Consider the following 72089-nt stretch of genomic DNA (forward strand, 5'->3'; position numbering starts at 1 on the left):
CCTGTAAATAATGATGACAACTTTCATCATGCATATACAATGTGATAAGCTAAGTTTGAGCACTTTACTTGTATTAATTCATTTCATTTTTGCAACAGCCCTGAGATAGGTACTACTATCATTCCTATCTTACAGATGAGAAAACCGAGGCATTGAGAGGCTAAACAATTGGCCCAAGCTCACATATCTAAGAAGTGTGAAGCTAGTCTTTAAACCCAAGCTGGACAATATGATAATTACCAGAGCGGAAGGGGGGGTGGGTGGAGGGAGATAGAAAAAGGTATAGGGGGTCAAATACTGTATATGGTCTGTCTTCAAAATTAATTCATTATATCTAGCAGCCTCCATGACTTCTTGTATCAAAAGATTATATACTTCCTCCTCTTTTAAATTTTTAAGTTATCTCTCTTTTTAAACTTTTATATATTTCCAGTATACTCAGAAGTAGAGGAAATATAATAAACAGTCATTTTATCTGTAAAAATATTAGTAGATATCTCTGATTGAGGAGGATTTAAAAAATTGTAACCCTGATATTAGAATCACACCTGAAAAAATTACATTAGTTTCTTAATATTATCAAAATTTAGTGTTCAAATCTCCTTGATTTTGTCATCATTATTTTTATTTATAATGTGTGTGAAGCATGATCCCTATAATTGGAATCATTTGATATCTCATAAATGTCATTGAATTTATAGATTCTCCCTGGAACTCTTTTGGTTTCTGCAGGTTAATTGTTGAAGAAAATAGGTCATATGCCTGTAGAGTTTTCTGTATTCCAGAGATTTTGCTGATCAAATCTCTATGGTATAATTTAAAGTTCTCTTATTCCTTATACTTCCTGAAATTTGTAATTAACTCTCTAATCTTTATTATATTCAGGTCTGATTTTTTTTTGATTAGACTACGTCAAAGGTGATGCTGTAAAACTTCCATCAAAAAAGAACACAATGCCCGACTGTGTCTCTTTTTGTGATGGTATCAGCCATTGATGATCAGAGCCCAGATGAGTTCATTTATTAGGGGTTGTAAAATGGTGTTCTAGTCCCATCATTTCTTCTTTGCTTATTAGCCAGAATACATCTATACAGAGAAAACTGTTATGAACTATTTGATTATCTGAGATTTTCATAGGAAAGAGAACAATTAATGTTGGCTTCTTTCCCTTTGACATTCATTTTCAAAACAGTAAGTTGGTTATGAGAGGAGAAGACTACAACTATAGACTATGTTGGCTCATTTGCTAAGAATTAACCATACAAACTCTCTTAGTACAGTCTCATCTTTGGTTTTCCTGAAGAACATGCCAAGGTAAATGGGAAATTTAGCATCTTTTGCCAAACAATGAACATAAAAAGTAATGGGGCATTTTCATCTTCAAAGCATTTCAGGGCTAATTATTTCGCCCATCTCCCCAAGAAGTAGGTGTTATTAACCTCATTTCAAAGATAAGAAAATGGAGACTTGAAGCAGCTATGAGAGCAACTTGCCCCAAGCTAAGAGGGTGTCACCATGTAAGATGAGGATATAATTTATGTATGGCTCAATATTAAATTTCATGCTGAGGAAGAGAGATACAGGGAGAGCCAGGGAAAAATAGGGTTCAAGTCCACTGACTCAACTCTGACACCACCGGTTGTGCAGCGTGCTGAATTAGAGGACGCTCTGTGCCTCTGGAGGTTATCAATGAAGTATTTGATATTGTAACGCCTGACACATGGTAAGTGTGAGCACATGCTTGTTGGCTGGCCTAAAACAAGTGCTACATTTTGGTACTACAGACATCCCTAAAGTGTGAAAAGGACAGAAAACTTTCCACTAGGTTCAGACTTTTCATTTATTGAAAGCAGTTGGAAGATGATGGCCGTTTTTTCTCTAAGTTAGAACTACAGTGTGTGCGGATTACTTCCTGTGTAAAGTAGAGGTAGTATTTGTGTTCAAGTTGGAATATGTTTAGTTCATGCTGACAAATCACATGCAATTGAGAGCCTGATTCAAACAGGAGATGATATGGTTCTGGGGACTCAGTCTTCTCAACACCGGGGTTGGTGCTCGCGTTTTCCATTGGAGAGATGTTGAAGTTAAAATAATCCCAACACTTGGGAGCTGGAATTTACCCAGACTAACTGCCCCAACAGCCTCTAATTGCTTGGACGTTGGCGAAGCTTGCCTCAGCACAAACGCTCCTGCTGTCAGGGTGTGAGAGTGAGGGGAGAAGCAAGTTAGCATAGGTGATTTTCAGCAGGAGGAAACCCAGAAGGCTTTTTTGTTTTTTAAAGGTTAGATTTGTCTTATTGTTCACCTAACAACACTCCTAACCCAAATCCCATCTGGTGAGCCTCATGATGACTTGATAATTTAGCTCCTCCTTGAAAAGAACTGTGGATACCTTCCATGTACTGTAGACTTTTAATTCAGAAATTAAAGGCTACATGTTTTATTTTTTGGTGAGAAATTGTTTAATTTGTACCCCATGTTTCTTCTTTCTATTAAATTCTCAACTCATGTGCCAATAAACCTAATCATTGACTTTTTTTTTCTTTTAGAAACTGCATACCTTTTTAGCTTTTCTCCTTCCTGACTTAGAGCTAGCTTTGTTGTTCTGGGTGTCAGCTATTTAAAGGCATGCTGTAATCTCTTGGATGGGTTAAGAGAAAGGAGGAGGGATGTTGCTGTTCTCACACATCCTCCTCCTACTCAAAGCTACTTAAAGGCTTGCTCCACTTTCCTCCGGCTCCTCCTTCTCCTGCTAATGATATCTCCCTGTGAAGTCATGACTGGTATCCATAGGTAAACACTAGTTTGCTTATCAAATCCTGGAACACAAAGACCTTGGAAAAGTAGGTTGAAGATTGATATCAAAGAGGCCTAATTTTTTTTTCGTAATGCCTTTTTTATTACAATATCCAAAAAACCAAGCATACAAGTTTAGGAGGCACAGATGGCAAGTATTTTAAAATACATATGTGTATATTGTGTGTGTGTGTGTGTGTGTGTGTGTGTATAAAGTGTTGGTAGCTCCCCTTCCCCAAAGATCAGCTGTTTTCCTTAATCATCTGTATTAGTGTCAACAAATGGCTACAGATACCTATTACTTTGAGAATTTAATATATTATTGTGAATTTAAACAAGCCAAAGAGCAAGAGGAAAAAACACTATGTGGATGACACATCTGGGGGTAAATTACCAAAACATTAAAGAGGCCTAATTTCATGTAAGAAGGATGACTACATCGTCTTTGTAATATTAACAAATGTTGGAGCTGACAATATAATTTGGTTTAGGGTTGTGCAAAAATCATGGGTCCATAGCAGAAGGACTAGGGGGGTCTCCATCACAGAAAGCAGCATTTGTAGCAACAGCAGGTGCAAACAATGATTGTTATGAAAGCAACCGGTGTCCACTTCTAAGAAAGAAAGATGCTCCTTGAATATTTTGAAATATAACTAATTGAAAATTATGGTCAGTCATAAAAAAGATGAAATACTGTCATTTGCAACATCATGGCTTTCCTCATTTGTGAAATTAGAATCACAATACATAACTGACTTCAAAGAGATAATCTATATATATAAAAGGCTAAGTGACTGACTGTATGTCCATCTGACCGTCCTACCAACCAGTAAACATTGACTCGCCCATTCACGATACATATAAAGCTCTCGCTGGTGCCAATTGCACTCGTGTGTTTTGATCTGTCATTGTCGATCGTGAATTTGGTTGTTTTTGTTGACATTCTGAAGCTGAAAGAAAGCGGTAGAATATGTAGGTGCAATCATCATGCTACTGAGAAATCTTAATAGTAAATGGGGTCTTTGTAACGGTACTAGATTTGTTATCAAAAGATTGCGACCTAACATAATTGAAGCTGAAGTATTAACAGGATTTGTGGAAGAAGAGATTGTTCTGATTCCAAGAATTGATTTGTCCGATCTGACACTGGCCTCCCATTTAAATTAATTCGAAGACAGTTTCCCGTGATGCCAGCATTTGTGATGACTATTAATAAATCATAAGGACAAACTCTAGACAGAGTAGAAATCCGTTTTCGGACATGGTCAGTTATATGTTGCTTTCTTTCAAGTTTGAAGAGCATGTGACGTTAAAGTTAAAGTTGTAAATACATTATCACAAGGGAAATTAGTCAAGCACTCTGAAAGTGTTTTTACTCTTAATGTGGTATACAGGGAGATATTAGAATAAGTTTAATTAATTTATCAGTCATTGTTTTTATCAATGTTGTTTTTAATACCATGTTTTTGTTGTTTTTATATCATGTCTTTGTTGTTATGTCATGTTGTTATTGTTTATTTATTAATCAATTTATATATTATTTTCATATACATTTTATTAATTTTCTTTCATCTCTGACACTTCTATTATATAGAAAGGGCAGATAGTGATATTAAAATATTTCTTCTAATTAATTTCCTTTCAATGCACCAAATCCGTGCACCAGGCCACTAGTTATACATAAAATTGCTTTGGGGAAAAGGTGGGATATGCAGTAAAAACATAAATTGCATGATAAGGTGCCATAGTGATAGTAATGGTGTGTCCATTACTTATTATGAAATTTAATATGAAATATTAAATATACACTCCCCTCTTCAAAGACTACATCCCCCGCTTTTACTACTGGAAAATTCTACTTTTATTCTTGTTTCTAAATTTGTTCTTTTGCTGATCCTCTTTGCTGTTTATAAGACACCCAGACCTAAATGGAGAAAGTGAAAACTGTGCATAATTGGATGTGTGTGTGTGTGCGTGTGTGCATGAGGTATAACCAAACATTCTTAATTCCTCTTAAGCTTTAAAGACTATCAAATTTTTCTCCAATTAAAAAAAATAACCTACCATTTCCCCCCACCATATCTACTACATAGATAAAATTAATTTCTCTGAGGTTTGTAACCTCACTATTGTTTTTAGAGAGTAGAAATCATGATAGCTAACATTTTTGGACATTTGTGGGTAGAAGGTGATGATTTCAGTACATTATATGTATTTTTTCATGTAGTCCTCATTCTAACCCTATGAAGAATTATTAATGTCACCCCATTTTACAGATGAGGAGACTGAGGCAAAGTGAGATTTAGTAATTTGCTCAAGGCCATGGAGTCAGTAAATGGCAGAGCTGGGAATCAGCCAATCTCATGCCAGAATCAGCACTAACCACTGGACAGCCGGTGTCAGTGTGGAACCTGCTAGCAACCTGTGATTTTGAAAGTGTGAACTGTGAACAACCAGTTCTGAACCACTGGAAGGGATTTAGATTCTGAGGCCCAGATGTACAGAATCACACCTTTGGGGATTTGCGCCTGGGAATGTGCAGTTTGATTGAACTCTTTCTCCTTCCAATCTCCATCCTTAATATTCTGATGCACAATGGTGTTGAAGAACCAGCAGCATGAATATTTTGATATAATTGGATAAAAAAGTTTGATTTAATTACTAAAAATGTTAATTAAATTTATTGGGGTGACATTGTTTAATAAAATTATATGGGTTTCAAGTGTACATTTCTGTGATACATGATCTGTATATATGTATTTTTAATACGTTTTTATTGATTTCAGAGAGGAAGGGAGAGAGAGAGAGGGAAAGAAACAGCAATGGTGAGAAAGAATCATTGATTGACTTCCTCCTGCACCACCCTACACTGGGGATTGAGCCCAAAACCCTGGCATATGCCCTGACCAGGAATGGAACCATGACCTCCTGGTTCCTGGGTCGACACTCAACCACTGAACCACACTGGCTGGGCCATGATCTGTATATTGCATTGTGTGCTCACCACCTAAAGTCAACTCTTCTGTCACCATATATTTGATCCCCTTTACCCTTCACTATCCCATACCTCTCTTTTCCTCTGGTAATCACCAATCCTCTGTTGTCTGTGCTTATGAGTTTTTATATGTTTGTCTTGTTTGCTCATTTGTTGCTTTCAGTTTTATATCTCACATATGAATAAAATATGTGGTTCTTGACTATTTCTGTCTGACTTGTTTCTCTTAACATGATATTTTCAAGATCCATCCATGTTGTTGCAAATGACAGTATTTCATCTTTTTTATGGCTGACTATAATTTTCAATTAGTTATATTTCAAAATATTCAAAGATCATCTTTCTTTCTTAGAAGTGGACACCGGTTGCTTTCATAACAATCATTGTTTGCACCTGCTGTTGCTACAAATACTGCTTTCTACTACTGGATATCTGCTCATGTGTCCTTTTACAAATTCCAGACATGTTTATTTAATGTCTCATGTGCAAAACACTGTAAGAGTTCTAAGAGGGGGAGTGGGTATATGCAGATAATGAAACATGGTCTCTGCTCTCCCTGTGGCTTAGGACCTAGGGAGGGACCAGGCTCAGACACACATGGTAGTGGGTGTGAGGAAGAGGAGCGAGTGCAGATGGGGTTCAGTGAAGAAATGTTGGTCTCAAGTTTCCACATGGGGAGTACTTGGAGCTACAACAAGCAAAGCCCAAAGTCTTCCAGGTCTGGGAAAAATGAAGACTCTGGATAGAAAGTATCCTTTAGATTCCTTCTCAGGAGGTAGAGGCCAGAATTCATACACTACTCCCTCTCATCCCAAATATCTTGGAAGCTTCTTGAAAATTTCCTCCCTTCCCAAGTGAAGCCAGTTGACTTCATGTCTGAGATGTTTACATTCCTACACTCTCTCATATGTCCTGTCAACACGTAGAACTAATGATTGCTAGGCGAAGGAGTCCTCATATTCCACTCAATATATTCCATCATCTACATCAAACGGATACGTTTAATCTCAGATTAGCCACAACAGTATGGTGTTTGATACAGGAGTATAGAGGATTTATTACAAGCACTACCTGGATTTATTTATTTTTTTTAATTAAATCTTTATTGTTCAGATTATTACATTTGTTCCTCTTTTTTCCCCCCATAACTCCCCTCCTTCCAGCTCCCACCCCACCCTCCGCCCTCACTCCCCACCCACTGTCCTCATCCATAGGTGCACGATTTTTGTCCAGTCTCTTCCTGCATCTCCCACACCCCTTTCCCCCCCAAGAATAGTCAGTCCATTCCCTTTCTATGTCCCTGATTCTATTATAATCACCAGTTCACTACCTGGATTTAAATGTGGAATCTGCTTTCCGCTTTATCAACCTGACCTGGGGGAAGTCACGCACTAGCCTGGTGCCTCTGTAGTTATTTCCTTTTCATTTATAAAATAGAATAAATCTAGAACTTCTGTAAAATGGTTATTACAAGTCATATGGTTAAAGGTCTTACATCACTCTTAAAAATGTGCACGCAAGGCGCTGGGGGCTCGAGTTTCACTGTTTGGAAACAGGGGTTTGAACTTGGCCAAGCTTCCTTTAGAGCTGAGCCTAGACTTCTCCTTGACTCTCTGTGCGCTGTAGTTGCATCATGTAGTCAGGCAGAGATCCAGGCCACCACCGAGTCAGCATGGGACTGGTCCTGCGGAGGAGGAGGGAGGAAGGGTCAGGCCTGTTCCCGCCTGTACCTCCTCCTGGGGCGGGGATCCTACTGGAAGGGCTCCTGTCCTCCTTGGCCTGGTTCATCTCAGGGGGGTAGGGGGCTGGGGCTGGTTGATGTCTCGGGTGTGACCCCAGCTTCTGCTGGGCCACTTTGAGCTCCTAGACCTCACCAAGGGACACTCTGGAATTTCTACTTCTTAAGAGACATAACTTAAAAGATATGTCGCCCTTTATTAGCAACTAAACTAGTAGGTATCTGCTGTATACCACAGGTAGTAATTGACTACAACTGGAGACTTATTATGCAAAGGCTCAGTTGTGGCAGACAGCTTTTTGAAAGTAAGTTGTCAAGAAACAGAGCTTTCTAATCATAAGAAATAATATATGATGACTATAGAAAATTTAGAAGACACAGTGCACTACATAAAAAAATTAAAATCACCTTTAATTTCACCAGCCAGAAATAACTATTGTTAAAATTATTTTATGCATTTTCGTTATGTCTTCTAAGTATACACACACATATGTAATTTTTAAAAAAATATATTTTATTGATTTTTTACAGAGAGGAAGGGAGAGGGATAGAGAGTTAGAAACATCGATGAGAGAGAAACATCAATCAGCTGCCTCCTGCAAACTCCCCACTGGGGATGTGCCCACAACCAAGGTACATGCCCTTGACCAGAATCGAACCTGGGACCCTTGAGTCTGCAGGCAGATGCTCTATCCACTGAGCCAAACCGGTTAGGGCCACATATGTAATTTTTAATGCAAAAAATCAAGGAACCCTTAAGTGCATTACAGTAAGAAGGGGAAGTCCCTAAATATACATGTACATTTATATATTTTTTTAACCTACTGGGATACAACTAATCTTGTGAGCATGACTCTTTCTTTATTGTTTGTTTGGTTGTCTTAGTGTTTTATTTTCCCCTTAAGTTTGTTTCTTAGCAGAAAATTACATGTAAATTATTTCCCATAACAGGTGAACATTTACTATAAAATTTCTTCTAGACAGAACGGCTTTTTAAACACTAGAAGCTGATGAGACCAAGAGCATGACAGCATGTTAGGCTGCTACGTTCTTGAAATGGATGTAATTAGGGTGAAAAATTATAAATCTGAGGTTTCAAAACTTCTTTTTCTGTCTCAGAAACACTAAGGCATACCTTGTCTTCTCTTTCCTGACTCAGTTTCTCCACACGTGAAGAAGGGATAATAGCTCTCAGCGGCTGGATGGAAGCCTTTATTGTATCACTTCTGTGAATTGCTAGACATGTGCAAGGTTCTTGTCATTCCTCTGCTATATGGGAGATGCCATACTAGTATACATTGGAGGCACTCATACTTATTAATGGGGTGAAAAACACTTTATTATTTGTAGGTATCTGGGGAGGGTGCTCAACAATTTATGACTGAAATTTATCTTGAGAGAGAGAGAGAGAAAGAGAGAGAGAGAGAGAGAGAGAGGAGAGGGGAGGAGTGGGGAGGGGAGGGGAGGAGAGGGAGAATATGAATGATTCTAAGCATGCTATAACAAAGCTCCTTTGAGTTGTTCCTGGGAGTGGCTGGGTGTGTCAAGCCATTCCTCAGCCCGAATGCTGAATAATCAAGTTATAATGTTTGCAGTATTTTAACCTATAGGTAAGAAAAAGCCCCGACAGAAGAGTCTCCTAGGTTATTAAATATTTGGGCTGATGATTACTTTCGTTGAACTACAGGAAATTATTGTTTGATAAATTTGTATGATGGATGAATGGATAATTCATTCTTTAAGCTATATGTTTTCCCTTCAAAAGAAAACAACTACTCTTTTTTAATACACAGTAATAACATAGTTTTGTGGCAAATAAAAAAAGAAGAAACATTATTTTTGGAATTATAGAGCAAATGCTTCTTCCTACAAACAGGCATATCATTTCCAACTGGATATTTTAAAAGAAACATTTATTTCCAACAGTCAGAATTATGTTTGCGCTTCCTTGGGTATTGCTGAATTCCTGTCGCTGGAAGTGTTTCTGTCCGGGTTAGACAAGCACTGAACAGGAGTGTGACAGGGAATCTAGCCATCAAAAAGGAGAACAGACAAAGCTCTCCGATGTAAGTCCAAGTCTCTTAAAATCTTTGGGTCACAGTAGCAAGCATGCAGCAGGTGTTCAACAAATGATTCTAGTGACTTAGATGTGTGAATATCCTGTACTGGCCTTTTGGCCATTTTGACATTCCCTGAGGCTGTGCCTGTCTGAGGAATAGTGGAAGTGGTGATAATCACCACCATTATTAGGGAACACATGCTATGTGCCGGGCACTCACATGGATTGTCTTTTCATGTATATACATGTTCCATTTTACAGATGAGCAAGTTGAGCCTTGATAGGATCAGTACTTTGTCTAAGATTTATCAAGTGGTGAGTGGTGGAGTCAGTGTTCAAGTTTATGATGTGGCCCTCACACCCACTTTCCCCACTATAGCTGGATAGTGAGATTTTTGAGAAGAATCCTGTCCACATCACTGACCTTCTTTCCTCCACTTGCTCCAATGATACCCCAAATTCTACTGTTGGAGTTTAACTCATTGCGTTTATGACTTTGATGCTGGTTAATAATAAAATACCTAGTGCCTGGAAGGAAGGAAATCTATTAGTCATTCTTAGTTTAGCAAAATGAGTTGCTGTTATTCATCTGGTCAACAAGCATTTATTGACTCCATACTGTATATCAAGTCGATACCAAATGCTGGTGTTATAAAAAGAAATGAGGCTTGGTCTTTGCCTTTAAGATGCTTGTATTCAGATAGAGGAGAGCATAAACGACATAGATTATTTTAAAACAATGTAGTAAATGAACAGAAGGGAATTAGGTGAGCACAGCAGAGAAGGAACTGGCTCATTTCAAGGTCCTTTCCTGAGTAGATTTGGTAGGAAGAGAGGAGGAGATCCCACTGCATGATGGATCTGCAAGAAGTCAGGACAACTGTCATAGACACAAAGAGCGGGCTCAGCAGAGAGCTTTCAGGGCAGAGCTCTGTAAACCAAATCACCAAATTTTATTGGTAACCCCATCAAGCGATTTCTCTTATCAATTTGATACTATTTATTTTGCTAAATATAATTTATTTGATATGTCCTCTTCTTTTGTGACCACCTTTTTGTTTAATAGGTCGATAGCTCTTTGGTATCTAACAGAATGAGCTACTGTAATTTACATGGAAAGGATGGAGGTTAGGGTGTTTTTTGTGGCACAGCCATATTTGAGAAGTATGAATTATTTACAACCATCACATGTGCCTTCTCTTTCATATAATAGTTCACCTTCTGATTCCTCATGGGTTACTAGGGTTGCTCTTATGTATATATTAGGCCAAGGCAGGATTTTTTGCAGCCCCTTCCTGCCTGAGCATGTAGGAGGCCTTTGGAAGCTGTACAGGCAACAGCAGCTTCAGCCTGAATAATTTCTTCAATCTTGGAGAAGCTGCCAGGAGACATGAGTAAGAGCTGAGCATGCAGAAGTGGGAGGGACGAGAGTACAGGTGGGGCGTGGCCTCAGCGGGAGTGGCCGGGGTTCAGGTGAGCAAGCTGGCTGCTCTGACCACAGAATTGCTTCCACAGCGAGGTCCTTCTCTGAGCTTGGCTTTCCTTTTCCCTTGCTGTGTGTTTTCCAGGATAACTGCAACTCCAGGTAAGCAAAGTGGGGGTGGCAGGGCTGGTGAGTTCCCTTTACAGGGCAATTCTTAACACAAAAGAGGTGTTGGAGCTGATTCAAGATAGTGAACAAAGTCAACATAAAGGGTTATTTTCAAGGTTAGGCTGTGGGCTTGGGGACTGTTGTCCATCACGCTGCACACGGGCAGCATCTCCAGCTCTCAGTCCTTTGGGAACCAGGAAGCCATATAGGGAGAGAAATCACTTAACCATACAAGGTAAGAATCTGAAAAAATAACATGGCTGGGAGGATTTGGTGGTGGTGGAGGGGCGGGGGGAGGAGGGGCATGGGCACAGCAGTGATTGATGGAGAAGGAAGTATTTCTGAGCACACTTTTGGGCCTTGGAATTAAGAATGAATTTTGAAATGCTTATTTCAGAAAGGGCCTGATACTCAAAACCTGGAGAAAGTGGCAACACATTTGAATGTCTGACTCACCTTCCTGGTTGGTTTTGTGTGCTTTAAGATTCAGACTTCAAAACTGCTCTTCTTCTTGGCATTTTTAAGCATCTAGTCGGTGTTCACTTACTTGAAACTGCCTTCTTCTAAGCAGAATGTATTCTCCCTCCCTGTTTCTGGGGTCTAGGATACTTGAAACAAGTTATAGATTTCAAATATGTATTCTTGGGCAACTTTTCAAACAGGTTGGCTCATCGTTTCTTTTTTTACAGTGGCTGCTGTTTATATGGCTTCGTTTAAGAGTATCATATTGAAGATTAACTTAACGTGTCAGGCTGTTCTGTAGACTCAGATTCAGAGCTGAGGGGTCTTAGACGTATTTCATCTCAGTTCTTCGTTCTGTAGATGAGCGTGGCTCACAGAGGTGACGACGTGGTGTTCTAAGTCACACAGCTTATAAGTGGCAAGATAATTAGAATTCAGGCCTTCAAACTCACAGCTTGTGGAAGTTTCCATGACAACATGGGTATTCTTAACAGCCTGTCATCCCCTTCATCACTCTAAAGGTTTGATAGAATTAGGTGGGTCTCAAGACTCAGTCCCTATCAGTAGGTGAAAGAATTGGCTGACTTCCTTGATTGGGGGAGAGAGAGATGGAAGCCAGCCTGAAGAAAATCCCAGAAAATGACTCAGGTCTACATCTTTGCTTCTTAACACTTTGAATTCTGCCACTTCAATCCCTCTGGGTTGTGGGTTGACTTTGAGGGTTGCAACCTCAGCAATCTTGGTCATGCTGGCGTGGCCAGTCTGGCTCTAGTTTGCTGTTAGGCAGCAGTGGGATGGCTCAGTCGTCAAGATCAGGCTTCTGAACAAACAGGAGGAGATAGGACATCTCACAATATCAGAGCAAAGTAGAGGTGCTCAAGCCATAGAAAATTAGGCCCTGACCTTATTACTAATAGCAGCCTTGTCCTTTCCTGCTAACAAAGGTCTTCCTGTATATGTTTACTCCTTTCGTCAATTCCTTTAATCCTGACAGTCTCTCACACTGCAGAAGCTCCAAGGTCTCCTATTTTCTTAACCTGGCTGTGTGTTTTTTTCCTCTTGAAATTGGAATATGGACAGCAGAAGCTGTGTTTTTAGGCATCTGGTGATAGTTACTCTAATAGGCAAGATTCCTCAAGGCCATTGCTTAAGGACTGGCTACACCAAATACTTAAGATTATTTTTTTCTCTGCATTTTTCTTCATATGTCATATGGGGCAGGTTAGCATGAATGACAACCACAATCACCTGACACAGTGAAAAGAATTTTAAGTAATGAGAAAGCTGTGCACCTGGCTGTGTGTGTGCATGCACGCACACGTGTATAGAGAAGAGTGTGGTGGGTGGTCTGTAGGGAGGCTGAACATATATTGTTCAGTACAGAACATGATTGAGAATGAAGGGGCATGTCAGAACAGCAAACATTATCCAGGACTGTCCCAGGCAGTGGGACATATGGTCAACCTGTCCCTAGAGCATTTATCTCAATCAAATGGTCTACCAACAAGTTTGAGGACCATTGGCTTAGATGCACTAAAGACTCTGGGAATCTTTGTGCAGGGGCTGTAAGTCTAGAGAAGTGAGCATGCCTGATCCTGCTCATGTTCTCGTGCACGCCCCTCCATTCATTTGGGATTGCTTGCAGTCTTTCTGGCCCACATTTTTTTCATAGCTAACTCCCACTTGTCTTTAGGACTCACCTTTAGTGTGACTTACTTAATGGCACCATCTCTGAGGAAACCTCACTGAGATTTCTATGATAAGTGAGCTCTCTCCCTCTCTCGTAAGGGTTCCCATGACAACCTGTGCTCCCCAAGAAAATGCCCAGGACTCATTACACACATCATGGCATTAGGCTGACAGCTGCTTGAAGGCAGGACCTGTGCTGGGTTCACCTTTGATTCCTTAACACTTAACTCAGTGCCTGACATGCATTTGGTACTCAGTTAATACTTTTTAAATGAAAGCAATATAACATTAGTCATTGGCCACATAAATGGCAGGAAGAGAACAAGAGATTCTCCAGGGAGGAAATGAGAGAAAAAAAAGTTTGTATTGATTTAAAAAAAGAAGCAAAGTACCTTGGTATCTCTAAAGGGTAATTCAGGACATGTAGGAGTTTTGGAACTCTAAAGACTTGTGGGAGAAAAAACATCAGCCAAGACACAGTTACTGAGGGTGGGGATGTGGTGTGGTTGGATGCACCAGGCTGGGTGCTGGGAGAAGTGAATGCTGGGGCTGGTTTTACCACTGTCACTCCCTTTGTGGGTGGCCTGGAGAATCCCTTCATCTTTGTCTGCCGCACTCTTCTCATCTGTAAGAGGAAGAAACGGAGCCAGACTAGATCCATGCCAAAATCTTGTCCCACTCTAAAGGTTTATGATTTTGGGACATATCGCAAAAACCAGGCAACTTAGTGATAAATTCTTACAGCTCTTTGTTGTTCATTTGTTGCATTTGAATTATTACTTAAATTTCCATTTCACTCTTTTAAACTTCTAAGTGACAAAAACATGCAGTATTTTCTACATTGGAACTGTAACTAAAATTATCTTTGTTATACTTATTCGAAGGTTTTCGTGAAGACCAAAGAAGTTATCTCTGTAAGAAAGTGATAATAAAATGAAAAAAAGTCTGTGGCAATTTTAGCACTCTGAGCAGAAGTCATTAGAAATGTAAATTTACTCTGCAGATCTTGCTCATCTCTACTCTTATATCCATAATTTTTAGAGTATTTGCTACTAAAATGGTCCACGTTGAACCTGATGGTTTTTCCTGTGTGTGTAGCTCACATTGCTAAGATCTGCTTAAATGCTTTGACTGCCGTGCAGCACGGGGAGGTGGCCACTCACTGTGGCCCAATCATCCCTTGAACTACCTTAGCCTAGATCAGCTCTGCAGTGTTTTGGGGTCACTTGGGACCAATCACTGAACAACTGGTCATATTTATCTGACAACATCTGATTGAGGAGTTAGCTGGTGATTGTTTGCTTCTATAGCAATTCCCATGTCCAGACCTCTTCTTTCTTTCTTTCCTTCTTTCTTTCCTTCTTTCTTTCCTTCTTTCTTTCCTTCTTTCTTTCTTTCTTTCTTTCTTTCTTTCTTTCTTTCTTTCTTTCTTTCTTTCTTTCTTTCTTTCTTTCTTTCTTTCTTCCTTCCTCCTTCCTCCCTCCTTCTCCTCCTTCTTCCTTCCTTCCTTCCTTCCTCTCTTTCTTTTTTTTTGCAGTGCTTTAATTCTTTATCGTTGAAAGTATTTGTCCAGACCTTTTCTGATACCTTTGTCAAGCATCAAACAACACTGTTGTTGCTGGGACCTCAGCTGTTAAGGGCTGCATGAACTTCCTCAGCCTGAAGGAGAATTTTCTGAGAAAGGAGATCGTCAGCACATGGATGGGAGGCAGGCCTGTTGGACACATGCTCTGAGGATTCTCATGCAAAGGAAGGGACTCTGAAAGGAGGGTCTGCACCCATGAGAAAGCCTCAGGTGTCAGGTGTGCTCTGATGAACATTCTCCAACAGCCACTTGAATCTATATCTTGAATTGCAACACAGTGTTAACTATGTTGTGTAATGAACTGTACAAAAAGCCAACTGTACAAAGTAGCTTGTATTCAGACAGAACTACTGAGACTAAGTGTATCTCAAAATGTTATAATGAATAATAGAATAAGCTTTGGTGGGACAAAACGGTAACACGAACATTTCCTTACTTTTTGGTATGCTTTGAGGTGTTTGTAGTCAAACTCCCTTAGCACAGTACTCCCAGGTCTTAAACACAGGTTTTCTACACAAAGGAAGTCAAACGTTAAAAGGAAAGCTTGTTATTGATTATGCAAAATTGTTGGAATTGCTCTCTTTGAGGATAGTGAATGCATTCTGGGAAGAACTACTTGTGTTTGTTAAAGCACAATTGGTATGTTTCAGGTTATTATTTATGTGATTAGGCCTCAGTTGTTGAAGCTTTGAGAAGTTTACAGGGATCTGGGCAGAGCCTTCTATATTTGGTGAAAAAACAGCTCATTCAAGCTTCTCAATTTGGTTGAGAAATAGCTCATGTTAAATTTTATTGTAGACAAACTCAGCATTATCAATGTTAAATTTGCTCCTGGAGAAAGGACTCCCTCAAATCTTTTGTGAATTTTCTTTTTATTTCCTCATGATGGACACACTGGTCCAAATACTCTGCACGCTCCCATTTCTGTCTCATTGTCCTCTGTACACCTCATGCTGGTCTCTGTGACTGGGGTGTGCAGTCGTCCCTTGGCCTCTGACCCCACCCCAGAAGAAAGAATAAGCCTGTGAGCTATCCACCCTGACTTTAGATGACCTTGAGATAGGTTTGCAATGAGAACACTGATCTGAGTTCTGTTAGCTGTGCTTGTCAGGGACATAAAGTAAAGGAGGAAGAAGTCTTTGGAGGTGACCAGTGAGCATGAACAGGGTCACAACCTGGTGACTTAACACAGAAATGTGTTCTCTCACAGTCCTGGAGGCCAGAAGTCTGAAATCAAGGTCTCGCAGGGCCACGTTCCCTCTGCAAGCCCTAGAGGAGACTATTCCTCGCCTCTCTCTTGGCTTCCGGGTTGCCATCCATCCTTGGTGTTCCTTGGCTTGTAGAAACATCACTCCAATCTCTGCCTGTTGTCACATTGGTGTCTTCGAATCATCTTCTCTCTGTGCCTGTCTGTCTCTGTCTTTCCTCCTGTTCTTTCTGATAAGGACACCAGTCATATTGGATTAGGACCTCAACTTAATCTATAAAGACCCTATTTTCAAATAAGTTCACATTCACTGGTACCCAGGGATGGGACTACAACATATCTTTTTGGGGAAACACAAATTCAACCCATAACGCCTACTATTAAACTGAATCACACAAAACTGCTGTGACTTGACTGTTTTTGATGTACAAAAATGCCAGTTTTGTATGCTTTAACCTCAATCCTATTTGAAACAATATGGATAAATAAAACCAACTGATTCTGTTCAGTGCCGTCAACTGCTCTGACCACTTGCTGAGGAAGAGGTGTGATCACTGGGCTCCTGACAGTGGTCATTGTGGCTGAGTATGCTTGAATTTGAAGATTTCGGGCAGAGCTGCTCACACTGAGGACCTCAAAAGCTGGGCCATTCAGATCTTAGGGTATTTGCCCAGAAGTGTCTTCCCCACTGGCTTTTTAAATTGCATTTAATGCAAAGTTCCTTCTTCTCTTCTATTCAAGACCATTACTTTGTTTAGATGGACTTTTTTTTTTTTTTAGGATTTTTAAAATTGATTTTTAGAGAGAGAAAACGGGAGGGGGAGAGAGAGAGAAAAACATAGATGTGATAATGAAACATTGATGGCTGCCTCCTGCACACCTCCCTACCAGGGATTGAGCCCGTAGCCCGGGCATGTGCCCTGACCTGGAGTTGAACCAGCAACCATTTGGTGCATGGGACAATGCCCAACCAACGAAGCCACACTGGGAGGGTTGTTTAGATGGAATACTTATTGGGGTGGCAGAATTCAGGTGAGAAGACTTTAAAGACCCTTATCCTTTGTTTCAGGCCCACGATGGATGCCCTGCAACTGGCAAACTCTGCTTTTGCAGTTGATCTGTTCAAAAAACTCTGTGAAAAGGAGCCAGCAGGCAATGTCCTCTTCTCTCCCATCTGTCTCTCCACCTCCCTGTCACTTGTTCAAGTAGGAGCCAAAGGTGACACAGCCAATGAAATTGGACAGGTAAGCCCCACACCTTGTTTCTACTTAGAGCAAGACTAGAGCAGTGGTTCTCAACTTTCTGGCCCTTTAAATACAGTTCCTCATTCATGTTGTGACCTAACCATAAAATTATTTTCATTGCTACTTCATAACTGTAATGTTGCTACTGTTATGAATCGTAATGTAAATATCTGATATGCAGGATGGTCTTAGGTGACCCCTGTGAAAGGGTCGTTTGACCGCCAAAGGGGTCGCGACCCACAGGTTGAGAACCGCTGGACTAGCGTTATTAGAACCCATGGGCAGTGCCTAAGGAAGGATGAATGGGGCTCTGTGGTCAGAGATGCTCAGGATTGAGAGTTGTGCCACTACTAACACTCTCAATCTACTCTCAAATGTGAACGAAAGCTTACTTATTTGTCCTGCAACCCTGGTACCATGTGTGGTGGAGAACCTGGGGATGTTCTAGGTAATCACAAGTTTTCCACTAATGAGTGGGCTTTGGCAAGTCATCCAACATCTTTCTATGTGCTATACTGTAAGAATCAACCAAGGTGGTGTTTATAAAATGTTCCACTGCAAAAACCCCAACCAGAAATAGTAGAAATCTATATCCCTGTGTTGTGCACAACATTTATTTACAGCATAATCTTTATTAGTTTTTACTGAAGTATAATGGACATTCAACATTATATTGGTTTCAGATATCAATGATGATTGATATTTGTATATATTGCAAAATGATAATCACAGTAAGTCTAATTAACATCATACATAGTTATAGAATTTCTTTATTTTTGTGATGAGAAATTTTAAGATCTACTCTCTTAACTTTCAAATATGCAACACAGTATTATTAACTATTGACACCATGCTGTATATTGACACCATCCCCAGGCCCTATTTTATAACTGGAAGTTTGTACCTTTTTACCCCCTTCACACATTCCTCTCACCCCACCCCCATTTACTGTTAGATGGTAAGTGAACACCCCTCTCATTCCATTCCATAAATATTCTTTAGTTGATTATCCTAGGTTTAACAGACTCTTTATTTCCATGAACTCATAGCATTTAAAAAGGGAACATCTTGTATCTACAAATCCTCAGAAAGTATGACCCATGAAGTCTTCTTTGGGTCCTGATAATTGAAGAATTTACACTTGAAATTGCGTGCACTTGAAAAAGAACCTTCAACTGTGGGAAGAGGAGCTGTCTTTTCACCTGTCCTGCTCTCTCATCCTCCCCCTCCCCCCAAATCTCTACCCTATCTCCAATTTCTCATCTCCCACTAGAGAGGGGACAGAAGAGACAACTTCCTGGGAGAAGGTCTTTTCCTCAGCAATAATAATAAGGGTGATGTACATGCAGTCGTTCCTCCAGCAGTAATTACCTGATTTTAAAATTTTCTGGTCCTTTTACCTGTCAGCAGGCATGAGAGTTATTCACTGCCTTGGACTAGCCAATGTGACCTTGCAATAGTGGGGCTATGCTACTCATTGGTGCCATGTGCCCATTTAGTGATGTTACCTGAGGTGTGGCCTCCAGGCACAGTTATGAGTTAGGAGGAGAGAATTGCCTTGTGCTGACGTCATGTTTTGAGGCACCAAGAGGCAGAGGAGATGCTGGGCTATTGATTGGGACAGAAGAAAAGTTAGGAACAAATGAAAAGGATTTAAGCCCTCCAGAAGATGACATTCTAGTTGTAAATGGCTTAGAAAGAACATTTTTAATTGATATACTTTAGGTGTTTTATGTATAATATCTGTAATCCTCATAACAACTCAGAAAAGTAGGTATTTCTAGTACAGTTTACAGAGGGGAGAGTGAAGCTGGGCAGAGCTGGGCTAGATTAGATTTCGAGTAGATATAGGCTGGGACTCAAAGGCCAGGTTGTCTGACTCTTGCCCACCCAGGGAAGCCCACCGTTGATGGTAAATGACACATCAGCCCATTTGGCACTTGTCAGAGGAACTAAAGGGACTAGATAGATCCTGGCTAGAGACTCCTCTACCCTGGAATCTGATACCCGCCTAATGATAGTCTCTTTTGCTATAATCTTTCTCTTCTTGTGTCTGAATTACATGGAAATTGTAACCCAGTTTCACTCTTTTCCAAGTTTGGGGAGCCTCTGTGTGAGCATTAGAGGCATCATTTTGAAGAAAGGATAAATTTTCCAATAGTTAAATCCAGAGAAGAATATCTTTATGGCAGAGTTTCCCAATGGGGACAATTTGGCCCTATTTTATCTACAAATCCCCAGAAAGTATGACCCATGAAGTGGATATTTGGCAGTGTCTAGAGACATTTTTGATTGTCACAAGTGGTACCTAGTAGGACAGAGATGCTGCTAACATCCTACAATACCCAGATATCTAGGACAGTCCCCGAAACCCCTCACCTGGCAGCCGAGAATACCCTGCCCGGAATGTCAGCAGGGCCAAGGTGAGAAGCCTTGCTTCATGGGACAATGGAGCAGGGAGACACTGCACCCCCACGGATGAGGGCAGGTACCATGTCCCCTGCAGCAGCAAGACACATGCTTCATGGGTCGTGGATTTTTTTTCTCTTCACAGGTCCTTCATTTTGAAAACGTCAAAGATGTGCCCTTTGGATTTCAAACAGTAACGTCAGATGTAAACAAACTTAGTTCCTTCTATTCGCTGAAACTGATCAAACGGCTCTATGTGGACAAATCTCTGAATCCATCTACAGTAAGTGGTTCAATGCCATTAACAAGATTTAACTTTTTCCCAGGATTGTCACTGTCACAAGGTCAGACTCACAGTTTTTTTTAATTTTTTTTATCCAGTAAAACTCACCTCTAGGATGCTCATTTATGGTTAGAGGCTAATTGAAATAACTCAGTCCTAGCGGAGAGGTTGAATATAGTGGGACTTAATTGTAGTCACATCTTCTAGCTCAAAATACAGAGAAGCTCACGGGCTTCTCTGGTCCCTCTCAAATACTCATATATCCTCCCCTTCCTCTTAGCTTCCTCATTTGGAGAAATGGAGAATAGAGTCACTAATAATGTATCTCCATGGATGCAAGGCAGCTCAGGGTTCACACCTTTCTTAAACAGCAAGGTACAAGGCCTCATTGTTTATGCACACAACGTTCTTCTGATTTTCTCAAAATCAATACGAAAAATAATGAACTATGAGTCAACAGTTTTCATCAGTCACACATTGTTTTTGTTCGTTTTCCTAGGCTGGCCATGAAGGTGTCTAAATAGGTAGTTCTGTGTATTTAATTCCAGCCATTTCTTGAAGGTTACTGGGGTTCCCTTAACTTTGATCCCAGAGTATAACATAATATTTTAAAAATCTGTATTTGAAACATATAGCTAACATCCTAGACTACAAAGAAGCTCATTCTCTATGTTAGTAATATAGAGTTGATTTAATTTGTGCTTGGATGGACAGAATTTTAAGCTTTCAAAATTTTAAAAGGTAGACTACCAGTTAAATATTTCACCATTTACTTTTTGCAGTAGCTGTTTGAGGACATTGGTCACTAGATATTTATTCTTGTTGTTGAAAGTCACACATACACAGCCATTTTTCTTTCAACAATCACCCACAGAACTGAAATAAAATATTGAGATGTGAGTTAGGACCTAAGTAGAGAAATAATTTAAAAGTTCCCTAGAGGGTCCTTAAGGAGATGTTTAATACATTTTGTGGCTGGCAGTGAGGACTGTGGAGGTCATTAACCTTGCTGAGGCTCCGACGTTCTTGGGTGGTCCCCGTTCTCTCAGTCTTGCTGAGGCTCCGATGTTCTTGGTTGGGTTGCAATGAACACAATCAATTTGGCTAAGGCTGTAGCTGCTCTGAAGAAATTGAAGGAGCCCATGTTAGGACATTTAGCCATCTATGTTCAGTTTGGTTGAACTTCTATTCAACGTTTTGAATTATTTCAACCAAACCAGGAATTGCAAGGAATTTTATTTTAAGACTGCTTTCCATGGCTCCTGTTGGTTGTATAGCACCTGAAAATTCACTCATAATAGTACAAAACAGGTGTGGTATCAGGAGGGCCACCTGAAGCAGAACTACCTGGGTGTTAAAAGTGCAAGCTCCTGGTCTCATATCACTTGAATCAAACTCAATAGGGATGGGATTTAGGGTTTTGCATTTCAGCAAGCAATAGAACTAGAATCACTGCTATGTTCTCTATAGCACTGTTTCAGACTTAATGTGCATCTTGATAGAACGCATGCTCTGACTCAGTAGGCCTGATATTCTGCACTGCCAACAACGTTCCAAGTGATGTTAAAGCTTTGGTACTTGGACCACACTTTGAGTAGCAAGAGCCTATAGAATATTTATTTCAGTGAGAGTAAGAGTTTTCTGCTCATAAAGTTCTCTTTTCTGTACATTTCTTCTATTCTAAGACACATAAATGTATGTACATTTTAATGTTTCTGAAATCATATTATAGCTGTTACATACATTCAACATGGTGTTTCTTTTCCAACCAAAGCTGATACTAAATTGATGAATGCTTTTAATAATTGATATGGTCTTAGAATTGAAGGAATGAAACATTCAATACAAAGAAAAGTCATTGATTCTTCCATGAGGTTTCAATTTACTGAATAGTACAGGTTTTGAAAGCGTATTCATAGTAATCCTATCTAATAAAAGACTAATATGCAAATTAGCCATCACTCCACGACAAAGATGGCGGTGCCCACAGCCAATAGGAGGGAATATGCAAATTGCTGTCACTTCTTGACAAAGATGGTGGTGGCTGGGCCAGGACACAGGCGTTTTGCCCCAACCCGCCGGTGGAGGGCCTCTGGGCCTGCTTGGTTGCCGCTGCCATGGGGACGGAGGAGCAGAGACACAAGCTTTCAAGGGGCCGGGCACCCAGCAGCTCCAAGTCCCGCAGCCGCAGCAGCATTGGGGCCGCTGGGGCTGGAGAAGCAGAGACACAAGCCCACAGGGGGATCCAGCACCCAGCAGCCCCAAACTCCGCCTCGGTACTGGGGCCGCTGGGGCTGGAGGAGCAGAGACACAGCCCACAGGGGGGCCCAGCACCCAGCAGCCCTAAGCCCCATGGCCGCAGAGGCGCTGGGGCCACTGGGGCTGCAGCGGAGACACAAACCCACAGGGCACCCAGAAGCTCCAAGCCCTGCAGCCGCCGTGGTGCTGGGGCCACTGGGGCCAGAGGAGCAGAGACACAGCCTGCAGGGGGCCTGGCACCCAGCAGCCCTAAGCCCCATGGCCGCAGAGGCGCTGGGGCCACTGGGGCTGCAGCAGAGACACAAACCCGCAGGAAACCTGTGGAAAGGAAGATAAACTATCATAACTTTAGATGAGAAAACTGACCCTGATTTATTTAGTGATATGGCCCACACCTTTCTATAAGCACAGGGTATGTTATGACCACTCCCAGGAAGGTCTGGTCAGAATACTGTCTCCAGGGAATAATGCTACTGTGGCAAATCATCTAAGAGAGGAAACAAGCTTTTGTTGGGTTTATTTTGAAGGTCAGAGAACAGGCCACCCCAACATATGCCGTGTTGTTATATTGATGATCTTGAGCTGCAGATGCTTGAAAAACAGCAAATGCAAGGAGAGGCTTTCACTAAAGTCTCCTGATCTGCCTAAAATTGGACCCCCCAAAAGGTCCCCTCAATGGGAAAAGTGTCATCAGCCAGTGAAGACTGACTCCTGTCACAGGACAGGAGACTAGAAGTTGACATCACACCCAAACTTTGTTACAAACTATCTGCCCCACCCCCATTCATCTTTCCTAAAAACAATTTTCTCTCCTCTAAGAGGTCTACATCTCCCGTCCCCTCTCCCTAGGAAGAAGGTATTTAAATCTGGATTCTAAGCCACCTTGGGGAGTTATTCATTTTCCCCTGGGATCTCCCACATATACACTAGGTACATATGTTAATGAACTTTTGTTTTTCTCTTGGTAATCTGTCTTTCATTACAAGGGCCTCTGCTAAGAACTCAGAAGGGTAGAGGAAAACTATTTTCCTCCTCCATAATTCTATCTCTGGAAATCAAGTCCCGGGCTGAACAGTGAGGTTGGCTCAAGTGCCAAGCAGTCCTGGCTGAGGGCAGGGAAGCTTCTAGGGGGAAATCAATGATATTGGCATCAAAGTAGGACAGAGGGCACACACATGGTTGCTGGTGGGAGTTTAAAGTGGTTCAACATTTTTGGAGGATGATTTGGCAAAATCGATAGAAATGTTCAAGGTACATCCAAGAGTCTTCTTCTAGGAATCTCATATGCTGAGATAAAGCACAAGTGCATAAGCCCTGGTCAGAACCCAGGATGCTACTATGGGCTCCCTTTCCATGATAGGAAAACCTGCTAACAACCTGCATTTTTAGAACAAGGTGGCATCTATACTAATAAAAGGGTGATATGCTAATTAGACTGAACATCTTCCGGACAAAGCCATAGTGGCAGGGCTGAGGCAGAGGCAGTTAGAGGCGATCAGGCAGGCAGGGAAGAGCAGTTAGGGGGATCAGACCATCAGGGGAGAGCAGTTAGGGGGATCAGGCTGGCAGGCAGGTGAGCGGTTAGGAGCTAGCAGCCCTGAGGAGTCCCGGATTGGAGAGGGTGCAGGCCAGGCTGAGGGACCCCCTGCTCCCATGCAGGAATTTTGTGCACTGGGCCTCTAGTAGACACATAAAAGTCCTTTTGTTAGAGCCATGTAAAGATGTGATGGTTTGTTAGAGCCAGGTAAAGATGTGATGGTTTGACCACAGACTGCAAGTACTTTGTGATTTTATGAACTGGATGCTTTTCAGGAGAGGAGATGGAAACTGTTGACTTCAAAGATAAATTGGAAGAAACGAAAGGTCAGATCAACAACTCAATTAAGGATCTCACAGATGGCAAGTATTTTTTATCTACTCTGCTTATGTACTTATGTACTTATTCTCATGAATCTTTCTGCTAAGCAAAAAACTTGAACACCTGGGGGACTCCTGAGGTGTTTTTAGTACAGAAGCTAAATTCTTGCCCATTGAACCATTTCAACAACGCAGATTTCTGGACCTTTCCTCCATCACCTTATCACTTGGCAGGAATTCCTGGTGCTTTGTTTTTATTTAGGCAAGTAGACCCTGCGCCCTCCTGGAGCCTCAGCTGTGCCTCTAACAAGTCTGGCTTTAGACAAGTCATGAGTCCAGTTTTTCATTGTAAACCTGAAGGGCTTGGACTATAACTTGATGATCCCTGAGGACACTTTTAGCTCAAACATTCTACAAGTTTTTTAAGGAAAAAGGGATTGAGAGTCTTAAGCAATCAAATATACATAGAGCAAAAGTAAAACAAAACTAACCATAGTGGATGGAAATGTGTCCTCAGTCCCATAGCTCCCCGACCTGGTCGGCCCTCTGCTAGCCCCTGGCTCTTACCTGCAGCATCTACCTGGTCCTGCCTCTGGCTCAGCACTTCCCTCAGTCTCTCCATTCCCTGAATCCTCCCTCCATTACAATTCTGTGAATCTTCCTTGTTGGAAAAGAATTATAAGTAAGATGATTTTGAGTGCAGGTCAGCGTCCACATCCCCGTTCCAGGCACACATTTATATTTACACATGGAGGGACCTGTTGGGACACAGCACTTCATTGTGAGGATGTGAACGACAGTGATGGGTTTTTCAGGCACCACTGCAGTCTGATGAGCGATAGGCTTCTGGGGCAGGGACACACGCTTCCTGTATGAATGGCCAGAGCCACTCTGTGGCTATGAGGGCTCAGGAATGATAGAGTCCATGCCATAGCTTCAGAGTGAGGACATGGAAAAACATTGGCCTTGGAATCTTCAAATCCTCAGGTTCAGATCTAGGCACTGCCACTTATTAACTGAAGTGTTTGGATACAGAGCCTCAGTTTACTGAACTGTAAAATGGGGTATATGTTATATAATTTAATTTTTACATGTTTTTTGTGGGGATGAACTTAGATGATATGTGGTAATCAATAATGTGTGGTAGCCAAGATGGTAGCCATAGATCTGGATGCACACACACACGTATGCATGCATATATATTTGTTATTGAAATGAAGTCCCTATACTTTCATATGTAGAGAGAAAACTGGTATAACATCAGGTTAAACATAGTCACAAGTAAAAAGCAGCTCCTATTTAAACAGTTGTGTAACAGTTTTGCCTTTAGATTTTTTAAATAATAGCATTTTCCCTCTTTGGGCCTTTGTTTTAAAATCTTCATAAATTTAAGGTTTTTACTGGGGAAGTTAGTTCAGTGAAAAGGCCTCTGCATTTGGAATCTGGAGCTCAAGGTTTCAGTTGAAGCCACTTCCCAGCTCCCCCACTTCTCTGGCCTTCGAGTTTCCTCAATAACACTATTACATATTTGACAAGTCTCGTAGCATTGGTGACATAATGTGCAGGTCCCAGAGCAAAGTGAAACTGCAGGGTCCTTTATTTAAAAATGTATTAATTTTAAGATGGTGACAGCAGAGCATTAACCAGTGAAGGGACCTTCACATGCAGGTCACAGGCCTGTGCTGTGGGCCTAGAGATTACGTAAATGAAAATCCCTTGCAAAAACACCAGTGCTATTCGAATAGGAGGACTTAATTTCATTAGGGGGTTATCACCACTGAACTGTTCTGCTGTTGTGACTATAGTGACTACTGTTGCGATAGAGCCTGCTGACCTTGGTGCCAACTGGCTGCCATGTGGGGAGAGGCAGGGAGCTGTGGGTGCAGGGCAGAGTGCTGTCCTGGTTCTGACTTGCTTTCCAGCTGAGCAAACTAGAAAGCTACTTGGCCTCTCTGAGCCTCAGTTTCCTCAGCTATAAGATGGGGATGATGATCCTTGCCTTGCGGGATCACTGTGAGAGACATGAGCTGAAAATGCCGAGCACATCCATGCATTTCCATTCCAGAGCGCAGGTCTCCACCTTTGCTCCTGTGTCCTCTTGGGCACATGACTTTTCACCAAGGCTCTGCTTCCTTGTCTGTAAAAAGGGGAGGAATACACAATAGCATGTATATACATGTCTAGCATGTGGCCTGGCTCAGGATGGGCATTTGGTAGCTTGTGCCTGTCTTCTTCCTCCTCTTCCGTTCTTTTTCCTCCTTCCCCCCTTCATTCTCCTCCTTAGGTGTCTTTGGTAAGACCAGGTGTGGGGAAATGCAAGGAGAGAAAGGAGTCCTTCTGAAATGAGGTGGTCTGGCTCTCACACCCTCCCTGGTGTGGCTCTGGAAGGTGTTAAATACCCAGTGAGTGGACAGGCATGTGCATAGTAGGTGTAGTTGGGAAGAATAACCCTGTGCAATTTGTGGTTTCTACAATTGTTTGCAGGCCACTTTGAGAACATTTTATCCAACAACAACGTAAATGATCAGACCAAAATCCTCGTGGTTAATGCCGCCTACTTCATTGGAAAGTGGATGAAGAAATTTCCTGAATCGGAAACCAAAGAATGTCCTTTCCGAGTCAACAAGGTATGTGGGCAGCGTGTCAAAGGGTCCCAACTATAGATTTGACAATTACAGCCACCGAAGGGACCGTAGGAGTTCACCCCAGTGAGGGAAATGAAGGCACAGTGGTGGCATGCCTTCCCTGGTAGAAAAAGAACCGTAACCCAGAGACTCTCTCTCTTCTCCAGAATGTTCTCAGAGTCTGAGCTGAGTGGGGGCTTATAAAGCTCACAGCCCAGTGGGTAAAGCTAAATCACCCACTGGAAAATGCCTACAAATATTAGGGATGATTAGCAAGAAAGGCAAAGAAACAAACTAAATCCGAACCTCAGAGGCCTTTGAATCATCCTGAAACCTGGGTCATTTGAGGTTCTTGGTCAAGGTCAATACCCTCCTCTGCTCTGTTTCTCATCTGTTCATAGTGAAGTCAATGGTTATGATATTTTAATGTATGAGGTGCTTTGAGACAGTGTTGGCTGTGAGAAACCTGTTTTGCAGGAAAGTCTCATTAAAACTCCTGGGTGAATAATGAGGCCATATCCCATGTGAAAAAGAATTAATGTGAATAGGTAAAGTGCCTCTTCTAGAAAGGAATTCAGAGAACCGAGACTTGAAAATTGACCTATTTCATTCAAGGACCTAGGCCACCCAGAAGTCTATATGATGATGATGTGATTTGGTCTCATTTAATGAGATATGACTGTGTTAAGAATGCAGACTGAATCCCAGGTAGCACAATACCTGAAGGGAGTAAGTTTACCTGGCAGCTCCCATTCATTCATTCTAGTTTGCAAGTTTCTCCCAGCACCTTGAGTACCTAGTATTAATCACTTTTTTTTTTGCCAAATATTATAACACCACCTTTTAAACACTAGAAACCAGGAAGAAAAGACCTTCAAGATACAATTTATACCCGAGTTAGCTGGACTGGCATTTGGTACTTTTTCTTTGTACCCACAAAATTTTATTTTCATTCCCACCTCAGGTGCGCTTTCCAGAGTGAAATAGAATTATATTCTTACTTATCTACATCCCTCTTGAGTGCATGGGCTTTGTAAAGGCAGAGATAATGCCTTATTCATCTCGGTTTCTAACCCCTGGCCCAGGCCCTGGTACATTAGCAGGTGCTCAGCAAATGTCAAATGAATGACCAATCTCTAAGGGTCAGTTTGAATAAACAGTCAATAACAGACCGAACCTGATTGGCCTTTGGGACCACCATGGGTCCCTATACAAGATCTATTCGGCATTTCCATTGGGAGGGGACAGTCATAGCTGAGAGGGCTCCCTACCCTCCTCAAAAACCCAGACATCCTAGGGAGGGCCTGGCCTTTCCGCCACTTCCTCTTCCTAACTCACCTGTACAGTGGCCTTCTCAAAGCTGCCTGCAGGGCAGGACTGACCCTGCACACAGCCGCCAGTCACAAGACATTTGACCCTTTAGACTGTATTTTTCACATACAGGTTCTTGGGTCTTAAACATGGCTTTGAAGTGTCATTGATCTCTCAGTGTTTCACCCAATAAAACAATAAAACAAGACTCAAAGCTGTGTGGGGACACACCCTCCTTTAGAGTGCAAAGGTCATTACTTTTCCTTTGACTTGCTTTTTTCAGCCCCTGAACTTTCTGAGTGACTTTACTAAGCTTCTCCTCATGTCTTGTGGTGTCTCCTTTAAGGATTAGACTAAATTGATGATGTTATAGTATTAAAAGTTTAGGGTAGTGTTTATTCTAACAAAGGTGGATACACACCACAGATTTTTGTATTACTAACCTAAGAATTAAAAGGCCTAATTAGTTTAATTTCCCCCTCTAACAAAGAGAGAGAACAAATATTTGATGTGTTCTATTTTTATTATAACAAGAATAAATGAATGCATATATATATGTGTGTGTGTATAGATATGTGTCTATATATGTGTGCATATGTGTGTGATGTGTTTATATGTATGTGTACATATAAAAGCGTAAGTCATTGTCTTTTATGGAGGAAAATAAGATATATATCTCTATATATACATGCGTGAATGAAAAAGCAAGCAGCCCAGGTTTCTTCTCCTCTTCCAGACGGACACCAAGCCAGTGCAAATGATGAATCTGGAAGCCATGTTCTGCATGGGCAACATTGACAGTATCAACTGTAAGGTCATAGAGCTCCCCTTTCAAAACAAGCACCTCAGCATGCTCATCCTGCTGCCCAAGGACGTGGAGGATGAGTCCACGGGTCTGGAGAAGGTGAGGAAGGAGGTGGGTGGGCAGCACCAAGGTGCCCTCTGCCTTGGCAGAGCCACATGGCCAGCCCTTGAGGGGCTGTCTGCCTTATGCCTCACTTGCTCTGTCATTTCCAAGGTTTGTGGTCCTTTCTGGGCCTTTCTCTTTAATGTTCAAACAGCCAACATTTATTTGGCACTTACAATGTGTGCAGAACTGTAAATTCCCTGTGTGCACGACCTCATTTAACTCTCACAACAGGCCTAGGAATTAGAAACTATCACCACAGCCGTTCCCAGTGAGGGAATTGAGGCACAGAAGGGTAGGTAACTGGTCCATGGTAGGTAACATGACATGGTCATCAGTGGTTTGTAGAATCATATTTGAGCCCAAGAAGTTGGAATTCATGTTCTTAACTCTAGACTAGAGTTTCTTATCATTAGCATCTTGCATCAACACAGCGCATTTGTTAAACAATTGATGAGCTAATATTAATACAGGATTATTTACTAAAGTCCACAGTTTACATTAGGGTTCACTCTGTGATGTGCCTTCTATGAGTTTTTTGTTGTTCTTTGTTGTTAACCTCATCTGAGGATATTTTTCCATTGATTTTTAGAGAGACTGGAAGGGAGGGGGAGAGACGCAGAGAGAGAAACATCTATGTGGGAGAGACACATGATTGGTTGCCTCCCTTAAGTTCCCCGACCTGGGAGGGGATTGAGCTTGCAACCCCAGGACACGCCCTTGACTGGAATCCAACAGGGGCTCCTTCAATCCTCAGGCTAACACTCTATCCACTGAGCCAAACTGGCTAAGGCACATTCCATGAGTTTTGAAAAGTTCTTTTCATTCATACACACATATATGAGATTTAATTATGCTTCGTATTTCATACAGGTTATCAGAGGCACAATATTGAAACACGGTAGAAGTTTTAAGTGCTTGTGAAGGATGTAGCTTCCCCTCTGCTGGTCAGCTTGCTCCTGTGGCCCACTGTTCTCCCTCACTCCCCACTGGCTTCCTAGCTTCCATCCACCTGGGCCTGTCCCGGCCAGGGAGAAGGAGGGAATCTTTGAGGAACTCAGGGGTCACCTGCTGTATTTTCAGTCATGCCTCAGTGACTCCCTCACTTTCGAAGGTTGATCTAACTTAGTCACATCTTATCTGTTACTGCAGCTATCATTATGCTTTCTCTACCATTTGTTCATTGAATTCAAGTCCATCTCCATTCTTCTTTTACTCACCGGTCTCTCTGTTTTACTCCACTTCATGCTTTCCTCTCATTTTTTCCATCAGCCATTATTCAGCGGTCTCCCACTTTACTTAAAATATCCACATAGGTTTGTTTTTTTTTTCATATGATAGAATGAAAGGAGCAAGTTAAGATGTGCTCAATGAACTTTAAAAAAATTTGTTTTATTGATTTTTACAGAAAGAAAGGGAGGGTGAGAGAGAGATAGAAGCATCAATGATGAGAGAGAATTGTTGATCGGCTGTCCCCTGCGTGTGCCCTGACCAGGAACTGATCTGTGACTTCTTGGCTCCTGGGTCATAGCTCAACTACTGAGCCACACTGACTGGGTTCAATGAACAATTTTAAGATGAAACCATATTATGCTTTATTTTATATCTCTCATTACAAATAAAATATTTTGTTGAATCCAATATTTCCAAAATACTATCATTTTAACATGCAATTGCTATAAAAATTATTAATGAGATATTTTACATACTTTGTAATAAGTCTTGGAAATCTGCTGTGTATTTTACACATAGAGCATTTCTCAATTCTTACTGATCACATTTTAAGTGCTTTTCATAGCCATGTATTGGCCACTGTATTGGACAGTATAGATATGGAGGTTTCCTGTTAGGACAGATGAATATTTAGCTTTTATGCAGATTAAGAACATAACCTGCGATTTTTTCGATTTATTGAGGTATAATGAAACAAAATTGTAAGATACTTAAAAACACGTGAGCCCAGTTTAGTGTATAGCAGGATGATTTAATAAATATATAAATTGTAAAAGTTTATTAACACACCCATCACTATATATATATACATATATCTTTTATCTCTTAAAAAATAAACAACTGAAATGGATGCATTCATTGCCTACTCTCCTAAAGAATGATCATAGACAGTTCAAATTTTCATTCTAAAAAGAATTTACCTTAGTTTTAATTTGAGTTATTAAATTTGATGTCAAGCAGAGTACATGATTGTTCTGGATTTCCTAGTAGTGAAATAAAAATAAGCATTTGAGAAATCCTATATAATAAAAGGCTACTATGTAAATTGTCCCCTCGGCCGGGAGTTCGGGAGTTTGGGAGTTTGACCAGGGGCAGGGCCAGCCGGCCAACTGCCTGTGGCCCCTCCCCCTGGCCAGCTGGCCAATTGGCCTTTATCAGGATGGGCCGGCTGGACCCCACCCATGCACAAATTCGTGCATCGGGCCTCTAGTATTATATATGAAAACACTTCTGATTTTGTTTCACTATTAGTTATGCAACACCATAATCCATGCATTTATTTCTATAAAACTACTCTACAGCTTCAAAGAACTGCCCTCATAAATTGCAGTTCAAAGGGACCACAGTTGTAGGGTGGGGTGGAGACCAATGCTAGGTGGAGGACCTTTTAAAAGAGAAACTAGTCACACACCCAACCTGCAGGGCTGATTCCATTTTTGATGGTCCCTCTGTATTACTTCCAAACTGGGCTCACCTGTTTTGCATCAAGCAGGGTCTTTTACCACAGGAAGTAGAAACAATAATTTCCTCTCCTTTTTGCCCTTCAGGTTGAAAAACAACTCAACTCAGAGACGCTCTTGCAGTGGACCAATCCCAGCACCATGGCCAATACCAAAGTCAAACTATCCATTCCAAAATTTAAGGTGGAAAAGATGATTGATCCCAAGGCTAGTCTGGAAAACCTAGGGCTGAAAAGTACCTTTGATGAGAGTACATCTGATTTCTCTGGAATGTCAGAGACCAAGGGAGTGGCGCTCTCCAATGTTATTCACAGAGTGTGCTTAGAGATAAGCGAAGATGGTGGGGATTCCATAGAGGTGCCGGGATCAAGAATCCTGCAACACAAAGATGAATTCAGGGCCGACCACCCATTTATTTACATTGTCAGGCACAACAAAACTCGAAACATCGTTTTCTTTGGCAAGTTCTGTTCTCCTTAAGTGTCAGAGCCCAGGTCAAGTCCCACCTGGCTTTTCTGTAAACTCTACAACCAGAGAATCCCTTTATAAACATGATAACTTGTTAATATTGCTGGAGGAGGAATGCCTTGGTGCTTGTTCTATGTAGCCTTCACACTAATAGGCCTTTTTCTCCCAATCTTTTCTTTTATGCCCCTTTCCTCCCATCAAAGACAATACTTTGAAGGAAAAGAAAATATGTATTCATTATTTGTTACACTATCTAGGGTTATGGGCAGATATACAGTTGTTCACAAAGAAAATTCCCATAAAGAGCTTTGCCTTCCTTCATTGGGATACAGAATGTTCCAGATGTTCTCACTTCCCTGAAAGGCTAAACAAACTGTGGTTTATGGGATCTGACAAACTTTCCTGGTTCCAGTGAAATGTGAGCACATGGTCAGGCTACTGTAGGTCCACAGCTCTTTATGCTAAACCCTGAGGGACAAATGTATTCTTCAAGCTCTGCCTTTGGGGGCTTTTAGAAAGATAATGTGTTGCACAAACTGTATGTTATGGAAGTCCATTGAAAGAGTCTGAAACAACATCCTATATAGAAGTCATTACCTTAATATTCCTGCCATAAAATGTATAATATTGACACAAAATGGATAAAGGTTTTGCTGACAAATGGGGTATGACACCAGCTCGTGAACAGGCTTTGTTTTTAGAACGTTTTGAGACTTTGGAATGTTGGCTAAGGAATTGCAGACCTAGCGTAGCTGACGTGCAGCCCCTCAAAGGAAGGGCAGATCTAATTCATTTTCACTTTTGATAGAATGACTACCTGGTCATTTGGTTGGGGACAGACTGATGGCTGGGGCTTCTGACTCAGCAAGGTTTTGGATCTTTGACAGCCAGGGCCTTAAAAAGCACAGGGACCCTCACGGTAGCCAATAAAGGAGTTTTATGAGTGTTGAAGGAACTTGCCTCTTTGTCTAATGTGGTAGTGGGGAAGGGAATGAAACTTACATCTTTAGAAAATATAACTAGAGCCATTGAAGTGCTCACGTGGCTTTGACATACTTTTTCTAAGACTGTGGGTTTAGTCACTATAGATAGCTAGTCAGTCACTTGCATTAATAGTAATTTTAAAAGTTGATCTGATAAGTTATCTATATTACAAGTTCACATATTAATTCACTATCAAAAGAGGACATTTACGAAGATTTTGTGACAACACATCCCCATCTCTTCCTTGTAAATAGGTTCCACTGTCTTCTTGCTCCAAAGGATTAATATAAAATTTCTTTTATGCTATTGACAATAAAATATTATTAAACTACATGTCTTGTTTTTTTCTCCATAAAGTTAGATTTACTATTTTGAAATAAAACCAAGCCATCTATTTATTAAAGCATTCCTTTACATAAATAATTTTTTGAGGGATTGATATAGAATAAGATTAATTACTGCCCTGTTTTCCTGTCTTCCTTTCTCTCTGCCCACCGGCTCTTGCTTCCTCCTCCCATCCTCTTTCATCCTGGGGTCAAGGCCCAGGAGAGTCTAGAAGGACTTTCAGCTACATACAAGTATATAATGAAATGGAGGCCTTTGGGTCCAGCCTCAAAATATAATTTTATCAAGTAAGCTGCATATGCTTAAAATGTTTTCTTATTAAGTACATTTTCCTTAATGCCATGTATAGTTGTTTTAAATTAGTTATAGTTTCCCTGAATCTAATATTCAACATAGTCATTTTCCAGTCCCCAAAGTGTGCCCAAATAGAATGTGTCCTCCCTTGCAATAAATGTTGAGTACCAAAAGTGACAAATGCCCCGCATTCTAACAAGAAAAGACCATTTGTGCATGATGGCTGGGAGTGGCCCAAACCACTCTTGGCTCCTTCTCCCCCTTCTCTAAGCTAGAAACAGGAAGTAGGGAGGACTGAAAAGCTTAGTAAGTATTTAGAGGGGAGATAGTGTCTCTTTAAGCCAAGTGTTCATGGGGCATAAAGTCTTTCCTGGAATTTAAAAGCACTGAATTTTTTTTGTTAACTCTTGCTTGGGATAGTCTAATCCATTGATTTTCAACCAAGGCCAATTCTGCTCCCTAGGGGACATTTTTGTAACAACTAGGGGGAGGGTGCTACAGGCATCTAGTGGGTAGAGTCAAGAATTTTGCTAAACACCCTACAATGCCTGTAACAGGAATAATCACACAACACCAATAGTGGGTGACTGAGAGACCTAGGATTCTACTGACCTAAAGGACAGATGCTGGCTGGAGGGGACCCTAAAGCAGAGCAAGGAGAACAACCTGGAGAGGCAGGTCCCTACTTGCTTCACTATACTGAGATGTGTAGGCAGCCAGGCTTGGTGATTTTGAAACTCTTCCCTGGAGGGGTGTGGGGTCTCCAAGGACCCCACAAGAACACCCCATGAAGAAGTTAATATTTGGTACCTCTGACACAGGATACTGGATTCCAGCAGTCAAGAAAGGTTCTTACCCCTCACCTCTCCTTCCTTTCCTGGCCCCACAAGTCGGGCCCTGTGGAAAGAGGAGAGGAAGAGCAAGGTGCATAAATGGTGAGGAAGCCACCTCCACTTCCATTCCCCTGTGGGGTTGTGAGCCCGAACCAGCTGTGGTGGATGGAGCCGCTCTCAATCAAAAGAACATTCTTCCCGACCGAGTGGCTCAGTGGTTGCGTGTTGACCTATGAACCAGGAGGTCACGATTCAGTTCCAGGTCAGGGCACATGCCCAGGTTGTGGGCTCGATCCCCAGTAGGGGGTGTGCAGGAGGCAGCCAATCAACAATTCTCCCTCATCATTGATGTTTCTCTCTCTCTTCCCCCCTCCCTTCCTCTCTGAAAAAATAAATAAAATAAAATAAAATAAAATAAAATAAAATAAAATAAAATAAAATAAAAAAAGGAATGACGTTCTGATTTAAAAGAATTCTGGGCTTTTTCACTTCTGAAAATGTCTTTGTTGATACATGAAAGTGACTAGCCCTGACCGGTTTGGCTCAGTGGATAGAGCGTCGGCCTGTGGACTAAAAGGTCCCAGGTTCGATTCCGGTCAAGGGCATGTACCTTGGTTGCGGGCACATCCCCAGTAGGGGGTGTGCAAGAGGCAGCTGATCGATGTTTCTCTCTCATGGATGTTTCTAACTCTATCCCTCTCCCTTACTCTCTGTAAAAAATCAATAAAAAACATTAAAAAAAAAAGAAAGTGACTGGAGGGCATTTAGTTAAGGGGATTTGGTCCAGGAGATGGGGAGGCAATTCAGCAGAATGGGTCTGGAAGGGCCCTGGAAACAAAGACTTTAGCTGCATTTCCTAGCACTCTGCCAGTCCAGTCTACCAACAAACTGGCCGCAATTACATTGTCTCATTTACTCATCACAACACATATATGAGGAGGAAACCGTGACACTGTCTTATAAGTGAGGATACTGAGACACAGAATAGCTGTATAATCAGCTCAAGGTCATAGAGCTAATGGAAGCTGATGCCTAGGTTTGACCTCTGTTCGACTGAGCCCAGAGCTATAGCTCTGACCTCTGTACTTGATGCCCTCATTTTCCAACTGTCACTCAGCCTTGACAGATGGCCACTGAATGTACCTGGAAGAACTCCTCTCTCCTCTATGCCTTCTCTAGTTTGGAATTCTCAAAGATCCATCTCGTTCTGGTAGTCCGTTTCTGTCAACCAAAACATCTATAGATGTAACTGCCTGATTAGGTCCATTTGTAGAGCCTCTTTTGAGGGCCAGATGGTGTATGTGAAGGTGCTTTATGGACGTTACTCCATTTGCTCATTTTCATAATAACCCTACTGATAGGGGCTAGTTCATCTATTCATCTATTTCATGAGGAAATATGGGCTCAAAGGAGTTGATAAAGGACCAGATTGGTAAACAACAGGATTTGGCTGCAGCTCTGTCTGACCCTAAAGCCCACATTCCTTGCACTATGACTTACGGCCTTTGGATCATACATTGGGGCAGGCTCCTCTGGATGGCTTTAAAGTCTTGTATCACATAGGCCCCCTGGCCACCCACTGTTGCCAAAACAATCAGTTTGTCCCTGTTCTTCAGGAAAAAACAAAACAAAACAAAACAAAACAGAAGACAAACTGCTCCTCCCCAGCAGGACATCAGGAGCAGTAAGGCCTCTTTCCTGCCCTGAGAGCCCAGGCTACCTGGCGGTCACTGACAGATGGCGGACTTCTGACTCAGATGGCTGGGCCCAGAAAGCACTGAGGAGGAAGTGGGATTTTGGAAGGGCCTGGAGCCTCAGTCCCATGTGGATGGACAGAGTGGGGGAAGGGAGCCCACAAGGAGAGGCGTGTGCTCATTGGTTATGGAAGGAAAACAAAATGATGCACATGGGGCTCAGAGTGGTTGTGGAACCTGAAGGAAAAAGCAGGAGTTCAGATTGAAATTGTGGTTGTGTGACGAGCACTGGTGTCCAGGTGGTCTGATGATGGCAGTGGCCAAGGCTGAGGTGTCAACATCAGAGCTGCCTTGCAATGGTCCTAACAAAATTGGAGCTATAAAAATATTACCTCTATCTATCTACACACACACACACACACACACACACACACACACACCTACTTCAGAATGGGATTACTGAGTCATACATGATACAAATATTCAGTTTTGGTAGATACTGCCAAAGAGTTTTCCAAAGTGGTTCTCCTTAATTATTATTATTAATGGTTACTATTATTTCTATTTCTCATGGATTGTTATTTATTGTTTTATCTTTTATTATTAAATAATAATTATTGATTTCAAAAAATAATATTATCTTAAAATAATTATTACTAATGATTACTTTTCCAACTAGGAATCTTCTCAACCCCACTGCCAGCATGACACGTTACAAATTCAGTTTCCACAACAGTCCTACGAGGACCTGCCTGAGGTGGAGGGCACTGAGAGGAGAGACACGAAGAAACTTGCGAAGCACACATGGCTGAGTTGTGTGGTTAGGGTTTAACCTCCGACTCTGATTCCAGAGCCCACACGTTTAATCTCTATGTACTTGATTACATTAAAACTTTTTACTTGGTGAACTAACCATTTACCTACAAGGGCAGATTTACTTCTGTTTATGTTAAAAATGAAATATTAGGTTAAATACAAGACAATGAATGTAGATAAAGATAAGTCTTAGCTAAATCTTTATAGAATAAGCAAACTTTCGAGGAGTGTTTACTTTTCAAACATTTCTGATTAAGTCTAATACGTTTTCTGCAATTCTGAGCTTTTCCCTCAGGGGTCATATTCAGTCAACTGTATGGCATTTGCTATTCCCACCAGATTTGAAAGGCTTCCTTTTTTTAGTTTTAGGACTTTGAACTGGTTTCTACAACATTCTTGCCCTCCACCCACCCCACTGATGTGAAAGATTGAATAGATGGGCATTTCCCTGTTCAATGGCTTCCTCCCTGTCTCTGTCCTCCACCCGGACAATAGCAGCTGCTTGAATTTGTGAGGCCTTTCGAGTGAGGAGATCAAAGTGTCCTACTGACAGTAAACCACTGTTCTTGACCCAAGTCCTAGAACAGAAAAAGTAGATGGCCTCATTCTCCACTAGGGATAAGATACTTGTAGGCATGTCCCTTGCTATACCTATGTAGCCTAGACGGAGCCTCCTCATTTGTCCCATAAGCCCATGGAGCAGAGAGTTAAATGGCAGTTGCCTGGGGCAGGGAGGTGGGGGAAATGGGGAGTTGTTCAATGGATATAAAGTTTCAGTTATACAAGACTAGGAGCCCAGCGCACGAAATTGCACGGCGCCACCCATCCTTGAGTTGCCTTGAGCTGGTCCTGCCTTCTCCAGGCGCCTCCCCGCTTCCGCCCCGTCTCCAGAGCAACGTGGCAGCTCTGCCGCATCATGGAGCTGGAGGAGAGCGTGGAAGCCTCCTGCCTGCTGCACTGTGCTCCTTCCTCTGGCAGGTGGGTGGCGGGGTGCTCTGAGTGCAAGCGGTGGATGGCAAAGGACTGGTGAGGGGGGCACTATGGGCTCTCACCCCAACCCTCCCCAGCATGGGATGGTCCTGCCTCCTCTGGGCCCCTCCCCACTTCCACCCCGTCTTTGGAGCCATGCCCAGTGGCTTGAGCAGACAGCCTCCTGCTGATAGGAGCTAATAAAGAGCTAATATGCTAATGGTCCGGTCGTGATGCATTACGGCATCCTGGCTAATTTGTATATATATATATTCGAAATCTGCCATACAACATTGTGCCTCTCCTTAATAAGATGGTATTGTGCACTGAAAAATTTGTTAAGAGGGTATATCTTATGTTAAGATTTCTTACCACAGTTAAAAAAGAAATAGAGCCTGGCTGGTGTGGCTCAGTAGTTGAGCATTGACCTATGTATGGCCCAGGAGGTCACGGTTCAATTCCCAATCAGGGCACATGCCCAGGTTGTGGGCTTGATCCCCAGTAGGGGGCGTGCAGGAGACAGCTGATCAATGATTCACTCTCATCATTGATGTTTCCATCTCTCTTTTCCTCTCCCTTCCTCTCTGAAATCCTATCTAATAAAAGACAAAAAGGGTAATTAACCATACCTCCGCTATGCTTCCCATTGGCTAATCAGTGAGATATGCAAATTAATTGCCAACAAAGATGGCGGCTGGCAGCTACGCAGCTGAAGCGAGCAAGAGGTTTGCTTGCTCCAGTGATGGAGGAAGCCAAGGTTCCCCGCCTGCCGCTGCCTGCTCTAAGCTCCGAAAGCAACAGCTCCAAAAGCAACAAAGTTTCAATTATAGAAGCTAAACAAATTCCAGATACCTGCTTTCAGCCAGCCGCGGCCTCAGAGCTGGAGCAAGCAGGACGACAACAGAGTTTCAATTATAGAAGGTAAATAAATCCCAGAATAAAAAAAAAAAGAAAAAAAGGAGAGGCTGGGAGCTTCAGTTCCGGCCAGCCTGAAAACGGCCCTCAGCCCCTCACCCAGACTGGCCAGGCACCCCAGTGGGGACCCCCACCCTGAAGGGGGTGTGACCAGCTGCAAACAGCCATCAGCCCCTCACCCAGGCTGGCCAGGCACCCAAGCAGGACCCCCACCCTGATCTGGGACACCCTTCAGGGCAAACCAGCCGGCCCCCACCCGTGCACCAGGCCTTTATCCTATATAGTAAAAGGGTAATATGCAAACTGACCCTAACAGCAGAAAGACTGGGAATGACTGGTCACTATGACACACACTGACCACCAGGGGGCAGATGCTCAATGCAGGAGCTGCCCTCTGGTGGTCAGTGTGCTCCCACATGGGGGAGCTCTGCTCAGCCACAAGCCAGGCTGATGGCTGCCAGTACAGCAGTGGTGGTGGGAGCCTCTCCCGCCTCCTCAGCAGCGCTAAGGATGTCCAACTGCAGCTTAGGTCTGCTCCCCGCTGGCAAGTGGACATCCCCCGAGGGCTGCCGGGCTGCCAGAGGGATGTCTGATTGCCAACTTAGGCCCAATCCCCCGGGGAGCGGGCCTAAGCCAGCAGGTGGTCATCCCCCAAGGTGTCCCAGACTGCGAGAGGGCACAGGCCGGGCTGAGGGACCCCCCCCCCCCCGAGTGCACAAATTTTTGTGCACTGGGCCTCTAGTATATATATAAATGAAGTAGATAGTCCTGGCTGGTGGTTAGAGCATCAGCACCAGTCAAGGGCACATACCTGGGTTTCAGGTTTAATCTCCCTTCCTAGTCAGGGCTCGTGCAGAAGGCAACCAATCAATTGATGTGTCTCTCTCATATCAATATTTCTCAGTCTCTCTTTTCCTCCCTCCCTTCCACTCTCAAGGGCATGTACCTGGCTTGCAGGTTTGATCCCTGGCCCTGGTGTGTGTGTGGGGTTGGGGGGAGGGAGAGGGACAAATGAGCAGATGAGAAATAGTCATGCTTATGAAGACATAACTATCTAGGGAGTGGGCTAGTGTGCAGGGAAATCTCTGTAAGTATGCTGAGCACCTGTAACAGCTGGGACTGTTGCAGTGAGCATCCTGCTTGCTGTGATAATGAGTTGGGACCTAACTCGATCCCTTGGTTTTACCCTTGCCTCCTCTTCAGTCAACTGGGGTCATTCCCACACCATCTCTAGTTATATCACTTATTATTTTTTAAAATATATTTTTATTGATTTCAAAGAGGGAGGGAGATAGAAACATCAATGATGAGAGGGAATCATTGACTGACTGCCTCCTGCACACCCCCTACTGGGGATTGAGCCTGCAACCCGGGCATGTGCTCTTGACCAGAGTCAAACCTGGGACCTTTCAGTCAACAGGCTGATGCTCTATCCACTGAGCCAAACTGGCTAGGACTCTATCACTTCTTAAGGAGGGCACATGGATGAAGGGAGTTTTATGCCTAAGGACCAAAGCTTAGACATGGTTGGAGCTGGGCACTTTGTTCCCTGCACCTGAATAAACAGGCATTCTTTCCTTTTTCAAGAGGCTGGTGTTGATTGCAGTTTGACCAAACACTGAAGGCAGTTTGTGGGGCACTGGGATGACCTGTTTTCCCAGGCCCTTAATTCTCCTTCTCTGCTGACTTAGGGGAAAGCAGGAACTAAATGGGCAGGGTAATTAGGTCAATGGCTTTCCAGGTGGAGAACAGGTTTCCCCATCCTTGGGGAGGCGCCATTGCCAAGTTGCTGGCTGGAGTCAGCCTTTGTGAGTTGGCAAATGTGAGCCCATTCCAAGCATGATTCTCTTTGCCCTAACATTCCTCCGAGTGGGAACATAAGCACCAATAATGGAGTTACAATAGGCAGCAAACAAACTTGACAATGCTGTTTTCAATCATCTCAAGCACTTCAGCTTCAATAACGAATTATTTCTTCATTAAATAAAATTATATAGGACATAAATAGGCAAAGCTGTTTGCCTACCTAACTATGAAATGATCTAACTAGACTATTATTTCCTATCTCCATCTTGTCCACAAAGTTGTCAAGACAATTTTCATCAACTTAATCTTTCATTTATCCATTAATTCATTAGATAAACATTAACTGTGTTAGACACTGGCCAAAATGTGGGGAATGAAAAACAAAACATGAATTAGGCACAGAGGTCATGGTCATTCAGCAAACGAGCAGAAAGGAGGTATGGGGAGGTAATTAGAGTGCACTGAGGGAGGGTCCTTAGCTCACTCTAAGGGATACTCCAGGGTTTGGACTGCATCTTAAAGGAGGGCAGGCACTAATTAATGAAGAAACAAGGAGAGCACAGTGTAAGCAAAGCAGAGAAGCTTACGTTAGGCCTCGTTGCTAGGTGGAATGTGTATGAGGGATTTGTGAGAATGGAAGCTTGCTTATTTCACTTAGTGCAATGTCCTCAAAGTCCATTCATGTTGCAAAAGGCAGGATTTCCTTTTTTATGTCTGAATAATATTCCACTGTATCCACAGCTGATACACACACACACACACACACACACACACACACACACCACATTGAGAAGGGACTGTTATGCAGCAAGCTGGGAAGTGTCATTTTTCATTCAGATATCATGTGACTGCTTTTCTAAATTAGTTAACTTGTTTTCCATTCTAAGTTTTTCATGCACAGGAGTCAAGCAGATCAATAGCTATAGATGTGTTGTTCCATTAGAAGAAGAATGCCCCAAACAGTTGACAATGTCAGCTATATATCACTGTCATGAGCTGTTTCAAATGGAAAATGGTTTATGTTAATTTTAATAGTGGTTCCCTTTTTTTTGTCTGGTTCATAAAGCTTTTGGAATTTTAGTTCATCAAATGAAAAACATCTGACATTATTATGAATTCAATAGTAAATTTATAGTGGAATTTAAATGGAAGCTTGCTTATTTCACTTAGTGCAATGTTAAAAGGTTCAACATTAAAGATAAAATTATTAATTTTTATAGTGATAACATAAATAGAAACTTTAGTGACTTCAGTGTTATAATGAAAATAATTTTCTTTGCTAAATAAAAACTCTTATGAAAAACAATAGAGTTGGAAAAGATGGTGGTGTTCATAAAACTCATAATTGTGTCCAAATATATTGTGCTACTCTACCAAAATCAAAGTTGCAGTTGCAAAAATTTATACATTTTGAAATGTACACACAGAGTAACCACAGAGTATTTGTGAGGCCATCATACGTTGGATTTTAGAAATGCTTGAATCTTCAAAGAATTATGTTGTAAACCAACTCATATCCTACAATAGTCTTAAGGTTCTGTCTTAAGGTGATAGGAGAAGATTTGACTTTGGGTGATGGACACACAGTGCAATATACAGTTCTTGTAACATAGAAACCCACACCTGAAACCTATATGTTCATCTTGAACAATGTCACCCCAATCAATTTAATTAAAAGAAAAAAAAGGTTCTGTTCTTGTTTTGGGTAACCGAATCCTGTACCTTTCAGTTGCATTTTGTTCACTATCAGTTGAAAGTCTCCAGTCAAAGCATTTAGGAACAGAGCACCATAAAACCTTAGCTTTTAGCTATTTACAACTATTGAAAACAAAACTCATAGGAAGACGTTTTAAATTGATTACTGAAAAAGAAAGGGGGAAATGGAACAAATTTAAGAATGAGAGTTGCTTAAATGTGCACAAGATTTAAACTTGAAATCCTATAAATGCACTTTAGAATATCTCAACTTGTGGAAAGAATCTTCTGATAGAAATTGCTTTTTAAAATTGAATGCATTTATATTTATATTTATTGCCCAGAACAGAACAAAACAAGACTCTCCTTTTTGCACAATCTAAATATGGTGAAATGTTCCAAAGTTTCATGAATAGAGAGAACTATTTGGCAATGAGGTGGCTTGAAGAAATGGTCTCTAAATAGAGGTAAAGAGACTGTACCCGTGACACTGTTGAAACCGGATTCTTTAAGTATTGAAATACAGGAATTTCGAATCAAGAATAACCCTCATGCAGCAGAATTTACCCTGAGCTTCACCGGGTATTTCAGCACCTCTAGAGAGACTATTTTCTTAATAATTTCAACTTTATTAATTATTAAATGCAACTTTGAAGACAATTTCTGGCAGTTTTATGAAAGAATTAAAATCAATACATCATGCCTGGCTGGTGTAGCTCAGAGGACTGGGCTTTGTTCCATGCAATAAAAGGTCACAGGTTCAATTCCTGGCCAGGGCACATGCCAGGGTTGCTGGCTTGATCCCCAGTAGGGGGTATGGAGGAGGCAGCTGATTGTTTCTCTCATGGATGTTTCTATCTCTCTCTTCCTCTCTCTTCTTCTCTAAAATAAGTAAAAAGATATTTAAAGAAATAAAAAATAATAATACATCATATTGCAAAACTACATTCTTCAGAGAAATGATAGTGAGACAGATTTAGAGACCAGTACTGAAACTGTTTAAATTAGCCAACTATAATTATTCTGCTCATGTCTGTTATATTTTTAATGTTTAATCAATTCAAGGAAGTTTTTTCCTTTCTCACATTTTACTTAGTGTGCACAGATACATGCTATTTTTAAGAGAATTTTATTTTTGAAAATAGTTTTTGTATAGGACTATTTTAAAGGTCTTTCAATAAAATAAAACCAATTTATTAGTCAAGTAAAGATTTCATATAACTATATCATCCATATCTATATCTATACCCATTTATATCATCTATATCTACATGTTTAATTATTTTTGGTGCCCTCTTCATTTTCAAAAGTGTCCCGGTTTGGAAGATTAATTATATGGTCACACTCTTTATAAAAGACAATGTGAAAAAATGGTTTTCTCCCTGAAATTGTTAGAGAAGAAGGAGGAGAGAAGAGAAACCCATGTGATATGGTGGAATAGTTAAAACACTGCTGGGAAAAGGGCTTGGTAATGTCCAGTTCTCCTTCACCTGCATGTTGGCCTCAGGTGAAATGTTCTTGGTGATCTCAACCCTGGAACCACAGAGAAGGTTTGTTCCATGTTTGGGTTGACGACAAGGCTGAGATAAAAACCTGCATTAAAAGATAGAATTGTGGATGGGGATTCACTGGAGGAAGATTTGGGAACCAGAGGTGTCTGGGAATTCACAGCGGCCTTGGGAAGGTGTTGGACACCCTCAGACAGGGAACAGGGATTTCATCCAAGCCCTGTGCAAGCCCTAAAGAGCAGGGAGACCCCAGGGACACCTCCGTCACAAGTTCCTTAGGGTCTGAGTGCTTTCTATGACCTGCAGTCCCCTTGGCGAGCAGTAGAGCGTAATGAGGCTTGGGAGCTGACTAGCCAGGTACTAGTCCAGCTCTCTCAGTAGAGAACTGACATGACTTAGACCTAGAGGGGAATCAGACTTAGTCCTAGTGGCCTATGCTTCTCCCGTAAAATACCTATTATCTCTGAGGTTCACCTCACTTCCAACTCAAGGTGATTACCAATCAAGAAAATCGGTCTTCTCTCGTCTCTTCATCTACTTTCCACTAGATGGCGCTGTTTGTCACACTACAACAGTGGGGCTCCAGGTCCCCAACTGTTAAGACACAAAATTCAGCAGTGCCTTAGACCTTTTGACCCTGCTTTTCTGAGGACTATGTTAAAGTGCTTTTGTCCCCTGCTGCCAGGACACAACACTCTGCAACTCTCCCTCTGCCTGCCCTGTAACTATTAACATTCCTTAAAGTTCTATTCTGGGGCCCCTTTTGTGATTGATACAATTCCCTGGTTTCAGTGACTGCTAGCTTGATGTTGACCTTCCTCAAATTTTTATGTCCCAAGTCTCCCTTCTGTGTTCCAGCCACATAGCCAACTGCCCAGTGGACACCTATGTATGACACAGACACCTTAAGCTGAACTCACCTGCTCCTCTTTTCCTGTTCTCGTTCATTGTATATGGCCACACCATCCACCCAGAGGTCCAAACAGGACTCACATAATTTCCCACAACAGTTTCCCTTCTTCACCCCACACAATACAGTATACTGATACCCCGCAAATTCACCCACTTCTCTGTGCTACTATCCTCATCCAAACTCCATGGTCTCTTATCTGGACAATGAAAACAGACTCTCAAATTGCCTCCTGAGTTTTCCTCCACCCGTTCTCACATTGTAGACACCCATGCACATGATATGCATACACATGTGCATATATGTATACATATATATTCTTTATGAAGAGACATTTATATACTGTCTGCTCCTTACCCCATTGTAAGGTCCATGAGGGCAGAGGTCCTGTCCCTTCTGTTGTGTGCTGAATCTCCAGTGCCCTCAACAGCACCTGAAGTAGAGTGCTCAGTAACTATTTGTGGAAGGGATGAATTCACTGTTGAACTAATAATCGTGGCTGGAGGAATACTGTATAGTGGTTATCCTAGATATTGGTTGTTTATGCTACTGAGAGGGTTGGGGGTGCTCTGAGAGACATCATCAAATGTTACTTAGCATCCTCCTCACTTTGATAACACACATGAGGTCTGTTTTCTGGGCTAATGTTATATGTGGGTGAGTTGGGCATTCATCCAGGAGTGATCCAACAGGTGAACTGAGGACTTAGAGTCTTTTTATCTTCCAAATCTTTTTCTGGCACTGTGCCTTGCATTCCAATAATTGTACCACTCCTCATGGAACTTCTGTCAAGTTATTTTAAAGCTTTATCTAATGGGAGAGGCAACCCATTAGCTAGAAGATACATAAGCCTGGGCTAGTGTATCTGACCATTTCATTATCATTCTCCGATGTCTTAAAGATGCTGGTTTGGATGAGGGTGTGTATATAATGAACTTGAATAGGCTGGGGGGAGTGTGGGAAAGCTGGGCATTTGGAAATTTGTCAGGATCCTTGAAAATGAGAAAGTCATTTCTAAGAATAGATGGGGCAGAGAAGAAAACCTTATATTTTTTAATTTTGCTTGGGTCAGTTCTGCTCATAAGATAATGCTTTCAAAATCTGTGGACTTATGTATTTTATCAGTTCTAGGAATTTCTCAGCTATTGGCTCTTTTTTCTCATTCATTTTCTGCTTTTGAGACTTAAAATAGACATATAACTTCTTATTCTATCTTTCATATCTATTAATCTTTCTATTTCCTTATATCTCTATACCTCATTCTCAGCTACTTTTTTGTATCTATCTTTTATCTAACTAATTCTTTCTTCAACAGTGTTTAACCTTCTATTCAATTTTTAATTTCAATACTTATATATTTAATCTCTAAAATTTCTGTTTGGTTCCTTTTCAAGTATGCCTGGTCATATATGATGGTCTTACTACTTGTTCATTTTTGGGACTCAAACTTTAAAAAAAACCATTTTACACATGATTATTTTATATGCTGTATATGATGATTCCAATAGCTGAAAATCTTGGGTTCTAAATCTGTTGTTTTGGTTTCTGCAGGCCTTTTTCATGATGGCTCATTTCCTTGTATGTCTAGTGATAATTTTTAGTTGGTTGATAATAATCTGGGGGAATACTGGAGGCATTTATTCTCAAATGATTTGCATTTTCCTTTGCTGAGAACCAGGGGGTGCTACTGATCTGTAATTGGTCCATAATCCTTTCAGAGCCCAGAGCTTTATGTGGAAGCCTAGGAATGAGATTTTCCACATTTTGAGTTTGATTAGCCTTTAAAGCTCATATTTCAGCTCACAAGTTAGTTTTTAAAATAGATTCTGAAGCTGTTGTCCAGTACGATAGCCACCAACCATATGTGCTTAGCGAAATTAAGCATTTCCAAGGCCCAGCTTGTAGCTAGTGGCAACTGCATTGAGCAGCAGAGATGTAGAATGTTATCATCACTGCAGACATTTCTGTTGAACAATGCTGCTCTTGAACACCACCTTTTTATCATGGGAGTCCAACAATACATTCAAAAGCATGCTTTATAGAAATGAGCTGTTTCATAGAGGAAGGGACCTTCCTGTCAGAGGAGTAAGACAAAGCTCCATGCATCTTCCTCTGACACCAATGCTATAAACAATGGAGAACACAGTAGGGCTTTTTAATAGGAGATGGGGTATGGTCAGCCTGCTTATTAAGAATTACTAAGACAGCACCGGGGCAAATATCAGAGAGGAGGAAGATTAGAAGCAAGAAATACAGCCAGGAGGGTATTGCAGTGTTCTCGGTGAGAAATGCTAAAGACTTGAACTCAGTCAGTGAGAATGGAGATGGGGAGCAGAAAAGAATCATAATATTTAAACAAGGGTTCCCATTGTCAGAATATTTGGGATAGAAGAGAAAGAGGGAGAGGAGAGTGGAACATGAGTCAGGTTTCTGGTTGAGTCAGTAGCCAGATGGTGATGTCATTAATCAGAGAAGGCACTGCTGGAGAAGGAACAAATTTAGGGGAGAAGATGAGCTCAGCTTGGGACATTTTGTGTTCAAGGTGCTCAGCCTCACATGGTGTTGTTTGAGGTACTCTTGGGCCACCTAGAAAGACCTACAGGTCACCCTGTGCTGAGCCAAAGGGAGCCCCAGCCACCAAGAAGTGCAGATGAGGAGGGGAGTGAAAACCTACTCTGACTCTTCCCTCCATCCTGTGATATGTAAGCCCCTTGGCACTGAGGAAAGCTGGGAGACAGCTCCAGGACCCATCCTGTGATGAACACCATCATCTCTTGCTTCTAAGTATATTCATCTTGGATTTCACAGGTTCACCTTTTTCTGGACCTCATGTTGCATTGTGTTACTCTGATTTACACCCCATATAGTTCAGGGTGGGGAGACAAAAATATTTGGCAGAGTGGCTTGCAATGGCCAGGGCACTGGGTTTTAGCAAGTAGGAGCAATGTTCTGCCCAAGAGCACCCCCATCTGCGTGAGCATCATCTACAGGTGAGACCAGTGAGCTCCACCCACTTACCTGACATAGCTCTTTCAGCACTAGATGTGTTGGTTGGGATGGTGCCCATCTTGATGGAGCTTCCTTAGAACCTTCTCCAGGTTCAGCAAAATGCACATGAAAGGAAACAATCCTGAGACAGTTGACATCTGTTGAGAATCTATTGTTTATCCTGTTTACCAGCTGCATGTCAGGTGCTTCCTTCTGTGTTTATCTGCAGCACAGATAGGGACTATCAAGTAGGGGCTGGTACCTTGATCCTCACTTTGCTTCTTGGACTTTTGCTAATTGCTCTTTGCTTCCTCCCCAACCCCATCCCTGCCAACCCTTTCAGCTTGTCATACCAAATGACTGCCTTCCTAGCGTTGTGCCCCAGATTCCAGCACCGTTTGCCACATCATCACAACTCACTGATGAAAATCATGTCTTTTATGTCAGTGACCTGCATGGCCTGGGCAGAATCCCGAGAAAGGCTGGATAAGGGTTGTCTTGTCACGAGAAGCCTTATCACTCATTCTAAGAATTCTAGATGCCTCTTGTGCATGAGAATCTCCCGAGAGCCTTGTTAAAATCAGATTCTGAGGCCCCATATCTCTAGGTTCTGATTTATTATCTAAGGCGGGGCTCAAGAATAAGCATTTTGAAACAAGCACCTCAGGTGATTCTGAAGCAGTTTTCCAGGCTCCCACATTGAGAAGCTGTGTTAGCCCCACAGAGCAGTCCATCCTCACAGACCCCTTGTGTAGGCCCCCAGCTTCCCTGCTCTCTGCCCATGTCTAAGAGAGGTACTCTACACCAAGCCCACCACCAGGAGGCTGTCTCTTAGCCCCTGCGGACCTTCTGTCATCCAGACCAACGTCTTTCCACTTCAGCTCTGCTTTCAAGCTCCAGGTTCTAGTTCCTCCTCAGAGAGCAATGCTATGATACCCTCACCTCTCAGATGAGACCCACCCCTGCATGTGGGGGAGGGCTCAGCCTCACCTGCAGTGCAGGCTCTGGAGTGGCAGAAGCCTTCATCGTGGAGCAATCACACCAGAGTCACCAGGATGGGACAATAGGGACAGAAGGACACTCCCTTCTAGCCCCGGAGGATGACTGGGGTTTCTCAGGCAGCATCAGGGTGGGGTGGAAGCTATTTCTGGCTCAGGAAAGCAAGATTAGTGAAAGGGCCAGGTGTGTCTGGGACACAGGGAATTGCTTGTGTGTGTGGAAGGGTATGGAATGAGGCCACAGACCAGGAGTGGTCCTGGACAGTCACTGACTGGCAAGGGAGGTGCTTGTACAGATCAGCATGCTGAGAAAAAGGGGGAGACAGACTGACATAGGGAGGGGACCCACTAAGACAGAAGCGCCGACTGGAGGCTGTGGCAATAGTGCAGAAGGAAGATGCTAAGGCTCAGACCAGGGCAGTGTGGAAGGAAAACCAGCGTGGAGGAAATCCTTGAATTAAGTTTTGGATGTAGACAGTTGTCTTCTGGCCAGAGGTCAGCTCTGTAACATGCAATCATGTAGGGAAACATTTTTTTTTCATAAGAGTAAACAACCGGTAAATACAACTGTGTAAACAAGCAAGTGTTGTGTGTGTGGAGGAGGCTTGGGCTGGAAGGTGAAGTCCAAATCAGCGAAGGCACAGTTAGACAATTGAAATGTAAAATAATTTCATTCTGAAACTTGGGTCTTTTTCATCAAATGTGGGGCACAAAATTAGGCTACTTTTTTCTTTCTGTATATAAATTAAAGGACTTTGTTGTTAGCTTACTTATTAGTTGGATGTCTTTCTTCCCTTCCTCAAGCACTCCCTCCCATGATCATTTGAAAACCTGCAGGATGTTTAGGAATCATTGCTGATTACTATACTATTGAGGGGAAAAATGAAAAGGCAGCTAAGCCTGTAGAGGAGCCCCATTCTATCACCATGACCATGGGCCCCGTGGAAATACAGATGTCTTGGGTGCCTAATGCTGTAGGTGACCTGGGCATGGAAAACACCAGCCAGGTTACTCTGCAGGATAGGTTATCCCTGTCCACTGAAGCGAAGATCTTTGGTGACCTAAGCCTGCAGCTATCACTGCTGTGTGACAGGGTGTTGGGGGTAGGGTGGCAGATGTCTTTGCCCCATTATTCTTCTCAGTTGTGTTGACCACACCACCACAGGTCTTGACTCTCTTCAGTTACACTGCCATTCTGTGGCCATTGTTGGTGTGTGTCAATTTACATACACTCACAGCCATTTTTCTAAAAGTTGCCACAGGATAGTTAGGTCTGGACCTGCCCTTTCTCCCAAACTTCCATGTCTCAGCCTTTGAAGCAGAGGATGACCATCCTTCTCTTGGATTTAGGGCTTGGTTATGTTTCTTGTCTGCACTCAAGTTGTCAGACATCAATCCAAACAATGTTGGTGAAAATCAGAAATTGCTGGCACACTGCAGCCCTCAAAGTGTGTCTTCCCTCCAAAGAGTTGCCCTCAGTGCTTGGTGCTGAGTTCTATCAGTTGACATAACCAGTCAGCAAGTAGTTCTCTGGCTAAGATTAGGTAACCCCTGGTGCTCAGGGACTCAGGCCCGCCCGCAAGGATTCACAGGTGACAGGAGTGTAATTAAGTGAAGAATGTCCTCAGAAGGGCAATAATTAGAATGATATTTTTAAATGGGAGGAGTGGGTTAGAGAGAGGGTGAATGAGTTGGTAAAGTCTTATGCAGGAGGTAGATTCTGAACAACTCAGAAATTCAGATCATATTTAATAAACATGTACTGCTAACAGCCTGTCACTTCCCCATACATTATTTTTGTTGTAAGAAATAGAATTCATACTTAGGTACATGCTGCATGGCAGGGAGAAACAATAATTCTTTAAAATCAACAGGTTTCCCCAAGGCACTATAAACCTAAGTCTTCCATTACAAAATTGTAGCCCAGTGGTTCTCAACCTTCCTAATGCCACGACCCTTTAATACAGTTCCTCATGTTGTGGTGACCCCCAATCATAAAGCTATTTTCGTTGCTACTTCATAACTGTAATTTTGCTACTGTTATGAATCGTAATGTAAATATCTGATACGCAGGATGTATTTTCATTGTTACAAATTGAACATAATTAAAGCATAGTGATTAATCACAAAAACAATATGTAATTATATATGTGTTTTCTGATGGTCGTGCGACCCCTGTGAAAGGGTCATTCGACCGCCCAAAGGGGTCACGACCCACAGGTTGAGAACCACTGTTGTAGCCTAAAGAGCATACATGATTGCCTCATACATTATTTAAGTTGAAACAATCAAATCTGTGACTATTTCATTTCTGTGGCCCAGAAAATGTTATTTAATTGTAGTTGAGCATTTTGATCCAAATGTGGCACCCAGGACATTGAGAACCTGCAGTCGGTGTGATTTAGGAATGATGCTGTTCCAGATGACATGGTCGCCATGTAATCTCTTAACTCCCATTGATGCAAAAGGGTATTTTCGAGATCTTGGGAATAGTATCATTGTAATTAGTACAAGTGCATCATATAGTTCTCACGGCCAATGGGACTTTAGCACATACCTTTGCCCTTTTATTCCTTATATTTCTCTGGGTAAGACAGAAGATATCCTACACAGATACAGGACTCCACCATCCCTTTTGTTTTTATTTTTTGCAGAAATTGACAAGCAGATTTTTTTTTTAAAAAATCATGCCTTTTAGTTAGAGACTCAGGGGCTGCTTATCCCCAGCCTTTACTTACAACTTCGCCAAAGCCCTGACGGTCTCTTTCACAGGTTTGAAAATACTCCCCATTGATATGTTAATTCACTCATCAAGGTGGGCTTGGGAGTGTGCGGGTGTGAGGGAGGGAAGGTGGGGGTATCTAGAGAAGGCCACATATACTGTAGGAAAGATTCCACTTGGCACAACTTTATCAGACGAACCAGCTGAGGTACATTTCACTTCAAAAAGAATGATGAGAAGAAAAAAAAAAAGGAATGGTAAAAAGGTTCATTTCTCTTTGGGACCTGAATGTTGGGCGTTCATCAGTAAGAGAATGCTGATTAAGAAAAGTGATATTACCAGGTAGAGTCCTGGGCTGTGTGTCCCAGGAGCAGTGGTGATTTGGGAGGTGGAAAGGAAAAGTCTTGGATGAAATTTGCCTATCCTGCAGTTTTTTTCTTTCACCCCTCCCTGTACTCATTCTGGAGATTAGGGTTGTTTGAGATTAAAAAGATTGTCTCCACAATAAATGGAAATGATCTTAAACCCAGTATGAAAGAATTTGCTAAAGTGTTGCTATTATGAATAACACTGTGTACCTCTAAGGGCGTGTCTGCAAATCAGGTGGTATAAATGCTGGCTTCTAGATGATGTTTGAAAATGAGGATGATTGAAAAAACCAGGAAAATAACAATGGTAACAATAGCAGCAACAGTAAACCCATCACCCTCTTGCTGGTTAAGGACCAGCTTATATTTGTAGTGTTTCCATAAATGTTCTCGAGCCGACCTTGGGAGTAATAGAATCTCCTTATAACATAAACCCTTGGTATATAGTAAGCACTCAGTGCATGCTAATCAACTGAATGAATTAAAATCTAAATCCTCATGGTTGGGGATGTGTAAGGTTGCATCATGAATATGGCATTTAATGAGGTCTTTCAACCTTGACATCTTGGTTAAGTCACCGGTCAATTCAATTGTCCTCCCATTCAATTATCATGTGAACAATATGGCACCCTGTTATGCCTCACACCAAGCCTGCCATTACAGAATGTCAGAACTGAGAGTTCCTTTTGTCCAACCCTTAATTTTCACAGGTAATGAAACAGAGGTATAGTTTTAATCCTTTTGAAGACATGTTAATCCAGATCCCTCGTGACTTTAATGAATAGGTGCTGATCTTCACTGATGACTCTGAGCTGGGGCTTTAGGGATTAGTTTGCACAACTCCATCTATAATGGTGTATTTGTAACTTGGGTAGTCTCCCACTGCCCCTTTTGGTGAACCCTCCCAACTTTTGAATTTCCATGGCCAAACAAATATATCTACAAGGATAGAATTATAGAAATCTGTATAGGACTGTGGGAAATATACACATGTGCAAGAGGGGTTTCCTTTCTCTCTAACATATTTCTAGGTCTAAACTTTTATGGCCTTTTGAAATTTTGGGGCTATGCCTTAGGCTTACATAAAGAGAGTACTACTGCCTAAATGAGAATGGATTAAAGTCCTCAACAATTTCTCCCCTGTATATCACCTCCAGAGAAAAAAGTCTGTGGGCTGAGGTAGTGGTGGGATGCATAGGGAGAATGTTGTGTTCAGATTTGGAATCACATTGAGACAGGTTATGGCTTCTAGTCTTGCTTGTCATGGACTGGATTCCATTTTCACTTTACTGCATATTTTAAGTCCATCCCTGCTCACTAAAGTCACATGCCTTCTTGAAAAAGTCTTCACCAGTATCTTAAAATTAATGTGTCCTCACCCACATCCTCAGTATCTAAGTGGTGAACAATATCCAATAAAATGGCCCAATTATGCTTTATCCAGCTGTTAGCTTACAAATTGGGCTTCCCTTAGTCACTACATCAGTTATTTATGTATTGAACATGTTAAAATGTGTTTTTTTATGGAGATGCTTTTCCAGCCCCTTTTTGATCCTCAGATGGATTTAGCCATATCTTCAGCTCATGGCTTATCACAGTTTTTTCTATTATGTGAGTTTCACCTAACAGTTGATTTTGAAACTGACCTCTATGGAATCTCTAAGCAGTCTTTTATTACTTATTTGATAGTATTTATATTAAATTAAAAATGAAAGTTAAGACTCAGGTTAATTAGAATAATTCTAAAGACTTTCCTTTGAAATGAGATGACTAAGTTTTAAATGTTTTGTAGACTGGTGGTTTTAAGCATTTAAGGTACATTTATGCATCTTCTGACATATGTTTTTTGTTTTTTTTCACAAAAGGAACATCAAGTTTCAGGATTATTTGCATTTATATAATAAAAACTTATTTTTAAAGATAAGCTTCTAAGTACAGCTTCAGATTTACCATCTGCTTCCCTCTCCTCTACTTGTTGTCAAGTTCGCTGTAGAGAACACCAGAGACTGCAACATATCAACCATAACTGCCCATAATTTTTACATTCTTTGAGTTGTGTTTTCACACATCCAGAGCTTCTGTTTTAAGTTAAACTTTTGCTTTAAACTTCCATGTATTAGCCATTTATCTAAATTCAGATTCAAAATTTTAAATATCAAAGCATTTTGTTTCCAAAAGCTACTTGAAAAATGATGCTAAAGTTGCAAAAATTATGTTTTTAAAAATGTTTTGCTATATTTGAGAAACTCACTGTAGAAGGAATAGACATTAAACTAAAGACCCATTTGACTGAACATAATTTTGGTGGGAAGATGAACTGATTTGTAGGAGTTTATGATTTTTGGTGTCAATTAAAGCAACTTAAAATTAATAGTAATTGATACTCTACTTTTGAAAGAGACAACTCACTAAAAAAAAAAAAAAGAATAAAACCCAGAACTATCTGTGGAAATTTATAGGGACTTATTGAAGGGAGAGGGCCTTGCTTTTGTACACTATGTCCTTCTTGTATATAGTAGTATCAATTACATAAAAGGATTGGATTTTCCAAATTACTTACTACTCACAACATTCTTTGTTCTGTGAGTCTTCATGAGCAAGCATGGTGTTAGCTCGCACATAAAAGCTAGACTTGGCTGATTTTGATTCCACACTTGTGTTCTGCAGGTTAAATCTAATGGAGCATGGAAAGACCTTGGAATTCACACAAGTTTTAAAAATTTTTTTTGGTTTCTTTTTTCCTGTGGAATAAAATAGATGTTTATAAGAAATTCAGCCAAGAAAACTCCCCAGTTAATTTGTACTCATTTGTATTTTAATATAATGTCTCTGTACATTAATCTTCAGTACTTGTTTTTGAATCACTTTTCCAGTAGTGGTAGGAGTTTGCAACAGCACTTTGTTCTTAATGGCTTCTCCTGGTACATGGGACACTCTTAGATTCGAACAGAGCCAATGTCTCAGAAAATGACCATCTTTCTCTTAAAAAAATCAGATAAGAGGTTGAAAGAAAAATAGAGATAATCTATGCTCAACCATGTTTTTTTTCTAATAGTTTACAGTTTTAAGAATGGCTTTCGAGAATATCCTATATAATAAAAGAGTAATATGCAAATTTACCCTAACAGCAGAATGACACTGGACCAGTCACTATGAGGCGCACTGACCCCCTCTTGGTTCCTTTCCCAGGCCGGCAGGCTCCTATCGCCTGGTGGTTACCCTCTATGGGGGCGGGGCAGGCAAGCGGGTAAGAACAGCTGATCTCTGGGTCCCTTCCCCCAGCCATCAGGCACCCATCACCTGATGGTGAACAGGAACCGGGGGTGGGTGGCGGCGGGGGGCGGGGCTGGCTGCGGGCAGCTGGGGAAGATGGCCCTGATCGCAGGCCAGGCCTAGGGGCTGTACCTGTGCACAAATTTTGTGCACCGGGCTTCTAGTCAACTAATAAATATAAGTGGGATACTGATTAGAAAATCATTGTTTTGAAACAGTTATTGAAATAATAATCCAAGCAAGAATCATTAATGGGTGCTAAATTTGAAAATGCTTGATAAAGACAAGAATATTTACAGCCTCAAAATATCTTTACAATGGATAAGCCTGGAGGACACCACCCAACTGTTAGTAGTGGAAAAACAGCACCAGGCATTAGCAATGAGTCAGGTCGGATGTCAGTTCAGCAACCTCTATACTTGAGTTGGGCTTGAAAGCAATGTCTCTAATTCTTAAAAAACAAACAAACAGCTTTATTGGGATGAAATTCACATGAGATCAAATTCACCCTTTTAAAGTTTATGATTTAGTGTTTTTTAAGTCTATTTACAGAGTTGTGCAACCATCATCATGATTACTTTAGAACATTTTTATCATCCTTAAAAGAAACTGTACACATTAGCAATCAATCCCATTCTCCCCTCCCCCTTATCCTGGCATCCACTAATCTACCCTCTGTCTCTATGAATTTATCTATTCTAGAATTTCATGTAAGTGGACTGATACAATATGTAGCCTTTTGTGACTTGCTTCTTTCACTTAGCATGTTTTCAAGGTTCATACATGCTTTAATATGGATAGATATTTCATCAAGTAACATTTCATTATATGAATAGACCATATTTTGCTATCTAATTATTAGCTAATAGACATCTGGATTGCTTATACTTTTTGGCTATTAGGAATAGTACCTCTATAGACATTCTTATACAAGGTTTTGTGTGGGCATATGTTTTTATTTTTCTTGAGTATATTCCTAGGAGTGAAATTGCTGGTAATATGGTAACTCTATGCTTAGCATTTTGGGGAACTGCCAGACTACTTCCAAAGAAGCTGCATCAATTTATATTTCCACCTGCTATGTATGAGGGTTCAATTTTTCCAACACTTGTTATTGTCTCTGATTTTAATTATAGCCATCTTAGGGGTGTGAAGTGGTGGTTGTAATTATGTAATCATTGTGATTTTGATTTGCATTTCCCTAATGACTATCTATGTTGAATATATTTTAATGTGATTATTGGCCAACTGTATCTCTTTTAGAGAACTTTCTATTGAAATCATTTTTCCACTTTAAAATTGGGTTATTTATCATTTTATGGTTGAGTAGTAATATGTATTCTGAATACAAACCCCTTATCAGATAAATGATTTGGAAGTATCTTCTCCCACTTTGTGGGTTGTCTTCAATTTCTTGATGGTGTCCTTTGCTGCACAAAAGTTTTTAATTTTGATGAATTCCAAATTAGCTATTTTTTTCTTTTGGTGCTGTATTTTAGTGTCATATCTATGAAACCATTGCCTAACTCAAGGTCACAAATATTTATTTCTATGTTTTCTTATAAGAATATTTTTTTTTGTTTTAGCTCTTACATTTAGGTCATTGATCAATTTTGAGTTTATTTTCATGTATGGTGACAGGCATGTCCAACTTTATTCTTTTGTTTGTGTAATCAAGACAGTGAGGTACTGACATCACAATAGGTAGATAGATCAATGAAATAGAATTAAGACCCCAGAATAAACTCATATTTATGGTCAATTGATTTCTGATGAGGTATCAAGAAAATTCGATGGGAAAAGAATAGCTTATTAACAAAGAGTGCTGGGACAACTGATATATTTTTTATTGTCCTTGAGGATATATTAACATTTTAGGTAGATAAATGCTGTAAGGGACAAATCTTAATGTTATCATTGCTTGGGATATAGAAATGAGTTAATATTAATGTAACAAATAAATGGGTAAAGAAAGGAGAATCGATACTCTGGGTGTAATTTTAACTAATAATAATGATCTAATTGGTACGATGGAAGCCATAGAAATTTGAAGACAAAATTTAGAGTTCAAAGGTGAGGATTTCAAGGACTATTGAAGTATATACCTTAGACTTTATATATATAAAGTCTTGCTCTGAGACATTAAGAGGGATTATGCTCAAGAGGACTAAAAATAAAATTTGGACTTAATAATAACCAGGGGATCTAGATGAGAGGAAAAAGAACACAATATTTAAAGGAACATGAACAGCTACAAAAGGGCTTGCTCATCAGCTCAGATTTTAAAACATCACATGCAGCAGACAGAGGCAGTTTATAAGAAAAATTCCAAGAAGTCTAATGTTAGAATGAAGTAGAGCTTGAAGACATGAGAGAAGAATGAGGCTGAGGTGCATTCCCACAAAAAGTACAGAAAAATTATAAGGTAGTTTGTTTGCCTTTAGGAAAGAAAGCAGTGGGCCATTGAGTCACCGAGTTTTCTAAGAACAAGTCAGGCCTAATATATAAAGAGGTGGGCGGATACTTTTGGAAGTGATAGAGATATTTGTGTAATAGATTGTGGTGATGGTTTGGTGAGTGTGTACTTATCTCCATGCAACTTATTTCATCAATTTGTTCACATAAACATGTACAGTTTGTATGTCAATCATACATCAGCATGCTGTCCCTCTTGGGAGCATGCCCATGCCTTTTCCTTCCACTATTCCTCCCCCCAGGTGTGTCACCCCTGCCTTTCTCTTTCCTAAGCTCCAAGGGCCCTTATTCTGTCTCTATAGCATGTTTCTTGAGCCCAGGCAACTCAGCTGGCTCACTTCTACTACTTCTATGACTTTCTAAATAAATTTTCTCTCTAAAAAAATCATACCTCAATAAAGTGGTTGGAAAATGAATGAATGAATGAATAAAGAAAGAAAGAAAGAAAGAACAACAGTGAGAAAAAAAGAACAAGTCAGTTAAAAAACAATCAGATTTCTTATCATAATCATATTTTTTGATTTATTAAGTAGAGGGTGAACGTATCTTGACTTCAGAAAGGCAATTGGTCAAGTCTCTCATGAAACCATGGGAAAAACAAAAACCCAATCCCTTTGCTACCAACTGTGATTTGTTGCCTCCTTCTTTGCCACCCTAAGTTCTGTTAGCCCCCTTCTTTTCATGGTTCCAGAATTTAAAACTGATATATAACTGTGCAATTTTAAAAACTATTATCTGGTTTTGAAGAAACCAGAAGGCTCAGTAAGTTTTGGTGAAGAAATTGAGACTCAATAAGTTTTACTGACTAGGTCAATGTTGTACAATAAAGAAATCTATCAGAAAATTTTCTGCAGAAGTCCTGAATCTTCCCTTATGTTTCAGCATAATTCTTATTCTGAATATATATTATATATATGAATATATATGTATATATAATATAATATATAATATATAATATATAATATATAATATATATATTATATGTATTTTTTTCCCTTTTCTTGGGGTTTTATGCACAACCATATGCCCTTAAATTTATGGGATGTTGCCTGTGGTTCTCACACTATCTGAAATAAGGACATTCACTGGAAACAAATAAAATTAGGCAAATACCTTGACGTGGCACACAGTTCTTTATTCTTTCCTCAATAGTCCTGGGTAACTGGATTAAATTTCATAAGAATTGCTTCTCCTTGAAAATTTCTCCTTTATTTTTGGCCAGTGTTTAAACTATGGACACCCACCTGGGATGACTGGGGCTACCAGTTCTCTTTGTAGGAAAAAAGAGATCCAAGATTCCACACTTGCCAGTCATTTTTTCTCAATCCTAGCTTTATTTCCTCTTTAAAAGCATGGCCCTCCTCAAGGACTCCTGTCATTGTCATCAGCAGCCATGGCCAAAGCCATTCCAAAGGCCCAATCAGAGTTAATAAGAAGGGTAGAGACAAGAACTCAAGTTCTTTTACTTCTGATGCCAATTTTCCAGTGAACCTAAAAATGCTCTAAAAAGGTAAAATCAATTAAAAAAGGAAAAGAAAACAAAGGATGCACAAAATGTTCATACTTCTTCAACACAGCTGAGTAAGCACTAGGAAGTGCTACCTGTCACAGTGTGTTTATCACTAACATCTCCAGAAATAGAGAGAGAGGTGGTCTGGACTGTGGGAGAATAGAGGTTTACAGGAAGAGATGTGCAAGGACCAGAGAGACTCCATTTTCTTGCCTGGATGTGTCAAGGAGCTACTCTCTGTCCTCTCCATCTTTCCCTCCCCCAACAAGGTCCTCCTCCCTCCACTTTCAATAAAGCCATCAGTCAAAGCCTATCATTCTGTTTGGGTACTCACACCGATGCCTGGTGTAAAGTTTTTCTAAAGTTCAATATATACCCCAAGCACACTGGTACACAGGTGATGATGGAGTGATTGCTGTCCCAGGAACCCTCATGGTAGAAGGGACAACCAGCTGGGCATTAGCCAGAGGAACTTGCCACATGGGTGACCTCCATGTGCACTGTTTTATTTTAGTCTCATTTTGTATGACAGATAAAAGAACTTTCCGAGGCTTGGCTTCTAAGTTTTGCAATGGCATATCCTACATAAGTCGTTGCTGGGTGCCACTGGAGAAATTCCATGCTTGGATGTAGAGAATTGCATCAGGATGAGAGAGCCACAGGGAAAAATACAAGAAAGGTAGGCTGCAACTTGTCCTTGGTGTTCCCTTAAAAAAACTCATAGAATTAGGGGGTCACACCCTGTCCCCACCCTGTGGTGAGAGACTAGTTGAAGGATGTCCAAAACCTGACTTGAAAAAAACATAGACAGTTTAAGTTGTGCAAAGTAGTGATTTATGTTGGAGGAATTATAAAGAATGCTGATCTTTTTCATTGCTGTTTCTTCAGAGAGAGGTTCAGTTACCAGGTTTTAAGAGAGGAAAACTCTTAGTAAATAATAGTGGAAAGGCAGGCCCTTCTATGCATTCCTGGTAGGATTGCTCTGGAGTATATTTGACAGGATGTAGTTAAGCATGAAAACGTTCATCCATGTTATCCATTGACTCAGCATCTAGATATCTGTGCTAAGGAGACCACCTGAGATTCAGATAAAAAGGCTGAACACAAAGATTTTTAAAATTTATTTTTATTTAAAAAATATTTTTTATTGATTTCAGAATGGGAAGGAGAGGGAGAGAGAGAGAGAGAGATATCAATGATGAGTGAGAATCTTCGATTGGCTGCCCCCTCACTGGGGATCCAGTGGCAATTCAATGGCATAGTTTTGCTGTTTGGCTGCAAAATGAACAAAATGACTTTTACATATCTCAAAAATTCTCAAGGATGTGTTATTTTCCTTAACAAAATATGAAGCATGTTCTGAAAAGAAGCCAATGTTGTCCTATGATAAGGCAAATTTTACAGGTGAATTAATTCCCCTGAAATAGCTTTGAGAGAGAGAGAGAAAGAGAAAGAGAAGACACGGGGAAATGAGTGGGGTGGTACTACATGATAGGAAATGAGGAGATGAGAAGTCAGAGATAAAGAGAAGAACCAGGGAGAAAGGGCAAGAGGGGAGATAATTTGTTCGTTTGTTAGGTTTTGTATGAGACGCCAGGAGAAAAAGTAGTTACTGGTGAAGACACTGAGCGAACTGTCCTAGTAGCCCTGAAGTTGTAGTTCCGATTGGATCAGTAGATAATAGAGGCGTAGACAATAGGTTGCAATACCTGCCGTCTTCTCTCTCAGCTACATTGTGTTTTGCACTTGGCTCTGACCCTAGAGCACTTAATCCATTTGCTGGGAGTGGATTGGGACACACTGAAAAGAATTCCTCTTGGGTTTTGTGTATTTCACTTACAAACTATGACTCATGGGGTTTCACAGTGCTGAAAGTTGTTTAGGGGGAATCAGGATCAGAGAAAGGAAATCTGGCCTTTCTAGCAGTCCTTTATAAAGGCCTCCTCTGTGACCTGCTTTACAAGCCAGCTGTGGAATAGCTCCTAAAGAGAGGTTGTCTAAAAGAGACACCCCAGACATAGAGACAATTAATTTAAAATTTGAGTTAGTGACCATAAATATATCTCTTTTCCTCCATCTTATTGGTTAATTTTCCGATTCATGGTCATTATTTGAAAAGCCACTGAATTTCTTGCTCAATATCTATCCTTATCAGTTTCCACAGGCTATACTAGTATATAAGACTCAGCTGTTCCCTTCTCTGCGTGACATTGAATTGACTTCATCAGAGCACAGACCTTAGCTGGGGACAGTCCTCATCGGCTTTCAGGTATGTGTGGGGAGGTGGACAGGCTGCTGTTGGTCGAGGTGCCTTTGTGGGCCAGTTGTGCTGGCATGAAGCTCTCTGTGTTGCAGGTCTTTTTCTTGGGAGCTGTGATGTGATCCTCCTGATGCTCTCTAGCATCGTGACTGAGCAACTGAGTTGTCTGAGTCCTAGTTTTCTCATTTGTCATGTTGGGATACTAATGTGTCCCTCCTGACTTGTTGGAGGGACTGGACGAGATAATGGGTGCGGAAGAGCCTGTTATATATTAGGCGTTTATTATATCTGGATGCTGGGCAAGATCCTACTATGCTAGGTGTCATGAATGCAGGGATAATCCCACTCTTGTTCATTGTATAACCAGTGCCTGGCACACAGTAGGTGCTCAATAGTCATCAAATGAATGTCTGGGCTATTATTTTACTGCAATACTCAAGAGGCTTAGACTTTTGTCTGGGGTTAATATCAAACAAAAAATGCATATTTTTAATTTAAGAAACTATTTCTTGTAAGTGTATTTTAACATTTGTTTTATGAAAAGAGAAGTTATATATCAAAGGCTGTAAAAACTTCGTAGGCTTTAAGTATTGTTATGTTTTATCATTTGAAGCAAGGATAAGCAAACTTTTCAGTAAATATGAAAGGGATTAAGAAATCTAAATTGCCAATTATAAAAACATTCATGAGATGTAATGTACAGCATAGGGAATATAGTCAATATATTGTAATTGTGCATGGTGTCAGATAGATACTAGACCTATCAGGATAATAACTTTGTAATTTATATAAATGTCTAATCATTATATTATACACATAAAACTAATATAATCTGTCAACTATAATTGAAAAATAAATTAAAAATAAAAATTATTATGTTTTATTATTTAAAGCAAGGATCAGCAAACTTTCAGTAAAAGACCAGACAGTAAATATTTTTTGGCTCTGCAGTCATATGGTCTCTTCACAACTACTCGGACTCTGCCATTGTAGAGTGAAAGCAGCCATAGACAGCCAGTGGGCATGGCTGTGTATCAATGAGACTTTATTTACAAAAACAGGCATTGGTCTAGATTTGGCCCACAGGCTATAGTTTGTGAACCCCAATTTGAAGGATGACACTTACAGAAGAAATAGGTATATGTCTACAGATTTGTCTAAGAAGTGAAAAAAAGTTTATGAAGTACTAATTTAATGTAATTGCAATAATAATGCTGATATTTGTATTACACATTAAAGCATGCAAACACATGTTACTATTTCTTTTTTTTAATAGGTGAGAAAATTGAAGTTCAAGAGGAATTTGCTCCAGATCTCAGGCTAGTAAGATTCATACCAGGGTCTGGTTCCTCTGATTGCAAGTGTACTGTTTTTTCTGCAATGTGTTCTTGGCCACCTCCTAGCTTATGCCCATCTTGGTCCCTGTGCCTCAGTCACGCTGGGGTAGGCAGTTGGCTTCCTTTCTAATCCTGAAGGCTTCAGTTTTGGATCTGAGAGAACTGAGGGCTTTTATGGAAAGGGTAATTGCTATCTTAAGGGTGATTGCAAGTTTTAAAACAAGTTTATTGTGCTTTAGTCTTTATTATTGTTGCTTTTTGTTATGTTAATGGATTTTTTATTTTCTTGGATTTCATGCATTGTTACCCAGGCTTCTAAATTTGGAGGATAAAATGGTAAATATCAGGTTAACTGACTCCTTTAGAAGATCAATAGATCAAAAGTCTCCCTGCGGATATTTTTCCCACAAACATTTTGTTTCCTCACTATAGTGATTTAAAACTAACCGAAAAAGAGCCTCTTTACAGTATCTCAAAAATACTGCCTTCACCACGCAGGAGAATTTTAATCCCACTCTTTAGCTTCACCAGCTAGCAAAGACGTTGCATCACAGTCTAATATCCTGAATTTTCATTCCAGCAAGAAAAAAGACTAGTTGCTAACAGGTTAAATGTTTGGCTCATAACTCACTCAGGGTGAGTTGTAACATGCCTAGGAGGGGTCATCTAACTCTGCACTTGATGAAACCCTATTTTCACAGCCTGTTGACACAGAAAAACCTTGAAGAGCACTGTCAGGTTAGCGACCCTCAGAATTCCTTGCAACTCTACTGTAATTCTCGGATGCTTTAAGTCGCTGATATTAGCTTGACTTTTTTCAGCCACTCAGATGAGGTGATGAGATTATGTATGCAAAGTCCCAAATGGTGCTCAACACACAGTACGCGGTGCTCCATGAATTCTCATGCCCTCTTATGGTCTATCAGGTTCCTTTAATGTTTACCTACACTTGGTGGTGGATTTCATCATCACTGATTGAACAACCACACCACACGAGAGTTGTAGGCTTGTAAGGCACAGCCATGCCTTGTCATATCCTTGGTGAATTACTTGACAGGCTAAACAGATGCAATCCTGGATTAAAGATATCCAAACAAGCTTTGGATCTGCTCAGGCACCCAAAAGCCCAAGGCAATGTGAATATCACCAGCCAACAATGAACAAACATGACAGACAGAAACCCAGGAAGCCAGGGGAAAGTTTATCCTGTTCTAAGTGTACATAGTACCCTTTCTGAAAGGTGGTGATGCATGGTAACTGCTCGAAGCAGTTATCGATCAGGTGGAATAAAGTGTTAATTGATTCAAGTGTTAAAATTTTCCCAACCTCTTGTAAATCATAAGCAATGACCAGACTCAACCGAGAAATGATGGCTTTTAGAATTTCGTGGAGGCGTTTATAGAAAAAACAAACAAACAAACAAACACCCCATAAGCTTTTTTCAAATGAGAAAGTGAGGTAAATTAACAGCACATTTATTTTCTATGTTTACTGTTGAGAATTGAAAGACCCTCCTGGACACCCATCTACTAATTTCTGCTGGTCGATATCTTACCTTATAAAAATGATTTTACTTGTTTCATTTCTACACTAGCTGCATAAATAGCTTATATTCTCCATATAAGTAAACATATAGTAGACTATATATGAACAACTTACATGCTCCATAAAGGCAAAACTTTACAAAGTTTTCTTTTGAATTTCCCTATGTTTAACATAATCCTATTTGTGGGGGGTGGAGCTGAGATTGTATGGTTGTCAGACAAGTTAGAAAAGGAAACGGGGTAAAAAAGGGAAGCAGGCCAGAGAGGATCTTCATTTTGTCCCTAAGTCATGTTGATTCCCAATGTTTTTACTCTTCCAGTTACAACCTCTGTGCCCTATTCACCAACCCGTGTTTATGGTCATAAACAAATCAGGATCATAGATTGTTAGAGCTAAAAGGAACATCAGAAGTTACTTGGCTCAGTTTTAAAATTTATTTTTTCAGTTGTGAAATATATTGTTCCATGAAATTTTTATCAGAAGCCTGATAAGAAAGAAAAAGAGGAGGGAAGGAAGGTAGGAAGGGAGAGGGAAGGAAAAAGGAAGGCAGAATGAACAAAAAAAACAAAAAATGAAGACTCGGGGGTGTCTGGGGCTCTAAAAATCCTTTCAGGAGATAAATAAATAGGTGAGCAGGTCACAGCAAGAAAGCTAAAGTAGACAGACTTTCTGGAGGTATTGGACAGAGTTGATTAGTTTTCTAACTCCTAGCAAATCAGTTTTCTTCCAGAAATTCCCTCCCTCCTCCTCTCTGTCTCTCTTAATAATTTTAATTTTGTGATTAGTATTCAGCTATTCTAGTTAATAAATTAAATACTAATCTCTACTCACATCCCAGGTTATTGAAATGGGCTTACAGCTAATTTTAAAAAGTTTAGAATAATTAGAAATTCAAGTATAAGAGAATGTCCAAGACAATGGGCATATGAAGTAAAACAAAACAATCCTATGCTTCTCTATTTATCTAGTATGGGGAATTGGGTTGAAGGGTATGGCTCAATGTTATTATGAGGGCTCCATAAAGAGCAAAGAATATATAAATATAGTAAGTTAAATATTTAATTTAGTTGAAAGCATAGAGCGTATTTGTTTAAAAATATATTTGCCATACAATCCTCCTTGCCAATCCCCTCGCGCCCCCCTGCCCCCAGGACCTTTAATCAATCAATAATAATTTGACTCTGACTTCCAAAAGGCAGTTGGGAAGGTGCCACTATGGGAGGGGCCAAGTTCATATATTTCCATTCCTGACAGGGTACAGATTGAAACTTACCTGGCCAGCTGTTAGCAGCAACTCTGAACGCAAGAAGGTAAATGCTAGCGTTGCCTAGTATCATTTTTAACAATAAACCACTGCATGGGAAAATTGTTTTAAATAATAGAAACCCAGAGTAGATTGGATTGATACTAAAAGATATGCTGTTTTTAGTTAGGCAACTGTCTTTTAAAAATGAGTAATTTGTTTTATGATGTTTTGAAGTTTTGGTAAATGTGGCAATACCTGTCAGGAAACATTACCATCATCTGTCACCTCCCTCAGCGCCCCCAGCACCTAGTCACATGTCAGATGTGTCTGGTTGATTTCTTAAAAATGCGGATGTTTGAATAATTTTTTAAAATCTTTACATACTTGGCAGATTGTATACTATGTTTTCACTAATTTCTGAAATATAAAATGGTATAATATTTAGAATATCTGTATTTTAGATAATATGAGTTTACATTTCTCTCTGGCAACCTGAGATGGAAATGCTTTGATTAAATCTTTCACAAGTATTTCTTTGTGTTTAGATATTGCTTATCCTTTAGTTACTTATAATTAGGTTTGAAAATCAATTCCAACAGAATTGTGTCTATCTGTGTAAAGTTGAAATTTTATTCTTAGCTTATTAATAGCTTTGTAAAAATGGTGGAAATTTTAAGACATGAAATAGTTTTGGGATATGAAATTCACACTTAGAATAGTTTGGATGGTTAGAAAATCTACTTAGTCTAACCTTTTACATTGTTACAATAAAGGAAACCATATTTTAGTAACTAAACTATTTCTAATAGAGTAGAAAATCAACCCAAAGTTGATCCCACTCTGTAACATCTCTATTAATTACAGCTACCTGCAGAATGTATAGAGTCAATGGGAAATACGAATTATCACCTACTGTTTCAAATATTAGAATTATTTTTACTGAAAAAGGGGCAGATGATAGTAAATAAATCCATAAATATTAATGTTTTTATGCACTACTGTTTATATTCTTTACTAATGGGATATAAAGATGAATAAAAACATAGAACTTTCCCTCAAAAGAATTATGCTTTCGAAGGAAAGACAGAAATATCAAAAACAATTACCTTATAGACAGAATCATAAGGGAAATAGAAATATGAACATTTGTCTTTCATATACAGACAAATGAACGTATATATGAATATAGATGCTATGATTACAAGATGAGAAAGCACATGGAAAAATGAATGCAATGGACTTGCCAATATTGTGAAAGCAAAATGCAAATTTATTGTTCTGGTGGCTGACCTCATTACTGATATTCTGCCATCTGTACAATAAATTTGCATTTGAGAATAAAATCCTTATTCTACCTTACTAGAGTTTAAATAATAAATCACTTGGGAAGTAGTACAGGCAAAAATATAACATTTTTATTAATACCAATGTGAGTTTTCACTTCTTTTTTTTCTGAATGAAATTGTTCCTTAATGTCTTTCTATATAGTACGGTTGGTAGGAGGTGGCATTGGGGACTGTGAATGCGTTATCTGCTCCAGATGGCAGCATGCTGCAGGAGGAGGAAGGGTGGCTTGGAAATCAGACTGAATGGACTGATTTGCACACCAGCTACCCCACGTCATAGTTGGATATAAAATAAAGATAATTTCTGACTTACGGGATTGTTCAAGAATTAGAGACAATATTTGTGAAATGCCAGGCACATTGTAGGCTCAAATTAAATAGTAACTATTATTATAAAGTTATTTATAATTGGGTTTATTGATTTCTTGAGTTGAATGGATTTTTGAGGGACTTTATTATTTTGAAAGGTTATTTCAAGTCTGTTAAGGATATTTTCCAGTGTAGATTAAAGACCCACCGTGGCACATTTTCTAAAAAGGCACCTAATGTTACCTTTTTGAATTACGTTTAATAGACTAAAAAAATCTATTAAAGTGGAAAAATGTTAAAACCACTGTATACTGTTGAATTTTTCTTCTTGAGAGAGTGAGAGAGGAAAGAAGAGAGAGAGAGAGAGAGAGAGAGAGAGAGAGAGAGAGAGAGAGAGAGATGGAGTTGTTGTTCCACTTATTTATGCATTCATTAGTTGCTTATTATATGTGCCCTGACCGGGCATTGAACCTACAACCCTGGTGTATCAGGACAATACTCCCAATTGAACTACCTGACCAGGGCCAAAGCAATAACTATTTCTTAATGCTTGCTATGTGTCATATGTCTGATGATTAAAAACTCAAATAAAGGGGCTTACATTTCCATCTTGGAAATATACAATATCCATAGGCAAAAGACAAAAGACATTTTATTTGAGGGGGATAGGTCCAAAGTGAGATCTACTAGTATATAAAGTTGTCTTGATACTTATGGAATAGATTATTGGGATGGGGCTGGGGCAAGGGCTGTCCTAAGGGAAATCATTCCCTTACTTTGGTTCCATTACTTATGGTTCTACATTGTCAAGAGAAGCCAAATGACTTCTAAACCCTCAGCATCTTTCAACCCTCCATTACCTCTTGGACAATATCAAGGACTGATTAAAGTGCTTCAAGTCCTATAGGTTTCATATGGAATGAGTCAAAATGAGGTGAGAATGTTAACAAAGGACATGACCCATGACAATTTTTTGTGTATATATTCTGCCATAGAAAATTCAGGGACAGTCCAGACAAATGTCTTAAGCAGAACCAAGAGAAGGAGGTGATTGAAGCTTTCTTGGTTACTAACTTGACCATGGGGACATGGTAGCCTTTGACTTGATTTTACCTGAATAAAGGAAGTTCCACCATGAAGTGGGTAGAATTTTGCCCTCCAAAAGAAGTGTTTAAGTCCCAATCCCCAGTAATGGTGATGTGATCTTATTTGGAAATAGGGTCTTTGCAGATGTGGTCAACTTAAGATGAGGTCAAACTACTGGGTTAGGGTGGGCCTTAATCCAATGACTTATAGGAAAAGGGATATTTGGGTACACACACAGAAGACAGAAGGACAGACATATGTGAAGATAGAGGCAGAGATGATGGCTCTACAAACCAAGGCATGCCAAGGATTGCTGGCCACCACCAGCAGCCTGGGGGGAGGCACGAAGCAGATTTTCTCCAAGAGCCTCCAGAATGAACCAATCCTGCGAACACCTTGATTATGGACATCTGGCCTCCAGAACTGAGGGAGAATAAGTTCCTGTTGGTTAAGCCTCCTCGTTTGTGGTATTTTGTTATGGCAGCCTTAGCAAAAGAATCCACATCACTGAATAAAAATAGATCTCTATCTGTATTATTATCAATACTGACATCAACATCTATAGACCAGATGATGGTGACTTTATCTTCCAGGTTTTAATATCTTACTAAATAACTGTATATGATTATATCTTGAGTATTTAAAATGAGAACTGTCTACCTATTTTTCTCTGATCATCATTTTCTCTTATTTGTTTGATTTAGGCTGTCATCAGTTTCAAGATGGATTCTCTTATTGCAGCAAACTCCAAATTTAGCTTTGATCTTTTTAAAGAGATAAGCAAAAATGATGGTGCTAAGAACATCTTCTTTTGTCCTCTGAGCCTCTCAGCTGCCCTTGGCATGGTCCGTCTGGGGGCCAGAAGTGACAGTGCACATCAGATAGACCGGGTACGGTTGCAGTAACTCTGGGTCCACTCTCAAAGCCAGACCCTAATCCCATTTTGGCAAGCCAAGCTGCTCACTGAACCCTGGACTTGCTCAGAGTCTTCATCCTCGCCTTGCTTCCTCTTCAATCCCACCATTCTTGGAGGCTCAATGAATCTTCAGTCTCCTTTATGGTATCTCTCCGACCTTACCAGTCTGACAGCTTTCCTGATTCATCTTATCTGTATCTGTCTGTCTGCATGTCTGTTGCTCTTTCTCTCTATAATTATTGATACCAATATTGCTAGCAATTTTTAATGTGTATGTGTTTTCTCTTTCATTCATTTTATTAAGTAAATATTTCGTAGGCACCAGTTTCATGTCCAGTGGCTAACGATCCCGGAGTCATTGACTCTCTTTCTCACTTCACATCAAATTTGTCAGAAAAGACAGGCTTTTCTTTTGAGATCTACCCAGAACCAGGTACCTCCCACCACCTCCCTGAGGTCTCTTCTAACCTGAATACAATTTCCTCAGGAATTTCCTGCTTCCACTGACAGTATTCTCCACCCAGCTCCCAGAAAGGTCTTTTGAACACCTAAGTCAGACCTGATTTCTTATCTGCTTAAAACCCCCCTTTTTAATTTCACTAATGATAGAAGCCAGAGTCCTTACAATGGCCCATGAAGGTCTGGGGATCTGAATTCCAGGTAACTGGTGATACCATTTCTCCCCATCCCCCCTCTTTCTCTCTCCAGCCATGCTGGCCTCCTGACTTCTTGGAAAGCCCAACCCTCTGCTGCCTTAGGGCCTGATGCATTCCCTTTGCTTGCCACAGATAAGTCATCTATAACTTTCTCCTTCAGGACTTTGAGCAGTGTTTACCTACCTTGACCTTTCAATCTAACATTGCATCCTGGCCCCAATCCCTAAAGATTCCCTCTTATGGCTTTGCCACCCTTGCATTGCATTTTTTCATTTTCTAACATACTGCATACAGTAACTACTCACTACATGTATTGCTTTAAATATATATTGATTTCAGAGAGGAAAAGAAAAGGAGAGCGAGATAGAAACATCAATGATGAGAGAGAACATTGATTGGCTGCTTCCTGCATGCCCCTATTGGGGATCGAGCCAGCAACCCAGGCATGTGCCATTGACTGAATCTCTAACCCAGGATCCTTCAGTCTGCAGGCTGAGGCTCTATCCACTGAGCCAAGCTTGCTAGGGCTGTATTGCTTTTTGAATGTCCTACCCACTAGAATATAATGTCCTAGAGGGCAGTCATCTTTGTCCTAGGACAATGCTTGGCTTATGGTAGCCACCCAATACCGATATATAGAATGAATGAATGAAAGTGGCAAGAACAACTCCTCAGGTTGCTGCCCCGCCTTCTCACCCCGAGGACCCATGACCAGTGACCTGCTACCGACCAATCTGCCCGGCACTTACGTGCACCATGTCTGGTTCCTCCAGCGTCACCGCTATGGAGAAAGTGGTTCAACAGCTCCGGCTGGAGGCCGGGCTCAACCCCGTGAAGGTTTCCCAGGCAGCTGCAGATTGGAAACAATTCGGTCTGCAGAATGCTCAACATGACCCTCTGCTGACTGAAGTATCTTCAAGTACCAATCCCTTCAGACCCCAGAAAGTTTATTTCTTTTTGTAGTAAAATGAAATTTGAAAGTGTTCTAAACCACTTTTCTTGAACAGCTGAATATTCAAAGAGAGCTAAATCTGAAGCCTGTACAAAAAGCTTATCCTATAACATGTGCCATACTATACAGACTTCCGCTTTTGTCAGTCCTTAACACCTACCTCTCTGAATTTTCAAGAATTTCTATTTCACAAGAATGATTATTTTATATACACTGGCAGCAGCATACAAATAAAATATTTAGTATAAAGAGTAAAATTAAAAAAAAAGAACAACTCCCCAAATAAATTACAGGATCCTGAGGTTGGTCTTATACCTCCTTGGATTTGAACCCGACTGCTGTCCCTAATACAGAGGAGTGAATTCTTGGATTAAGGCAGAATGCATTTAGGGTCATTCTACTTTATTCATTTACTTTGATTTGGTATTATTTCTTTAGCAAAACTTAGCTTTAGAGTGTGGTTGGCATCATCCAGGCCAGGTTTCAGGTGTTTTTTCTCCAGACACTTGGGTGTCACCTGCCAGCAAACCTGGCCTCCTAACTTCCTGTGATGCTCAGGGCAACATGTCTTCTCCTGTCCTAGCTCACTTGATTGATTTGAAACTGTAGATGAGCACCTTCTAACATATATAGAATTTGAGCCATATATGTAATTTAAAAATCTTTAGTATCATACTAAAAATGTAAAAGGAAATAGGTGAGACTAATTTTAATAATACATTTTATTTAACTCAATACATCCAAAATATTATATCAACAATTAAAAATTTAAATGAGATATTTTACCTTCTTTTTTTTCATACTAAGTCTTCAAAATCTGGTGTGTATTTTCAAAGTTAATTCAGACTGGTCAATAGCCACAGGTGACAGTCTCAAGAATACCTGATCCTCTTTTAATTTAGTCATGTTCATTCCTACATGTCCTAAGGGGGTGTGGGTAGCATTCAGTTGACCTCCCCTCCAGGAGGACATTTCTTTTGATTTGGGATGTTTCTTTAAACTTTTGTTGATTGTTTTGTTGGACTATGTAATCATTGTCATAGTCACATCATTAAAATGTTTCTGAAGCTCTTCAGACTTTGAGCTGTTCCTATTGTCTGAAAGGCCCCGTGCCATCATCACGCAGGTACTCCACTTCGATGAAGTTTCCCAGGAG

At 40.7% G+C, this 72089-nt stretch overlaps 2 protein-coding genes and 1 pseudogene across 2 annotated transcripts in view; all 3 read left to right on the forward strand.

The window, feature by feature from the left end:
- The first annotated feature begins 11046 nt into the window (after positions 1 to 11046).
- Positions 11047 to 33494, forward strand: SERPINB5 (serpin family B member 5). Its single transcript, XM_006087194.3, has 8 exons — positions 11047 to 11173; positions 17192 to 17366; positions 19921 to 20058; positions 23167 to 23173; positions 24130 to 24216; positions 26659 to 26801; positions 28846 to 29013; positions 31797 to 33494. The coding sequence occupies exons 2-8, from the start codon at positions 17199 to 17201 to the stop codon at positions 32187 to 32189; spliced, it is 1104 nt and encodes a 367-aa protein (XP_006087256.1). The 5' UTR covers positions 11047 to 11173; positions 17192 to 17198; the 3' UTR covers positions 32190 to 33494.
- A 32214-nt stretch (positions 33495 to 65708) lies between these two features.
- The window catches only part of SERPINB12 (serpin family B member 12), an 18297-nt gene continuing 11916 nt past the window's right edge, over positions 65709 to 72089 (forward strand). The window contains exons 1-3 of the mRNA XM_006087170.3: positions 65709 to 65732; positions 69114 to 69299; positions 72060 to 72089. The exon at positions 72060 to 72089 is cut by the window's right edge and continues 105 nt beyond it. Coding sequence (XP_006087232.1) covers positions 69132 to 69299; positions 72060 to 72089 — 198 coding nt within the window. The 5' untranslated portion in view covers positions 65709 to 65732; positions 69114 to 69131. The remainder of the gene's footprint in view (positions 65733 to 69113; positions 69300 to 72059) is intronic.
- Positions 70719 to 70944, forward strand: LOC102437780 (annotated as a pseudogene).

The sequence above is a fragment of the Myotis lucifugus genome, unplaced genomic scaffold, assembly GCF_000147115.1.
Source record: "Myotis lucifugus unplaced genomic scaffold, Myoluc2.0 scaffold_36, whole genome shotgun sequence".
Lineage (NCBI taxonomy): Eukaryota > Metazoa > Chordata > Mammalia > Chiroptera > Vespertilionidae > Myotis > Myotis lucifugus.

What these genes read in the sequence shown, in the direction of transcription:
- SERPINB5 (XM_006087194.3), top strand. Translation starts at nt 17,199, where the DNA reads ATGGATGCCCTGCAACTGGCAAACTCTGCTTTTGCAGTTGATCTGTTC. An exon ending in AATTAAGGATCTCACAGATG is followed by an intron (nt 24,217 to 26,658) that starts GCAAGTATTTTT and finishes AATTGTTTGCAG; the next exon opens with GCCACTTTGAGAACATTTTA. An exon ending in AGTCCACGGGTCTGGAGAAG is followed by an intron (nt 29,014 to 31,796) that starts GTGAGGAAGGAG and finishes TTTGCCCTTCAG; the next exon opens with GTTGAAAAACAACTCAACTC.